This window comes from Triticum dicoccoides, chromosome 2B, assembly GCF_002162155.2.
Source record: "Triticum dicoccoides isolate Atlit2015 ecotype Zavitan chromosome 2B, WEW_v2.0, whole genome shotgun sequence".
Taxonomy (NCBI): Eukaryota; Viridiplantae; Streptophyta; class Magnoliopsida; order Poales; family Poaceae; genus Triticum; species Triticum dicoccoides.
This window is the reverse complement of record NC_041383.1, coordinates 729,133,271-729,205,359: the sequence shown is the minus strand read 5'-3', so window position 1 is coordinate 729,205,359 and position 72,089 is coordinate 729,133,271.

Below are 72,089 nucleotides of genomic sequence, written 5' to 3'. Positions count from 1 at the left end.
CCTCGTCTTCATGAAGATGGCGGTGGCCGAAGCCGTTCGCCGCCGCGCCGTCGCCTGGGAAGCGCTCGGCCATGGGTGTGAACTGGAGACGGCAAAAGAGAGGAGAGGAGAGGGAGGAACGACGACGGCGGGAGAGTGTGAGTCGCGGAGTGCGCCGGGGCGCGTCATATATAGGCCGAGGCGCGCGTGCCACCGTGTGTACGCGTGGCGGGCGAGGGAGGGCGAGGGACGCACGTCGTCCGGTCTTCACTGCGCCGCCCGTGAGGCATCAATGGTGCAGGCTGACCGGCGCGGCAGCGCGCGGCAGCTTTGGCATTGATTCGCCGCGGGAAACGAGGCGATGAGGACGACGAAGGGCCGAGAAGAGAGCTGTGTCGCTGACGCGGCGGGCCCGCGGCTTTTTCGCGCCAAAACAGTTCGCCCGGCGCCCCCGGGCGCCCCCCCAGCGTGCCGGATTCGGGCTGGGTCCGCCGGCGCTGTTTTCGGCCCAAGCCGGCGAAAATCGGGCTCCTGGGGACGCGACTGTGCCGTTTTTTCGACGCCGGCGCGAAAAAAACGCCTGGGGAGGCCTTCCTGAGGGCGCGGCTGGAGATGCCCTTAGGCTTTAGGTTTCGCATTTCTTTCTTGCGTAACTAGCCGTCTTCTCAAATCTGTCGTCGGCAATTTCTCCTTCCCGATAAACCTAGATTTTTTTAGCCATGTTTTTTAGGGGTTTCTGAGCCTGGTGAAAACCCGATGCCATCAAACTAAGAGAGCAATTAGTTAACGAGCGCTCCTTCAGGAGCCTCACAATGATCAGCACTACTTGGCACGCTTTCAGCCGCTGCCACGTGTCGCGCTCTGGGCGTTTCCTTCAGATTTTTTTTTTATTTTTCCGCACGCAATTTCGGCCTTTAAACGTTTTTTTGGTTTTTTTTTGACTTTTTGGTTTTCTACTGGTTTTTCTTAGCTTTTGGAACATAAAAATAGTTGGATTTTTTTTGCGTGAAAAAGGCATTTTTTGCTTCCGTGAGAGGCACAGTTTTGCTTTTGCGAGAGGCATAGCCATGCCTCTTGGAAATGAAAAAAAACATGTTTTTTTCCTTTCGCTAGAGGCATGGTTTTGCTTCCGCGAGAGGCATGGTCGTGACTCTCGGGAATGGAAAAAATACGTTTTCTTTTGTTTTTTTTCTTTCGCGAGAGGCACCGTTGTGCTTTCACGGGAAGCACGCCTCTCGGAAATGAAAACAAAATGAGTTTTCTGTTTTTTTTTCTTCCGCGAGAGGCATGGTTGTGATTTCACGAGAGGCACAGCCGTGCCTCTTTCTGAAAGGAAAAAAATGTGCCCCCGGTTCAGTTTTTTCGTGAAAAAAAGGTTCGTCAAAACCTATCAACATGGAATCTAGTTTTGAAAATCTTTGACGCGATGAATTCGACGGTGAAAACGGTTCGAAATTTTGACGCACGGTTTAAGAGATAAAATGTTTTGAATAAACGGATCTACGAAAAAAGGAAAAAACTCATGGGTTGCGACAAGTGACGGACATGCATCGCGCCACTTGTCTCAACCTACGAAAGATGGGAGTGATCTTTTAAAGAAGTACTTCATCGGTTTTAAAATAGATGACTCAACTTTGTACTAACTTTAAGTTTAAAATTAGTAGAAAGTTGAGTCATCTATTTTACTCCTCCGTTTCAAATTACTCGTCGCTGAAATGGACGTATCTAGAATTAAAATACATCTAGATACATCCATACGTGAGACAAGTAATTCGGAACGGAGAGAATACTACTCAGTTAGTGATTTCGTGGAACTAATTCAATATCTTTTTTTTGAGGGTTTGGCCAAAATTTATTCATCAAAGTTCAGAGTGGGCGGGATACAAGTTGTGTCATGGGGCTGGCCCAGCCACACATGACGACCCGAGGCAAGATTAAGGGAAAACCTAGCTAATCTATGTGCCTCATAGTTGTTGGCACGACCTTCAAAAATAAATTCACACGAAAAAGATAGAGCTCTAGCCCTGACTTCGCTGGTAATAGCTGCATAATTGCACAAAGTACCCTGGCTGATGTCCTGGATCACTTGCTTGGAGTCGCTGGCTACTACAAATTGATTAATTTGGAGATCTTCAGCTAGACAAAGTGCCTCACGGGATGCAATCATCTCCATTGTCGCCGGATCGTCCACTCCAGAAATCACAATAGCTGAAGTACCCAGATAATTTCCTTCATTATCACGGCACAGCGTGGCTGCCGATCCTCTTCTACCCCTCCTGATTCCAGCATCAACGTTGAACTTTACATATTGAGGAGGTGGGGCTCGTGGTCGCCTCGCTGCACTTCTTGCTGGAGGTGGCTGAGCCGCTACATGTTGGACAGGCCGGCTCTCCCCTAGCAAAGCTAGCTCTTCCAAGAATCTGTTAATGAACGAGAAGATGGCATGTGGGCTCTGAAAAATTACTTCGTGGATAGCCTTCCGCCGCGATGTCCAAATCGCCCATAAGGTTACTGCCATTTTGACAAACATCTCATGCGGCAGAGCTTCTAGTTGCATGAACAACCAGTTTTTGGCCGAAGGTTCAGCGTTCGCAACAAGGTTCATCACCATATCCTCATCAACCAGTGCCCAAGTGCAACGTGAGGAGGTACATTCAAGTAAGGAGTGGCGCCATGAATCTGCACCTTTGCAAAGCCCACACGAGCTGTCGTTCATCATATGGCGGTGACAACGTACGTCCTCGGTCGGCAGGGACTGCTTGGCTAGCCTCCATAGGAACATGCGGATTTTTCCAGGAACCCACGTTCGTCATAAGGATTTCCATGCTCCCTCAGCTCTACTGCCTGATGAGCTTGCCGTCCCATACAACCAAGCTTCTCTTCTGTTCCTCGTCGAGACAAGCATATTATACGCAGATTTAACCGAGAAAACTCCATTCCTCTCATAGTTCCAGCTCCAGAAATCATCAACATTGCGCGTACACAGAGGGATACCCAAGATGACCGGAACATCTAGGGGCAAGAAGGTTTCCCGCACGTGCTCCACGTTCCATGTGGCACTCATTGGATTCAGCAACTCAGCCACAACAGTTGGCCGGTTTGGTGTCAGACAGCCATACGGGCGCATCATCTCGGTTCTCGGTAGCCAATTCTCATGCCATATATGAGTTGTGAGGCCATTGCCTATTCTTTTTATAATGCCTTGCTGCAAAGTATCGCGCCCATCTATAATGGCTCTCCATATTTGACTAGGGTGATTTCCCATGTTGGCATTGAGGATATCTGTGTTAGGGAAGTAAATGCTTTTCAAAAGCCGAGCACTCAAAGTGTTGGGATTCTGGAGAAGGCGCCAAGCTTGTCGGACAAGCATGAACTAATTCAATATCTGCCTCGTTATTTTGGAGGGCAATCAACCTCTACATGGGCTGGGCTAGCTGGCCCATGAACACCCCTCCAAACCCTAAACCGTGCCTCTCCATATAAGGCGCTACAGCGGCAAACTTGTTCTCTGCCACCGCCACCACGGCCGAGGCCGCCGCGGTGGCCCTACCCCTCTCGCCGGAGCGGGTGGTGTCTCCTCGGAAGAAGCATGGAGGCTGAAGAAGCGAATGACTCCGGGGCTTGCGGTTGCCCTGGAGGATCTGAGGCACGGCAAATCCTATTTGACGCCCGCAGGCATCAAAAGGACGAGCTTTCGCTGAAGCAAGTCGCCACTTGGGCCGGCCCACGTTCGGATTTTCGTTCGCTGCTGTTTCCTTGTCTCTGGCGGTTTTTTTTTCATTTTTCTTCTATGGTTTTCTGCTTCCAGTTTTTTCACTGTTTTGGCCGGTTTTCAGTTGTTTTGTTCCGGTTTTTTATTTTTATGTTTTGATTCCTTTTTGTCCTTTCATTTTCCTTTTTTACGCTTCCTTTTTTATTTTTTGTTTCTGTTCTTCTTCTCATTATTGCGTATTTATATAAAAAGTTCACCGTGTGTTACAATTTTTTCAATGTATTAAGAAAATGCTCATCGCATATTATGAAGTATTTTTCACCTTGGACTGTAAAAATGTTCATTGTGTATTACAAAAATGTTCATTGTATAATACTCCCTCCGTTCGGAATTACTTGTCTCGGAAATGGATGTATCTAGAACTAAAATACATCTAGATACATCCATTTCTACGACAAGTAATTCCGAACGAAGGGAGTATTAAATTGTTCAATGTACATTTAGAAAATGTTCATTGTGTATTACAGAAAATGTTCAATGTATATACATGAACAATTTAATAATATACATTGAACATTTTCTTTTTTGAAATAAACATCCTCTTTATTCATTATTACTAATAAATAAAGAGGATGTTTATTTCAAAAAAGAAAATGTTCAATGTATATTATTAAATTGTTCATGTATATTAGAAAATGTTCATTTATGTAGTAAAAAATGTTCATTGTATAATATTAAATTGTTCAACGTATATTAGGAAATGTTCATTGTGTATTTAAGTTTTGTTCATCATATATTAAAAAATTATTCAACACATACCCATAAAATGTCCATTTTAGTATTTTAATTTGTTCAGTATATTTTTACAAAAACGTTCTCTGTATTTTAAATTTTCTTCAACGTATATTATAAAAATGTTCAACATTTTTTAAAAGAATTTGCCGCTGTGTAGTCTACTTAAAGTATGGCGCTGGATTATACCGTTTGAGGTAGGTAGCTCGGTTGGTTAGCCCCGTTGGATTCTAGCACGAGGTCGGCAGGAGCTCCCCTGAGGCACGGCGGAGACGACGGACAGAAGTTGAGCGACGGCTCTCTAGCTAGATGTTCGGTGTTCCTTCCGTGTCTCATTAAGTTTTTATTACCTCTGCCCTTTTTCGTTCTTCGTGGTATGACATGAGGAAAGGGAAGGGCACATATCGTGTCGATCGTATGCAATCTTTTTATCGTAGTAGCTAGAGTGTCTGTAATTTACTTCGGCTTGGTCAAAGATTGTACTATTAGGCTTTTGCCATTGGTTCCTTTTTATTACGTGTGTTTGATACTTGGATTGAGTCTATGATATGGAGGGGTCTATGATATGGAGACTATAAATCTTTTATATATATTTCCATGTCATGAGAGTTGATTCCGATCTGTTTTATTCGTCTCCTCCAAAGCTCAACAAAAGCACTACTCAAACAGCCTAGATCAGTTCGTATAATCTGGTGCATGAGTCTACTCCAGGCGTGATGCAAAAAAGAGAGGGAGAGTCTACTCCAGGCGATTATTTATCTAGTTCAAAAAACTGAACAACGATCGACCATGGATTCAGCTCAAGGTTTTTTTTTTCGGGAGTGGCTGGAAAAGCCGGTTTTAAAAAAAATCTAGGGAATTCCGGATTTATTTCGCCCGAATTTTTAATTCAAAATATTTTAATGTCCATATATAAGGAATTTAACCCCTTGCCTACATGGAGTACTTCTTGTTGCAGTGGTCAGCTCACACACTTCGAGAGTTCGACTTTAACCTACCACCGCGCTGCTACCAATTATTTTAAACAAGCTGAAATAACGCAAACAATTGATTCCTGTGCGAACTGGGAATCGAACCATTATTTGACATTCGCCTTCCATTTAATTTCAAAAATTTCGGGAGGTAACAAAAATATTTGGAGGTCACTGAAATTTCCGGTTTCCGGTCGGTAACCGGAATTTCGGTCCCAGAAAAAAAAACCTGATTCAGCTGCAATGAATATGCATGCAGCTATTGAAATTTCATGCTAGCAGATCAATATTTTGAGCTGCTTGGATCTTTGCATACGAGTGATCATATTCTTGGCTTAGAATTTTTGGGCATGGAACTGTTCGATCTCTCAGACCAAGACAATAGTACACGAACCCACACCATGGCCGGAGGGGACGTCGACGAAGTCGGAGCCCGCGTCAGCGAACATCGCGCGGTTCCGCGACCTGTCCACGGCGAGCTGGCACGTCGAGATACCGACGATCGGGGAGGGATGGACACGTCTCCGTGTGGGACACGTCTCCCGTGCATGTTCGTGCCGGATTTCTGCACGGCGCTGCCAGAGCCCCACCATGGCCACGTTCGCCGGCGAGGGCAGCGGGTGGAGCTCCTCGACGACGAGGGGGTGGTGGTGGATGCATGCAGAGGGGTGGACGGCGCGGAGTGGCGGGTGGGCCAGGAGGTGGTGTTCCCGTGCCACGTCGCGGAAATTGCGGCGGCTGACCGGTGGGGCGACACGGGGGTGGTTTTCGAGGTGAGTAATCGCGATAGGGGGCGGGGAGCGGGGTTATTAGGCCGTCGCCTCGGCTCCCCCCTCCCCACACCACACAAATCTCATCCGTAAGAACCACCGCCCCTTGCCGCTGCGAAAGCTAGGGCTCGATGATGACGCACGAGCAGCAGATGTGGGCGCTGTCCGACGGCGACGAGATCCTGATGGGGAGGTTGAAGGAGATCGACCGGTGGTTTCCGACGACGAATTCCCTCAACGACGCGTCGGAGGTGGTGAGGGACAAGCTGCGCGGAGAGGAGATTCTCAGATGCTTCTCCAACTATGACCGCCAGCCGACGATGGGGGTGATCCTGTGGGCGATGCTCGAGGCGGAGTCGTTGGTCCCGGAGCAGAGGAAGAAGTGGAAGGTGTTTCCTCCCTCCGCTACCGCCTGATCTAGCCGAGGGCACCGCCACTAGCGCAGCAGGCGCCACCGCAGGCGGCGGTGATGGGGATTCCTGCCCCTGGATCCAGGTGGCTCCCAATCGAGATCCAGGAGGACGTGGAGCTTGAGGAGATGGAGGAGGAGGTGGCGGTGCCGCCACGTCGGAGGGCCAGGGTGCCTCCGACCCCGACCTCACTCCCTCGCCGTTCCCCGCACTTCCAGAGGCGCTCGCCTCGCCTCCTGGCTCTCTCCCGCCGCTAGTAGGGCGCTCGCTGGCTGGCAATCGCTTCTGGTTGCTGGCCGGTGAGGGCTCCGAGGAGGAGGGGGAGGGGGAGGTCCTCATCTCCAGTTCAGGTATGGTTAAAGCTGCGAAATATTTGGTATCTACTACTTCAATTGAGGTAGATGATACTAGTAATGGAAGTATATTGGGGAAATTTAGGCTTGAAAATAGAAATAGTGTTCGAAAAGGACTTAAATCTCAGAAGAACGAGGATTGGGATAGGATTTCATCTGTTGTTACTAGCTCAGAGCATGGGGGAATTTGGGATAAGAATAAGGATATGAGGTTGGATAATGAAATTCAGTGTACCGGTGTAGATGCTAGGACTATGCAAAAACATATGAAAAAATAATATACATCCCATAATCCCTTTATTTGGGGACGAGGATCTGGATTTTGGGGAAATTGAAATGCAAAAAACCCCAATTGCAGCCTATTTGGCTTCAAAAGAGGGAAAGTTTGGGGAATTTGGTCCTGAGGAAAAGTTGAGTCCCCTGATCATTTTTGGGGGCTCGGTTGGGAGGGATTTAAATCTGGATGTGGATGTGGGCCTGCCATGGTGGAGGCCTGGTGGTTTGGAGCCCAGCCCAACCCAAAAAGGGGAGAGGGCCCTGGTTGGTATAAAAGAGGGTGTGGAGATGAGTGGGAAGCAATCCTATCCTTTAGGGTTTCCCCCTCTCCTCCCCTCGCCGCCACAAGAAGAAGTAATGTCAGGAAATTTTGGCAGAGGATTTGGAGCCCACAGATTCAATCGAGGAGGAGGAAATGGGCACATAGGAGGGAGGTTCAACAATGCTGACAGGGGAGGGGGATGGACTGGAGGCAGACATGCCTTCCCAGGGGGATTTGGTGGTTTTGGGAGAGGGGATGGTCGATTTGGTGCTGGGAATGGAGTGGGCAGAGATTCAGAAGAGGAGGACCCTAGGGCTGAGAGGAATGGAGAGAATTTGGTGTGGCAAGCTAAGGCAGGAAAAAAGGATGAAGGGGAAGAGATCGCAAGGATGGCCAATGGAGAAGCAGGAGGTGTTGTGATGGAAAAAGACAGGAGCAAAGAACAGATGATTCAATCAGATCAAAATCAATAGCAGCTGCTGCTGACTTCTCTACTTTCTCAGTTGGTGCAGGGGATGAAAAACAGTGAGAAAAGTCAGATAGAAGGAATGCTTGGAAATCAGTCTGGGAAATTGCTTGGGAAAGAAAGCCAAAGGAAAGATGAAAGAGGAGGTGATGGACAACAAAGAGTTGACAAAGGGGCTGAACAGGTGGCTGGTCTGGAACTGAAGAAACAGGGAGGAAGAAGCAGTTGGCAACAAGGTTTTGAGGAGAGCAAGAAAAACTTTGACATGTTTAGCAAACAGGTGTGTGGTAAGTGCAAGGATCCTAGACACACCACCAAAGAATGTAGGGTGGGGCACTGTTTGATCTGTGGCAGAGATAATCATATTACTGGAGAATGCAATTTGCTGAAACAAGTTAAGCCAGTTCCAAAATATGTAGGATATGCTGCTAAAGGACTAGGGATTCTACTGGTGCAGAGCTATAAGGATGTCCTGTTAGCTAAGCACACCAATCCCTTGGGGGTGGTGGTCATAAGAGAAGGGAAGATCAATGAGACCGAGCTTGTGAAAGCTTTGGGAGAAATGTTTGATTGGGGATGGAAATGGAGAGTGAGGGAGTTTGGGAAAAATGGATACATGATGAGATTTCCCAACAAGGCAAAACTAGTGGAGTTGGCCAAGTTCAATGATTTCAACTTGTTAGGGACAGGGGTGGTAATCAAAGTTCAACCCTGGTCTCTGGATCATCAGGCTGTTGAGAAAATGCACACAATATGGATCAAGCTGGCCAAGGTTCCTGATTGTTTTAGACATTTCCTAGGCATATGTGAGGTTGCTGCTGCAGTTGGACCTGTGCTGGAGATTGATATGGACACTATAAGTGAGGAAAAAATAGAGCAAAATGTGGCATTATGGATGTGGATAAAATACCATCTCAAGTTGAGATTACTTCCCCTGATCTCCTTATGTTCAGAATTGGGGTAGAAGCTGAGAAGGTGGTGGAAATTGGTTGGTACAAGGAAGAGAAGAGAAAGAATGACAACAATAATATCTCAGAAGTGGGAGAGGAAGAGATAGAAAATAGGAAGAGAACTAAGTTGGAGGACACTGAATACAAAGGGGTTTCTTTGGGATGCTTGTCCCTGAAACAGAGTGAGTAGATAGATGGGAGAATTGAGAAAATGAGATCACAGATGGAAGAAAACATGATGCAATGGCAAAGTGAGATGACTTTAGAAAGAAGAAAATGGCAAAAAGAAAGTGAAATCATGCTCAGTAAAATAAAAAACTTGGAGGAAGACAAAATCAGGAACAATGCACTTTGGGCAAAAAGTGAGAAAAGAATCAAAGAGCTGGAGAATATTCTGATGGAGCTCCAGGAGTTAAGTAGAAAACAACAAGAAGAAATTCAGAAGCTAGCACAAGAGGCTGCCAATAGAGAGGAATATGAAATGGAGTTAGACAACATGGACCTTGAAGATTATGAGAAAGAAACTCAGCAGAAAAAGGAGGAGACTGATTCTGGGAAATATAATGAGCCCACTGATTACAATGCTAGTCAAGAGTCAATTGGGACATTGAGGGAAAAATGGCTGAGATACATGGGAGTGAGATCCTGGATAAGGAGAGGGAGGAAAAAGATGTTGAGATCAAGAGAAGTCTCAGAAATAAAGGAAAGGAGGACAAGAAAATTGAAGATATGGCAAAAATCAGAGCAGAGGAAAGAGATAACTATGGTAAGAACTCTGATATGGTAATTGCTCATGCTTCTTTATTGCATATTAGTTCTTTGGTGGGAATTGATTTGGGTTGCTCAATTGAGATGATTGATAAAAACATAGAGATTATTAATAAGATGGAGATAGCTAGAAGAGAGCTATATCTTCAAAATATTAAAAGAGAAAAAAGTGGTAGAGGAGAAGAGGATTGTAAGGAGGAAGGAGATAATGAAAAAGATGTCCCAATATATATAAATACTGGAGATATAGACTTAGAGGAACTTTGTTCAGATTTTGAACATTCTGATGCTAATATTGAGGAACAACAGATTAAGAAACTGAGAGGGTTGCTCTCAGGGAAAAAAAGTGGCAAAAAAAGCTCACCAGCACTTGACTGTGTGAAGCAATAAGTTGGGATTGGGGTCCTCCAGAGAAGAAGAAAGGGAAGGAGAACTTAGTAGAGGATAAATCTGACAAAAAGATGAGAGGAGTTTTCTGGAATGTAAGGGGTATTGGACAAGATCACAAGAAGAGATACATTAGAGAAATGATTTAGATCAGAAGCTAGACTTTATTGGGCTCTCTGAGACCACAAAGCAAGACTTCACAAAAAATGAGCTACACAATCTATGTGGGGGGAAAAACTACCAATGGAGTTGGAACCCACCTAGAGGTATGTCTGGAGGGATCTTGGTGGGAATTAATAAAGATGTGTTTGATATTGAGGCCATTGAAAAGGGGCAATATTTTTTGAGAATGTTAGTGTTTGATAAGAATATTAAAATGCACTGGAATCTGGTAACTGTTTATGGGGATGCACAGAAGGAAGGGAAAGCCAGCTTCCTTGCTAAATTGGCAAGATTATATCTTGATAATCCCCTGCCTTGCTTGGTTGGGGGAGATTTTAACATTATTAGAAATGGGAAGGAAAAAAACAAGCCTATGCTTAATGAACAATGGCCCTTTATGTTTAATGCTATTATTGAACAAGCAGGGCTGAGGGAACTGCCTCTGAATGGGAGGAAATACACTTGGGCTAATAATCAGGAAGACCCTAATTTTGAAAAATTGGACAGGGTGTTGATGTGCCCAGCTTGGGAGGAGAAATATCCACTAACCATATTGCAAGCTTTTGCGAGAGAAATCTCTGATCATACCCCCTTGTTCTTGGATACAGGGGAGGCACATAAACATAAATATATTTTCAGATATGAAAATGCTTGGTTGCTGAGAGAGGGTTTCAGAGATTGGTGTATAACACCTGGAATGAGAGATATTTTGGGGACATTTTGGATAGATGGCAATCAGGACTAAGAAAACTGAGGAAGAAAGCTAAAGGGTGGAATAGAAATATGGATGCTTGGTACAGAAAAATAAAAATGGAGATAATAAGGGAGCTTGATGATTTAGACAAGAGAGCCGAGATTATGGGTCTAAATGCTATGGATAGAAATGATCAAAAGGAGCTTAGAGCTCAATTGAAAAGAGTGATGCTACAAGAGGAAATGAAATGGTTGCAGAGATATAAAGATACAGAAATCAAAGATGGGGATGGAAACACCAGGTATTATCATGCTAAGGTGAATGGGAGGAGAAGGAAAAATAGAATTGTCTCCCTAGAGCAGGAGGAAGGGATTGTAGAAGGGGATGAGAAGTTAATGGAGTATATAACCAAATTTTATAAAGAATTATTTGGACATCCTGAAGAGTCTAGTATTTCATTGAGAGAGATGGAGATGGACAAAATTGATACACAAGATAAAGAGGAACTTCTGGCACCTTTTTCCCTAACTGAAATACATCAGGTTGTCTTTGGGATGAAAAGAAACAAAAGCCCAGGTCCTGATGGGTTCCCTGCTTATTTCTATCAAGACTTCTGGGAAGTGGTTAAATGGGATCTGAAAGCCCTAGTGGATAGTTTTGCAAAAGGGTAAATCAATATTGCTAGACTGAATTATGACATAATTACTCTGATACCAAAAACCAATGATGCTAAAACAATTCAGAAGTTTAGACCTATCTGTCTGTTAAATGTTAGTTTTAAAATCATTACTAAAGTATCGATGAATAGGCTGGCTAAATGTGTGGCCCCTGTGATCTCCAGAACCCAAACTGCCTTTATTAAGGGCAGATACATAATGGAGGGGATAGTAATTTTGCATGAGGCCCTGAATTCTTTCCACAAGAATAAAGAAGATGTCCTAATATTCAAAGTAGATTTTGATAAGGCGTATGATAAAATAAAATGGCCCTTTATGATTCATATGTTAAAAATGAAAGGATTTCCTGACAAATGGTGTGACTGGGTAATGGAAACTATGAGAGGGGGACATGTTGGAGTTAAAGTGAATGATGAAATTGGCCCATATTTTAAAACTTCTAAAGGTTTAAGGGAAGGGGATGCTATGTCACCTTTACTATTTGACATAGCTACTGATGCCTTAGCCATTTTAATGAGTAATGCTCTGAAGCATGATTTGGTTAAGGGGGTGTTAAGTAAAAAAGAAGACAAGGGAATTAATATGTTACAATATGCTGATGACAGTATATTCTTGATCAAAGATGAGGTGGAAAGTGTGAAAAATCTCAAGCTTATTCTAGGGACTTTTGAGCAAATGTCTGGGCTCAAAATCAATTTTCAAAAAAGCGAACTGTTGCTGTTTGGCAAGGCTAAAGAGAAACAAATGATTTATCAAGAAATTCTGACATGTAAAATGGGGAGTTTACCCATTAAATACTTAGGAATGCCTGTGTCAGAAACCAGAATCAGGAACACACACTGGGATTGTGTGACTGACAAAATTGAAAAAAGATGTGGATGCTGGCAAGGGAAGTTGCTGGGCTCCATTGCGGGTAGAATCATGCTGGTGCAAGCATGCCTGACAAATATACCTTTATTCATGATGTCCTTTTATGCTGTGCCCAAAGGGGTTATAAAGAAAGCAGATTTTTAGGTCCAGGTTGGTATGGCAAGAAGATGAGAATGTTAAAAAATATCACCTAGTGAAATGGAAAGAGTGTTGTTTACCTAAAGAAGTAGGTGGTTTAGGGATACTGAATCTTGAAATAATGAATATTGCACTTCTTGCTAAATGGTTTTGGAAAATGGAGACTGAGGAAGGTCTTTGGCAGGATATACTGGATGAAAAATATAGAAAAGGTGGCTGTTTGGCTCTAGTGAGCAAGAGGCCTGGGGAATCCCAATTTTGGGCTAACTTGCTGAAAATTAAGGAGATCTTTTACAAAATTGTTAAGAAAAAGGTGGGGAATGGGAGAAACACTAGGTTCTGGGAAGATTCCTAGGTTGATGATAAACCTTTAAGAGATGCTTATCCTAGATTGTATGATATAAGCTTCGACCACAATATTACTGTGGAAGAGGCCATACAGAAAGGATGGCATGGGTTCAAATTTAGAAGGACCTTATATGGGGAGACTCTGGGGCTATGGAATTGCCTCAAAAAGAGATGTGAGGAGATTCAAATGCAGGGAGGGGCAGACAAAATACTCTAGACCCTCACTGCTGATCATAGATTTTCTATGGGGTCCCTTTATAGGAAATTGGTTACTGTAGGGGTGAAATTCCTAGAGAAATACCTATGGAAATCCAAGGTGCCTGCAAAATTGAAAGTGTTTTTATGGTTAGTTAATAAAAAAAGTATTCTAACTAGGGATGTGTTGTTGAAAAAAAGGTTGGAAGGGAGGAAAGGAATGTGTTCTTTGTGGGAAAGATGAATCGATTGATCATTTGCTTTTTTCTTGTCCTGCTGCTTCATTGTTATGGAGCTTGGTCAGATGTGTGTGTGGATTTAAAACTGTTCCATTAAATGTAAAAGACTGTTTTGGGGATTGGATTAGAAAATTTAATAAAGAAGACAAGAAAATGGTTCTGGTGGGGATTTCAACCATGTTTTGGGCAATTTGGAAAAGCAGGAATGCGATTATTTTTGAAAAGAAAAGGATAAATGATCCTTTCTATATTGTCAAAATGATGTGCAGGTGGTTAACTGACTGGTCCATTCTGCAGATAAAGGAGTCGTCAAAAAAAATGCTGGAGCTGGGAGCAAGGGTGCTAGAACGGGCAGCAAGTGAGGTGTTCAAAGCCAAGTAAGGGTGGAAGATTAATGTAGTGAGGCTGGAATGAAGAAACTCTTGTGGTGGTGGCCCTGAAGTTTGCTGTTCTTTTAGTTGTTGCTGGGCTCCTTCAGCTCCATGGCTGCTTTTGATGTAATAATGATCGCTGTAGGTTGGATTCTGTCGTAGCTGGTGAACTTGTTTTGGGCAATTGCACAGTTTGGCTGGCCTGTGTTGGCCTTCTGGGATGTTGCGATGTCGTGCTGGTAGCGTTTTAGTCCTTTTCTTTTAGACTGAATCTGGTTGTGAACTTTGGTGTTTTTTAGTAATGAAAATTGGAAGGGGCAAGCCCTTCTTTGATAAAAAAAGACCTGATGTTCTAATAAGAAGAGGTTTGGGAGGTGATAAAGAGATGCCATCAGATCAAGTTCCAGTTCTGCATGTCTTTATTGGGTTATTCTTCGAGAAGGCTTAGGAAGTTGTGAAAGGATTTCTCGTGGCAGCGGTGCAGAAACTTTTTGAGGGTAATGGGAGGGGTTTTGCTAGGCTAAATCAGGCGCTCATTACACTCATCCCAAAGAAACCTAAGGCTAGTGAGATTGGCGACTTTAGGCCTATTAGCTTGCTCCATAACTATCCAAAGTTTTTCTCAAAGCCACCGACATCTCATTTATGCAAAAGGATGGCTGAATTGGTTAATGTCAACCACTCTACATTCAAGGGGTGCAAGCTTCATTACAATTTCATCTTTGTCAGATATGTTCCCAGGGACTACACAGATACAAGGCTGAAGGGGTGTTGCTCAAGCTTGATATTTCGCGCGTGTTCAATTCGATCTCATAGTCATGCATGTTCGAGGTGTTGAGGGCTAAGGGCTTCTCCGATGACTGCAGGTCTTGGATTTCCATCTTACTATCTATGTCGAGCTCGAGGGTAGGGGTTAATGGCAATGTTGTCGACAAATCCAGGCATGCAGAGGGTTCCATCAGGGTGTTCCCCTCTCCTCCTTACTCTTTGCCATTGTGATGGAGGTGCTCACTACCTTGTGACAGGGCCTTGTGATCAAAGCAGAAGAGCTGGGCGTGATCAGTGCAATGCCTGGTTGAACCCCTCTGCAAAGGTTTGCCGTTTATGCTGATGACGTCGTGCTATTCATTGGGCCTTTGAATATGGATCTAGTATTTGTGTGTGAGGCTCTCAATATCTTTGGGCATGCATCAGGTATGAACATCAACTTCTTCAAATCTTCAGCTATTCTTATTCGTGGAGAGGAGACAGATCAAGGGTTAGTGGTTGTTGCTCTACCATCGAAGATGGATGCATTCCCCTACAAATACTTGGCATTACATCTCTCGATTAACAACTTGCAAGATGTGAATGGCAACTGATCATCGATAAAGTGCTGAAACTGCTGCCGGGTGGCAAAGGGAGTTGATGGAGCATAGTGGTCGCCTCACGCTGGTTCAATCAATGATACACGCTAGGCCAAGTCATCATCTGCTCGTGGCCGAGACTCCTAAGTGGGCGCTTGATCGCGTTGACAAAGGTTGCAAGGCATTTTCTACACGGCTTCTAAAGAATTCATGGGTGACAGTGTTTCGTGGCATGGAGCAAAGTTTGCAAGACGAAAGGCCTTGGGGTTAGTGGCATCAATATGAAGCTACACAACATACATTTGCCTCTATCAAGTGGTATGAGATCACGTCCATATCAGATCACGTCCCTCTCGCATCACCTCCCACGCGGGCGGCTCGGGAGGGCTCCGCCGCTGCCACCGCCTAGTTTCCCTCCAGCGCCCTTCTCCCCCTCCGCCGCTGCCGATGCTCGGCACCGGGCAAAGCCCGTGCATGTGACGGCGGCGACGAAGGGTCTCTCCTCCCTCTCCAGGATCTACGACGGTGCAGGCGTCCTGATTCGTGGGGTGTGGCCCTTCCAGCGGTGTGGTGGATCCTGGAGGCGGCGGGCTCGCGGTAGTGCACGGGCGCCCAGATCCATGGGTGTGGGACTCCCGGCGGCGGCGGGATCTGTCAACGGCGGTCTTGGGCGATGGCGTTGGCCGCACGGTGCCATATCTCGTTGCTCGTGGCGGATCTCGACACTCCGGCCATCGTGGAGGAACCTGGACCTCGGGCAACTGCCTCGTTTAGGCATGGCGACGGCGCCCTCGGCTGGCGACGTTTGCGGGGGGTGGATGGACGGCATCTTGACCGCGTGGGAGGTGATTTTTTGGTGGATCTTCACCGCACTGCGGGCCGTCTCCCGCCGCACTTGGTGGCTTACGATCGTGGTCGCCAGCCCTGGTGTGTTCGCGGGGGCTGGTAGAGGTGAAATTGGACCAGAGGAAACTTTGGATGACTCGTTCATCCCGATGGTGGCAACGACCAGGGTTGCTGTTCTCCTACTTGTAGGCGCCATTGAGGTACCTGCCCTCTACCCGGACCCCATGCCCGGGTGAAAACCCAAAATCTCCTTAAATTGGGCGGCGGCGGCATTGCGTGTCGTATGATACGTCTCCGTCGTATCTATAATTTTTGATTGTTCCATGCTAATATTCTACAACTTTCATATACTTTTGGCAACTTTTTATATTATTTTTGGGACTAACATATTGATCCAGTGCCCAGTGCCAGTTCCTATTTGTTGCATGTTTTATGTTTCGCAGAAACCCCATATCAAATGGAGTCCAATGGGATAAAAACGGACGGAGAATATTTTTGGAATATTTATGATTTTTGGGAAGAAAAACCAACGCGAGACGGTGCCCAAGGGGGCCACGAGGCAGGGGGCACCCCAGGGGGGCAGGCGCGCCCTTGACCCTCGTGGTCACCTCGTAAGGTGGTTGATGCTCTTCTTTTGCCGCAAGAAAGCTAATTTTCGGAGAAAAATCTGGGCGAAGGTTTCAATCCAATCGGAGTTACGGATCTCCAGATATATAAGAAACGGTGAAAGGGCAGAATAGAGAATGCAGAAACAGAGAGAGATAGAGAGACAGATCCAATCTCAGAGGGGCTCTCGCCCCTCCCACGCCATGGAGACCATGGACCAGAGGGGAAACCCTTCTCCCATCTAGGGAGAAGGTCAAGGAATAAGAAGAATAAGGGGGGCTCTCTCCTCCTTTCTTCCGGTGGCGCCGGAGCGCTGCCGGGTGCCATCATCATCACCGTGATCTTCACCAACACCTCCGCCATCTTCACCAACATCTCCATCACCTTCCCCCATCTATATTCAGCGGTCCACTCTCCCGCAACCCGTTGTACCCTCTACATGAACATGGTGCTTTATGCTTCATATTATTATCCAATGATGTCTGAGTAGATTTTCGTTGTCCTATCGGTGATTGATGAATTGCTTTGATTGGTTTAATTTGCTTGTGGTTATGTTGCTGTCCTATGGTGCTCTCCATGTCGCGCAAGCGTGAGGGATTCTCGCTGTAGGGTATTGCAATATGTTCATGATTCACTTATAGTGGGTTGCTTGAGTGACAGAAGCATAAACCCGAGTAAGAGGGTTGTGGCATATGGGATAAAGGGGACTTGATGCTTTAATGCTATGGTTGGGTATTACCTTAATGATCTTTAGTAGTTGCGGATGCTTGCTAGAGTTCCAATCAGTGCATATGATCCAAGAAGAGAAAGTATGTTAGCTTATGCCTCTCCCACATAAAACTTGCTATCAGTCTAGTAAAGTAGTCAATTGCTTAGGGACAATTTCACAACTCCTACCACCACTTTTCCACACTTGCTATATTTACTTTATTGCTTCTTTATCTAAACAGCCCCTACTTTTTATTTACATGCTCTTTATTATCTTGCAAACCTATCCAACAACACCTACAAAGTACTTCTAGTTTCATACTTGTTCTAGGTAAAGCGAACACTAAGCGTGCGTAGAGTTGCATTAGTGGTTGATAGAACTTGAGGGAATATTTGTTCTACCTTTAGCTCCTTGTTGGGTTCGACACTCTTACTTATCGAAAGAGGCTACAATTGATCCCCTACACTTGTGGGTTATCAAGACCTTTTTCTGGCGCTGTTTCCAGGAAGTCATAGCGTGGGGTGAATATTCTCGTGTGTGCTTGTCTGCTTTATCACTAAGTAATTTTTATTTGTTGTTCTTAGTTGTTCTCTATCTTTAGCTATGGATATGGAACATGAAATACCAAAAAAATTAGGTGTACTTGCTACTCATGGAGAAGGGGAACCTCCTAAAACCCTCGATGCTGGTTATGTGCAAAATCTTATGTACTATTTTGATAATCCTGAGAAAACCCCATTCAATTATTTAATGGAAGACATGTTGGATCAACGTGAATACTTTAGGGATTATCGCTTGACACAAAAAGGGAAACTATTATGGGATCAAATTCATATATTGCATTGGTATGCTCGGGAACTATGCTTGAGATATGATTATACTTGTTGCTCTAGGATGAAAGCTCCACACCTTTCCTTTTCATGTAAATTTAATGATAATGAAACCTTGACTTCTTATGCTAATGGTATATATGATTACTATGATGTGGAACAAATAGAAGAATTTGTTGCTTTTATGGGTGCTTATGAAATTGAATCTTTGTTTAAAACATGTGAAAATCTTGATGATGCTGTTTATAGACCTGAAAATTTTGCTTTACTTAAATATTGCTATGAGAATTATGAATATAATGCCATTATTGATGCATTTACTTAGGAAGTCTCCACTGTCCAAGAAGAGACTAATATTTTGCAGGAGTCTATAGAAGAAGAAATTTATGAAACTGTGAGCTCATTGGATGAAAAAGATGATGAGGAGAGCATAGAACAAAAGGAGGAAGAGCGGATTAGCTACCCGTGCCCACCTTCTAATGAGAGTAACTCTTCAACTCATACATTGTTTAATTCCCCTTCATGCTTACCGAAGGATGATTGCTATGATAATTGCTATGATCCCGTTGATTCTCTTGAAATATCCCTTTTTGATGATGCTTGCTATGCTTGTGGCCAAGATGCCAATATGAATTATACCTATGGAGATGAACTTGCTATAGTTCCTTATGTTAAACATGAAATTGTTGCTATTGCACCCACGCATGATAGTCCTATTATCTTTTTGAATTCTCCAAACTACACTATATCGGAGAAGTTTGTGCTTATTAAGGATTATATTGATGGGTTGCCTTTTACCATTGCACATGATAATTTTGATGAATGTGATATGCATGTGCTTGCTGCTCCAACTTGCAATTATTATGAGAGAGGAACTATATCTCACCCCTCTATGTTTCCAATATGATAAAATTGCAAGAAACTGTTTATACTATGCATTGGCCTTTACTATGTGTGCATGAATTGTTCTTTTATGACATGCCGATGCATAGGAAGAGAGTTAGACTTTGTTGTTGCATGATATATGTTACTTTGTGCTCACTACTAAATCACAAATCATTGCTAATTAAAATTGGCTTTGATATACCTTGGGATCTGGGTGGATCCATTACTTGAGCACTATATGCCTAGCTAGCTTAATGGCTTTAAAGAAAGCGCTGCCAGGGAGACAACCCAAAAGTTTTAGAGAGTCATTTATTTCCGTTGAGTGCTTTTATATAGTCTAAAAACAAAAAAATAAAGAGGGGAACCCAAAACTTTTCAAATAGGAAAGTGAAAGTGAGAGAGACAAGCATTGTTGAAGTGGGAGAGCTCCTTGAACTTTGTTCATGCTCACGGAACCTTTGTGAATCTTAATTATAGAAACTTTTCATAAAAAATAATTACCCCCTTGTGCAATTACATTGTATTATAAAAATAATGTGCCAAGGTTTGCCTTTAGGATGTTTACAATGCTTGTTGGTTTGTGCGGTGCATGACAGAAACTTTGGCTGTAGTGCGCGATTTTAGATTTTTTTACTGAAACATCAAATGGTTCTGATTCTTTTTGCACTGTATCGCTATACAAACTATTTATTTTTCCTAATTTTGGTAGAATTTTTGGGGTACCAGAAGTATGGTGAATGTTCAAATTGCTACAGACTGTTCTGTTTTTGACAGATTCTGTTTTTGATGCATAGTTTGCTTGTTTTGATGAATCTATCAATTTCTATCAGTGGATTAAGACATGGAAAAGTTATATTACAGTAGACACAATGCAAAAACAAAATATGAATTTGTTTGCAACAGTACTTAGAGTAGTGATTTGCTTTATTATACAAACGGATCTTACCGAGTTTTCTATTGAAGTTTTGTGTGGATGAAGTGATTGATCGAGAAGGTCTCGATATGAGGAAAAGGAGGAGAGGCAAGAGCTCAAGCTTAGGTATTCCCAAGGCACCCCAAGTAAATATTCAAGGAGACTCAAGCATCTAAGCTTGGGGATGCCCCGGAAGGCATCCCCTCTTTCTTCAACAAGTATCGGTATGTTTTCGGATTCGTTTCATTCATGCGATATGTGCAAGTCTTGGAGCGTCTTTTGCATTTAGTTTTCACTTTATTTATTTTATGCACCATGCTGGTATGAGATAGTCCATGGTTGATTTATAGAATACTCATTGCACTTCACTTATATCCTTTGAGTATGGCTTTATAGAATGCTTCATGTGCATCACTTATATCATTTGATGTTTGGATTGCTTGTTTCTTTTCACATAGAAAACCGCCATTTGTAGATTTCTCTTTTGCTTCACTTATATTTGTTAGAGTGTGGGCATATCTTTTGTAGAAAGAATTAAACTCTCTTGCTTCACTTATATCTATTTAGAGAGATGACAAGAATTGGTCAATCACATGGTTAGTCATAAAATCCTACATAAACTTCTAGATCGCTGAATATGATATGTTTGACTCCTTGCAATAGTTTTGCAATATAAAGGTGGTGATATTAGAGTCATGCTAGTGAGTAGTTGTGGATTAGTAGAAATACTTGTGTTGAGGTTTGTGAGTCCCGAAGCATTCACGTATGGTGAACCGTCATGTGATGAAGTCGGAGCATGATTTATTTATTGATTGTCTTCCTTATGAGTGGCGGTCGAGGACGAGCGATGGTCTTTTCCTACCAATCTATCCCCTTAGGAGCAGGCGCGTAGTACTTTGTTTCGATGGCTAATAAATGTTTGCAATAAGTATGTGACTTCTTTATGACTAATGTTGAGTCCATGGATTATACGCACCCTTACCCTTCCATCATTGCTAGCCTCTTTGGTACCGTGCATTGCCCTTTCTCACCTCGAGAGTTGGTGAAAACTTCGCCGGTGCATCCAAACCCCATGATACGATATGCTCTATCACACACACGCCTCCTTATATCTTCCTCAAAACAGCCACCATACCTACCTATCATGGTATTTCCATAGCCATTCCGAGATATATTGCCATGAACTTCCATCATCATTGTATATACATGACTTGAGCATTCATTGTCATATTGCTTTGCATGATCGTAAGACAGCTAGCATGATGTTTTCATGGCTTGTCCGTTTTTTGATGTCATTGCTACGCTAGATCATTGCACATCCCGGTACACCACCGGAGGCATTCATATAGAGTCATATCTTTGTTCTAGATATCGAGTTGTAATATTGAGTTGTAAGTAAATAAAAGTGTGATGATCATCATTATTAGAACATTGCCCCAGTGAGGAAAGGATGATGGAGACTATGATTCCCCCACAAGTTGGGATGAGACTCCATACTTTATGAAAAATAAAAGAGGCCAAAGAAGCCCCCCAAAAAAGAGAGGCCAAAGAAGCCCACAAAAAAATAAAAAGAAAAAAAATAAAATAAAAAAATGAGATAAAAAGAGAGAATGGGCAATGTTACTATCCTTTGACCACACTTGTGCTTCAAAGTAGCACCATGTTCTTCATATAGAGATTCTCTTGAGTTATCACTTTCATATACTAGTGGGAATTTTCATTATAGAACTTGGCTTTTATATTCCGATGATGGGCTTCCTCAAATGCCCGAGGTCTTCATGAGCAAGCAAGTTGGACGCACACCCACTTAGTTTCCAGCTTGACCTTTCATACACTTATAGCTCTTAGTGCATCCGTTGCATGGCAATCCCTACTCCTCGCATTGACATCAATTGATGGGCATCTCCATAGCTCGTTGATTAGCCGCGTCGATGTGAGTCTTTCTCCCTTTTTGTCTTCTCCACATAACCCCCACCATCATATTCTATTCCACCTATAGTGCTATATCCATGGTTCACGCTCATGTATTGAGTGAAAGTTGAAAAGGTTTGAGAACATGAAAAGTATGAAACAATTGCTTGGCTTGTCATCGGGGTTGTGCATGATTTGAATATTTTGTGTGATGAAGATGGAGCATAGCCAGAGTATATGATTTTGTAGGGATAACTTTCTTTGGCCATGTTGTTTTGAAAAGACATGATTGCTTTATTAGTACGCTTGAAGTATTATCGTTTTATGTCAAATGATAGACTATTGCCTTGAATCACTCGTGTATTAATATTCATGCCATGATTAGATTACATGATCAAGATTATGCTAGGTAGCATTCCACATCAAAAAATATCTTTTTTATCATTTACCTACTTGAGGACGAGCAAGAATTAAGCTTGGGGATGCTGATACGTCTCCATCGTATCTATAATTTTTGATTGTTCCATGCCAATATTCTACAACTTTCATATACTTTTGGCAACTTTTTATATTAATTTTGGGACTAACATATTGATCCAGTGCCCAGTGTCAGTTCCTGTTTGCTGCATGTTTTATGTTTCGCAGAACCCCCATATCAAACGGAGTCCAAACGGGATAAAAACGGATGGAGAATATTTTGGAATATTTATGATTTTAGGGAAGAAAAACCAACACGAGACGTTGCCTGAGGGGGCCACGAGGCAGGGGGCGCGCCCCAGGGGGGCCGGCGCACCCCTGACCCTCGTGGGCACCCCGTAAGGCGGTTGATGCTCTTCTTTTGCCGCAAGAAAGCTAATTTTTGGAGAAAATTCTGGGCGAAGGTTTCAATCCAATCAGAGTTACGGATCTCCGGATATATAAGAAACAGTGAAAGGGCAGAATAGAGAACACAGAAACAGAGAGAGATAGAGAGACAGATCCAATCTCGGAGGGGCTCTCGCCCCTCCCACGCCATGGAGACCATGGACCAGAGGGGAAACCCTTCTCCCATCTAGGGAGAAGGTCAAGGAAGAATAAGAATAAGGGGGGCTCTCTTCCCCTTGCTTCCGGTGGCGCCGGAGCACCCTTGGGGGTCATCATCATCACCGCGATCTTCACCAATACCTCCACCATCTTCACCAACATCTCCATCACCTTCCCCCATTTATATTCAGCGGTCCACTCTCCCGCAAGCCGTTGTACCCTCTACTTGAACATGGTGCTTTATGCATCATATTATTATCCAATGATGTGCTACCATCCTATGATGTCTGAGTAGATTTTTGTTGTCCTAACGGCGATTGATTAATTTCTATGATTGGCTTAATTTGCTTGTGGTTATGTTGCTGTCTTATGGTGCTCCCCGTGTCGCGCAAGCGTGAGGGATTCCCGTTGTAGGGTGTTGCAGTATGTTCATGATTCTCTTATAGTGGGTTGCTTGAGTGACAGAAGCATAAACCCGAGTAAGGGGGTTGTGGCGTATGGGATAAAGGGGACTTGATGCTTTAATGCTATGGTTGGGTTTTATCTTAATGATCTTTAGTAGTTGCGGATGCTTTCTAGAGTTCCAATCGTAAGTGCATATGATCCAAGAAGAGAAAGTATGTTAGCTTATGCCTCTCCATATAAAACTTGCTATCAGTCTAGTAATGTAGTCAATTGCTTAGGGACAATTTCACAACTCCTACCACCACTTTTCCACACTCGCTATATTTACTTTATTGCTTCTTTATCTAAACAGCCCCTACTTTTTATTTACATGCTCTTTATTATCTTGCAAACCTATCGAACAACACCTACAAAGTACTTCTAGTTTCATACTTGTTCTAGGTAAAGCGAACGCTAAGCGTGCGTAGATTTGTATCGGTGGTCGATAGAACTTGAGGGAATATTTGTTCTACCTTTAGCTCCTCGTTGGGTTCGACACTCTTACTTATCGAAAGAGGCTACAATTGATCCCCTACAGTTGTTGGTTATCATCGTACCCTTCTTGGAGGCACCGCCTGAAGCGTTTGGGTGCTCGGTTAGAGGAACTGCAGGCGGAGGGTATGGGACCACTGGCAGCAGGTGGTGTTCGCGACGGAGGAGCGGCGTGGCATCTGGCACGTCGACATCGGCGGATCTCGGTGGCATGGGGCATCGGGGTCTCTCCGGTGGGTGTGTGATGATGGACGAGCACAGGATGGTGGCTTTGTCTGGCGTCGTGGTGACATCAACGGCAGCTAGACCGGGCAAGGTTGATGCAGCAGTACAACACTGAAGATGGATTGGTGGCAGGTGGCTGCGGTGGCCTCATACCCTGTAGGCGTCCTGGTTGAGGAGTGCGTGAAGGAAATATGCCCTAGAGGGAATAATAAAGTTGTTATTTTATATTTCATTATTCATGATAAATGTTTATTATTCATGCTACAATTGTATTAACCGGAAACTTGATACATGTGTGAATACATAGACAAAACACCGTGTCCCTAGTATGCCTCTACTAGACTAGCTCGTTGATCAAAGATGGTTAAGTTTCCTAGCCATGGACATGAGTTGTCATTTGATAAACGGGATCACATCTAGTGGAATGATGTGATGGACAAGACCCATCCGTTAGCTTAGCATAACGATCGTTCAGTTTATTGCTATTGCTTTCTTGGTGTCAAATATATATTCCTCCGACTATGAGACTATGCAACTCTCGGACACCGGAGGAATACCTTGCGTGCTATCAAACGTCACAATGTAACTGGGTGATTATAAAGATTCTCTATAGGTTTCTCAGAAGGTATTTGTTGGGTTGGCATAGATCGAGGTTAGGATTTGTCACTCCGAGTATCATACATGTATCTCTAGGCCCTCTCGGTAATGCACATCATATGAAGCCTTACAAGCAATGTGACTAATGAGTTAGTTGCGGGATGATGCATTACAAAACAAGTAAAGAGACTTGTCGGTAACAAGATTGAACTAGGTATGAAGATACCGATGATCGAAACAAGTAACATACCGATGACAAAGGGAATAACGTATGTTAACATTGCGGTTCGACCGATAAAGATCTTCTTAGAATATGTGGGAACCAATATGCATCCAGGTTCCGTTATTGGTTATTGACCGGAGAGGTGTCTCGATCATGTCTACATAGTCGCCGAACATGTAGGGTCTGCATGCTTAACATTCGATGACGATATGTATTATATGAGTTATGTGTTTTGGTGAAGATGGTTGTTTGGAGTCTCGTATGAGGAGTCTCGAAATGGTCGAGAGGTAAAGATTGATATATTGGAAGGGTATATTCGGACACAAGAATGGTTCCAGAGTAGTTCGGGTATTTTTCGGAGTACCGAGGGTTTACTGGAACCCGCGGGGAAGTAATGGGCCTTATTGGGCCATAGGGGAGAGGAGAGGCAGGCCACGAGGAGGTGCCCCCCCCCATGGGGAGTCCACTTTCCCTCTCCCCCTCTTTCCCCTTTTCCCCTCTGTTGGAAGTAAAAGGGGAGCCGACTAGGACTAGGAGTCCTAGTGTGGGACTCCCCCCACTTGGCACGCCCCCTAGGGACGACCTATTCCCCTATCCTCCTTTATATACAGGGTCAGGGGGCACCCCAAAGGACATCAATTGTCTTAGACGTGTGCGGTGCCCCCTCCACCGTTTACTCCTCCGGTCATATTGTCGTAGTGCTTAGGCGAAGCCCTGCGCGGATCACATCACCATCACCATCACCACGCTGTCGTGCTGAGGGACGTCATCGAGCTGAATGTGTTTAGAACTCAGAGGTGTCGTACATTCGGTGCTTGATCGGTTGAATCGAGAAGACGTTCGACTACATCAACCGCGTTAAGCTAATGCTTCCTCTTTCGGTCTATGGGGTACATGGACACACTCTCCCCCTCTCATTGCTATGCATCTCCTAGAAAGATCTTGCGTGAGCGTAAGAGTTTTTTTGAAATTACATGCTACGTTTCCCAACATTGGCATCCGAGCCAGGTCTATGCGTAGATGATATGCACGAGTAGAACACAAAGAGTTGTGGGCGATGATCGTCATACTGCTTACCACCAACGCCTTATTTTGATTCGGTGGTATTGTTGGATGAAGCGGCCCGGACCAACCTTACATGACCGCGTGCATGAAACCAGTTCCGCCGACAGACATGCAACTAGTTTTGCATAAAGGTGGCTGGCGGGTGTCTGTTTCTCAAACTTTAGTTGAATCGAATTTGACTGCGGCCGGTCCTTGTGATGGTTAAAACAGCAAACTTGATAAATCACCGTTGTGGTTTTTGTGTCGTAGGTAAGTACGATTCATGCTAGAATCCCATACCAACCACGTAAAACTTGCAACAAACAAAGTAGAGGACGTTTAACTTGTTTTTGCAGGGCATGTTGTGATGTGATATGGTCAAGACATGATGTGATATAAAGATGTATGAGATGATCATGTTTTGTAGAAGTTATCGGCAACTGGCTGGAGCCATATGGTTATCTCTTTATTGTATGAAATACAAACGCTATGTAATTGCTTTACTTTATTACTAAGCAGTAGCGATAGTCATAGAAGCAATAGTTGGCGAGACGACCATGACGCTACGGTGGAGATCAAGGTGTCAAGCCGGTGATGATGGATATCATGACGGTGCTTCGGTGATGGAGATCAAAAGCACAAGATGATGATGGCCATATCATGTCACATATTTTGATTGCATGTGATGTTTATCTTTATGCATCTTATTTTGCTTAGTACAGCGGTAGCATTATAAGATGATCCCTTACTAAAATTTCAAGGTATAAGTGTTCTCCCTAAGTATGCACTGTTGTGAAAGTTCTTCGTGCTGAGACACGACGTGATGATTGGGTGTGATAAGCTCTATGTTCAAATACAACGGGTGCAAGCCAGTTTTGCACATGCGGAATACTCGGGTTAAACTTGACGAGCCTAGCATATACAAATATGGCCTCAGAACACTGGAGACCGAAAGGTCGAACATGAATCATATAGTAGATATGATCAACATAGAGATGTTCACCATTGAAGACTACTCCATCTCACATGATGATCGGACATGGTTTAGTTGGTTTGGATCGCGTATCATTTAGATGACTAGAGGGATGTCTATCTAAGTGGGAGTTATTAAGTAATATGATTAATTGACTTAATTTACCATGAACTTAGTCCTGAAAGTTTTTGCATATCTATGTTGTACATAAATGGCCCGTGCTACCGTTCTCTTGAATTTTAATGCGTTCCAAGAGAAAGCTAAGTTGAAAGATGATGGTAGAAACTACACGGACTAGGTCCGTAACTGGAGGATTATCCTCATTGCTGCACTGAAGAATTATGTCCTTGATGCACCACTAGGTGTACCACCTGCCCCAGCAACTGCAGACATTGTGAATGCCTGGTAGTCACGTGTTGATGACTACTCGTTAGTTCAGTGTGCCATTCTTTACAGCTTAGAATCAGGACTTCAAAGACATTTTGAACGTCATGGACCATATGAGATGTTCCAGGATTTGAATTTGATATTTCAAGCAAATGCCCGAGTTGAGAGATATGAAGTCTCCAACAAGTTCTATAGATGCAAGATGGAGGAGAACAGTTCTGTTAGTGAGCACATACTTACGATGTCTGGGTACCATAATCACTTGACTTGACTGGGAGTTAATCTTCCAGATGATTGTGTCATTGATAGAGTTCTTGAATCACTGCCACCAAGCTAAAAAGGCTTCGTAATGAACTACAATATGCAAGGGCTGGAAAAGACTATTCCCGAGCTCTTCGTGATGCTGAAGGCCGCGGAGGTAGAAATCAAAAGGGAGCATCAAGTGTTGATGGTTAACAAGACCACTAGTTTTAAGAAGAAGGGCAAGGGTAAAAAGAAGGGGAACTTGAAGAAGAATGACAAGCAAGTTGTGACTCCTGGGAAGAAACCCAAAGTTGGACCCAAGCCTAAAACCGAGTGCTTCTAATGCAAAGGGACTAGTCACTGGAAGCAGAACTGCCCCAAGTATTTGGCGGATAAGAAGGATGGCAAAGTGAACAAAGGTGTATTTGATATACATGTTATTGATGTGTACCTTACTAATTCTCGTAGTAGTGCCTGTGGATATTTGATACTGGTTCAGTTGCTCATATTTGTAACACGAAGCAGGGACTACGGATTAAACTAAGATTTGCTAAGGACGAGGTGATGATGCGAGTTGGGAATGGTTCCAAGGTCGATGTGATCGCCGTCAACACGCTACCTCTACACCTACCTTCGGGATTAGTTTTAGAGCCGAATAATTGTCATTTGGTGCCAGGGTTGAGCATGAACATTATATCTGGATCTTGTTTAGTGTGAAACGATTATTCATTTAAATCAGAGAATAATGGTTGTTCTTGAAGGAAATATGCCCTAGAGGCAATAATAAAGTTGTTATTCTATATTTCCTTATTCATGATAAATGTTTATTATTCATGCTAGAATTGTATTAACCGGAAACTTGATACATGTGTGAATACATAGACAAAACACCGTGTCCCTAGTATGCCTCTACTAGACTAGCTCGTTGATCCAAGATGGTTAAGTTTCCTAGCCATGGACATGAGTTGTCATTTGATGAACAGGATCACATCATTAGTGGAATGATGTGATGGACAAGACCCATCCGTCAGCTTAGCATAATAATTGTTTAGTTTTATTGCTACTGCTTTCTTCATGTCAAATACATATTCCTCCGACTATGAGATTATGCAACTCCCGGACACCGGAGGAATGCCTTGTGTTCTATCAAATGTCACAACATAACTGGGTGATTATAAAGATGCTCTACAGGTATCTCCGAAGGTGTTTGTTGGGTTGGCATAGATCGAGATTAGGATTTGTCACTCCGAGTATCGGAGAGGTATCTCTGGGCCCTCTCGGTAATGCACATCATATGAAGCCTTGCAAGCAATGTAACTAATGAGTTAGTTACGGGATGATGCACTACGGAACAAGTAAAGAGACTTACCGGTAACGAGATTGAACTAGGTATGAAGATACTAACGATCAAATCTCGGGCAGGTAACATACATATGACAAAGGGAATAACGTATGTTGACATTGTAGTTCGACCGATAAAAGATCTTCGTAGAATATGTGGGAACCAATATGAGCATCCAGGTTCCGCTATTGGTTATTGACCGGAGAGGTGTCTCAGTCATGTCTACATAGTTCTCGAATCCGTAGGGTCCGCATGCTTAAGGTTCGATGACGATATGTGTTATATGAGCTATGTGTTTTGGTGACCGAAGGTTGTTCGGAGTCCTAGATGAGATCACGGACCTGACGAGGAGTCTTGAAATGGTCGAGAGCTAAAGATTGATACATTGGAAGGTTATATTCGGACACTTGAATGGTTCCGGAGTGTTTCGGTATTTTTCGGAGTACCGAGGGGTTATCGGACCCCCCGGAAAGTTAATGGGCCATATGGGCCACAGGGGAGAGGAGAGGCAGGCCACGAGGAGGTGGCGCCCCCCATGGGGAGTCCTAATTGGACTAGGGGAAGGGGCGCCCCCCCTTTCCCTCTCCCTCTCCCTCTCCCTCTCTTTCCCTTTTCCCCATCCGTTGGAAAGGAAGGGGGGCGACTAGGACTTGGAGTCCTAGTAGGACTTACCCCCATGGCGCACCCTAGGGCCGGCCTCCTCCCCTCTCCTCCTTTATATATGGGGGCGGGGGGCACCTCTAGGCACATCAATTGTTTCTTAGCCGTGTGCGGTGCCCCCTCCACCGTTTACTCCTTCGGTCATATTGTTGTAGTTCTTAGGCGAAGCCCTACGCGGATCACATCACCATCACCGTCACCACGCCGTCGTGCTGACGGAACTCATTTACTCCTTCGTACCTCTACTGGATCAAGAGTCCGAGGGATGTCATCGAGCTGAATGTGTGCAGGACTCGGAGGTGCCGTACGTTTGGTGCTTGATCGGTTGAATCGAGAAGACGTTCGACTACATCAACTGCGTTAAGCTAACGCTTCCGCTTTCGGTCTACGAGGGTACGTGGACACACTCTTCCCCTCTTGTTGCTATGCATCTCCTAGATAGATCTTGTGTGAGCATAGGAAATTTTTGACATGCTACATTTCCCAACAGTGGTATTAGAGCCAGGTTTATGCGTAGATGATATGCATGAGTAGAACACAAAGTGTTATGGGCGGTGATTGTCATACTACTTAACACCAACGTCTTATTTTGATTCGGCGGTATTGTTGGATGAAGCGGCCCGGACCAACCTTACATGACCACGTTCATGAGACCGGTTCCACCGACAGACATGCAATTAGTTTTTCATAAAGGTAGCTGGTGGGTGTCTATTTCTCCAACTTTAGTTGAATCGAATTTGACTGCGGCCGGTCCTTGTGAAGGTTAAAACACCAAACTTGATAAATCAATGTTGTTGTTTTTTGTGCCGTAGGTATGTACGGTTCATGCTAGAAGCCCGTAGCAGCCACGTAAAACTTGTAACAAACAAGATAGAGGGCGACTAACTTGTTTTTGCAGGGCATGTGGTGATGTGATATGGTCAAGACATGATGTGATATAAGTTGTTGTATGAGATGATCATGTTTTGTAAAAAGTTATCGGCACCTGGCAGGAGCCATATGGTTGTCGCTTTATTGTATGAAATACAAACACGATGTAATTGCTATACTTTATCACTAAGCGGTAGCGATAGTAGTAGAAGCAATAGTTGGCAAGGCGACCACGACGCTACGATGAAGATCAAGATGTCAAGCCGATGACGATGGAAATCATGACGTTGCTTTGGTGATGGATATCAAAAGCACAAGATGATGATGGCCATATCATGTCACGTATTTTGATTGCATGTGATGTTTATCTTTATGCATCTTATTTTTATTAGTACGTCGCTAGCATTATAGGATGTCCCCTTACTAAAATTTCAAGGTATAAGTGTTCTCCCCGAGTATGCATCGTCGTGAAAGTTCTTTGTGCTGAGACACCACGTGATGATCGGGTGTGATAAGCTCTACGTTCAAATACAATGGTGCAAGCCAGTTTTGCACATGGGGAATACTCAGGTTAAACTTGACGAGCCTAGTATATGGCCTCGGAACACTGGAGACCGAAAGGTAGAACGTGAATCATATAGTAGACATGATCAACATAGAGATATTCACCATTGAACTACTCAATCTCACGTGATGATTGGATATGGTTTAGTTGATTTGGATCACATATCATTTAGATGACTTGAGGGATGTCTATCTAAGTGAGAGTTATTAAGTAATTTGATTAATTTAATTTTTCATGAACTTAGTCGTGATAGTTTTTGCATATCTATGTTGTAGATCAATGACCCGTGCTACCATTCCCTTGAATTTTAATGAGTTCCTAGAGAAACCTAAGTTGAAAGATGATGGTATCAACTACACATACTGGGTCCGTAACTTGAGGATTATCCTCATTGCTGCACAGAAGAATTATGTCCTTGATGCACCGTTGGGTGCAAGGCCTGCTGTAGGAGCAGAAGCTGATGTTGTGAATGCCTGGCAAGCTTGATCAGATGACTACTCGTTAGTTCAGTGTGCCATGCTTCACGGCTTAGAATCGGGACTTCAAAGACGTTTTAAACGTCATGGACCATATGAGATGTTCTAGGAGTTGAATTTAATATTTCAAGCAAATTCCCGAGTTGAGAGATATGAAGTCTCCAACAAGTTCTATAGCTGCAAGATGGAGGAGAATAATTCTTTTAGTGAGCACATACTCAAAGTGTCTCGGTACCATAATCACTTGACTCAGTTGGCTGTTAATCTTCCAGATGATTGTGTCATTGCCAGAATCTTTCAATCACTACCACCAAGGTACAAAGGCTACGTGATGAACTACAATACTCCCGAGCTCTTCACGATGCTGAAGGCCGTGGAGGTAGAAATCAAAAAAAGGAGCATCAAGTGTTGATGGTTAACAAAACCACTAGTTTCAAGAAGAAGGGCAAGGGTAAAAATAAAGGGAACTTCAAGAAGAATGACAAGCAAGTTGTCACTCCCGGGAAAAAAACCCAAATTTGGACCCAAGCCTGAAAGTGAGTGCTTCTACTGCAATGGGATTGGTCACTCAAAGCAGAACTGCCCCAAGTATTTGCGGATAAGAAGGATGGCAAAGTGAACAAAGGTATATTTGATATACATGTTATTGGTGTGTACCTTACTAATTCTCATAGTAGTGTCTGGGTATTTGATACCGGGTCGGTTGCTCATATTTGTAACTCAAAGCAGGGACTACGGATTAAACGAAGGTTGGCTAAGGACGAGGTGCCGATGCACGTCGGGAATGGTTCCAAGGTCAATGTGATCATCGTCGGCACGCTACCTCTACATCTACCTTCAGGACCAGTTTTAGACCTGAATAATTGTCATTTGGTGCCAGAGCATGAACATTATATCTGGATCTTGTTTAGTGTGAGACGACTATTCATTTAAATCATAGAATAATGGTTGTTCTATTTATATGAGTAATATCTTTTATGCTCATGCACCCTTAAAAAGTGGTCTATTTCTTTTGAATCTTGATTGTGATGATACACATATTCATAATATTGATGCCAAAAGATGCAAAGTTGATAATGATAGTGCAACTTATTTGTGGCACTGCCGTTTGGGTCATATTGGTGTAAAGTGCATGAAAAAACTCCATAAAGATGGACTTTTGGAATCACTTGATTATGAATCATTTGATACTGGCGAACCGTGCCGTATGGGCAAGATGACTAAAACTCCGTTCTCCAGAACAATGGAACGAGCTAGTGACTTTTTGGAAATAATACATACCGATGTATGCGGTCCAATGAGTGTTGATACTCGTGGTAGGCATCGTTATTTTCTGACCTTCACAGATGATTTGAGTAGATATGGGTATATCTACTTAATGAAACACAAGTTTGAAACATTTGAAAAGTTCAAAGAATTTCAGAGTGAAGTGGAGAATCATTGTAACAAGAAAATAAAGTTTCTATGATCTGATCGTGGAGGAGAAAATTTGAGTTACGAGTTTGGCCTTCATTTAAAACAATGTGGAACAGTTTCACAGCTCACGCCTCCTGGAACACCACAGCGTAATGGTGTGTCCGAACATCGTAACCGCACTTTATTGGATATGGTGCGATCTATGATGTCTCTTAATGATTTACCACTATCATTTTGGGGTTATGCATTAGAGACAACTGCATTCACTTTAAACAGGGCACCATTAAAGTCCGTTGAGACGACACCATATGAACCGCGGTTTGGCAACAAACCTAAGCTGTCGTTTCTTAAAGTTTGGGGATGCAATGCTTATGTCAAAAGGCTTCAATCCGATATGCTCGAACCCAAATCGGAGAAGTGCGTCTTCATAGGATACCATAAGAAAACAATTGGGTACACCTTTTACCACAAGTCTGAAGGCAAAATCTTTGTTTCTAAGAACGAAACCTTTCTAGAGAAGGAGTTTCTCTCGAAAGAAGTGAGTGGGAGGAAAGAGAACTTGATGAAGTAATTATACCTACTCTCAATTTGGAAGGTAGCTCATCCAAGAAATCTGTTCCTGTGATGCCTACACCAACTGGAGAGGAAGCTAATGATAAAGATCATGAATCTTCAGATCAAGTTGCTATAGAACCTCATAGGTCAAATAGAGCACGATCCGCACTAGAGTGGTACGGTAATCCTGTTCTGGAAGTTATGTTACTTGACCATCACGAACCTATGAACTATGAAGAAGCTATGATGAGCCCGAATTCCGATAAATGGCTTGAGGCCATGAAATTTGAGATAGGATCCATGTATGAGAACAAAGTGTGGACTTTGGTGGATCAGCCCGATGATCGGCAACCCATAGAGAATAAATGGATCTTCAAGAAGAAGACTGACGCTGATGGTAATGTTACTGTATATAAAGCTCGACTTGTTGCAAAAGGTTTTCGACAAGTTCAAGGAGTTGACTACGATGAGACTTTCTCACCCATAGTGATGCTTAAGTCTGTCCGAATCCTGTTAGCAGTTGCCGCATTTTATGATTACGAAATCTGGCAAATGGATGTCAAAACTGCATTCCTTAATGGATTTCTTAAAGAAGAGTTGTATATGATGCAACCAAAAGGTTTTGTCGATCCTAAAGGTGCTAATAAAGTGTGCAAGCTCCAGCGATCCATTTATGGACTGGTGGAAGCATCTCGGAGTTGGAATATACGCTTTGATGAGGTGATCAAAGCATATGGTTTTATAAAGACTTTTGGAAAAGCCTGTATTTACAAGAAAGTGAGTGGGAGCTCTATAGCATTTCTAACATTATATGTGGATGACATATTGTTGATTGGAAATGATGTAGAATTTCTAAATAGCATAAAAGGATTCTTGAACAAGAGATTTTCAATGAAAGACCTCGGTGAAGCTGCTTATATATTGGGCATCAAGATCTATTGAGATAGATCAATGATACGTCTCCAACATATCTATAATTTTATGAAGTATTCATGCCATGTTTATGATAGTTTTATAAGATTTTAGTATGATTTGATTAGAACTAAACCGGACTGGCGTTGTTTTCAGAAGAACTACCGTGGTGTTTGATACATCTCCAACGTATCTACTTTTCCAAACACTTTTGCCCTTGTTTTGGAATCTAACTTGCATGATTTGAATGAAACTAACCCGGACTGACGCTGTTTTCAGCAGAACTGCCATGGTGTTATTTTGTGCAGAAAAAAAAGTTCTCGGAATGACCTGAAAATCTACGGAGATTACTTTTGGAAAATATAAAAAATACTGGCGAAAGAATCAAGGCCAGGGGCCCACACCCTATCCACGAGGGTGGGGGGCGCACCCCCTCCCCTGGGTGCGTCCCCCTGCCTCGTGGGCCCCCTGGATGGCCACCGACCTCAACCCCAACTCTATATATCCCCTTTCGCGGAGAAAAAAATCAGAGAGAAAGTTTCATCACGTTCTACGATACGGAGCCACCGCCAAGCCCTAATCTCTCTCGGGAGGGCTGATCTAGAGTCCGTTCGGGGCTCCGGAGAGGGGGATTCATCGCCGTCGTCATCATCAACCATGCTCCATCACCAATTTCATGATGCTCACCTCCGTGCGTGAGTAATTTCATCGTAGGCTTGCTGGACAGTGATGGGTTGGATGAGATTTACCATGTAATCAAGTTAGTTTTGTTAGGGTTTGATCCCTAGTATCCACTGTGTTATGAGATTGATGTTGCTATGACTTTGCGATGCTTAATGCTTGTCACTAGGGCCCGAGTGCCATGATTTCAGATCTGAACCTATCATGTTTTCATGAATATATGTGAGTTCTTGATCCTATCCTACAAGTCTATAGTCACCTATTATGTGTTATGATCCGACAACCCCGAAGTGACAATAATCGGGATACTTCTCGGTGATGACTGTAGTTTGAGGAGTTCATGTATTCACTATGTGCTAATGCTTTGTTCCGATTCTCTATTAAAAGGAGGCCTTAATATCCCTTAGTTTCCATTAGGTCCGCGCTGCCACGGGAGGGTAGGACAAAATATGTCATGCCAGTTCTTTTCCATAAGCACGTATGACTATATTCGGAATACATGCCTACATTACATTGATGAATTGGAGCTAGTTCTGTGTCACACTATGTTATAACTATTACATGAGGAATCACATCCGACATAATTATCCATCACTGATCCAATGCCTACGAGCTTTTCACATATTGTGCTTTGTTTATTTACTTTTCCGTTGCTACTATTACAATTACTACAAAATTGCTATCGTTACTTTTATCGCTGTTACCATTACTATCATACTACTTTGCTACTAAGTACTTTGCTGCAGATACTAAGTTATCCAGGTGTGGTTGAATTGACAACTCAACTGCTAATACTTGATAATATTCTTTGGCTCCACTTGTGTCGAATTAATAAATTTGGGTTGAATACTCTACCCTCGAAAACTGTTGCGATCTCCTATACTTGTGGGTTATCAAGACTATTTTCTGGCGCTGTTGCTGGGGAGCATAACTCTATTCTTTGAGTCACTTGGGATTTATATCTGCTGATCACTATGAATAACTTGAAAGATGAAAGAACTAAGATTTTTCCCTCAACTACGACGGGAGGTAAGGAACTGCCATCTAGCTCTGCACTAGATTCTCCTTCCGTTTTGAGTAAGCTTGCGACACCCAAACCTGCTACTGCTATGAATTTCGATATGTCGCATGTTATTGATGATGCCACTTCTGCTATGCATGATACTTATGATGAAACTACTTTTACGCTTGATACTACTTTGCCATTAGGTGAATATCTTGATGAACAACTTGCTAGGGTTAGAGAGAATGAAATTATTGATGATAGTGATGATGAAGGTTCTCCCTCTAAGTATGAATTGCCTGTTGTTCCTGAGGGTTATGTTATGGATGAAGAAGCTGCTTGAGCTATTCTTGCTTGCAATGATAGATATGATCTTAAGAAGTTACTAGCTAAATGGAAGCAGCAATCTCTAAATGCTAGAATGAAATATGACCCTACTTTTGCTACTTCACCTATCTTTGTTACTGATAAGGATTATGAATTCTCTGTTGATCCTGAGATAATTACTTTGGTTGAATCTGATCCTTTTTATGGCTATGAATCTGAAACTGTTGTGGCACATCTTACTAAATTGAATGATATAGCCACCATGTTCACTAATGATGAGAAGTCTCACTACTATTATATCCTTAAGATATTTCCATTCTCATTAAAGGGTGATGCTAAAACTTGGTTTAATTCTCTTAATCCTGGTTGTGTGCGTAGTCCCCAGGATATGATTTATTACTTCTCTGCTAAATATTTCCCTGCTCATAAGAAACAAGCTGCCTTGCGGTAAATATATAATTTTGTGCAAATTGAAGAAGAGAGTCTCCCACAAGCTTGGGGGAGGCTTCTCCGATTACTTAATGCTTTGCCTGATCATCCTCTTAAGAAAAATGAAATATTTGATATCTTTTATAATGGACTAGCCGATGCTTCCAAGGACCACTTGGATAGTTGTGCTGGTTGTGTTTTCAGGGAAAGAACAGTCGACCAAGCTGAATTGCTATTGAATAATGTGTTGACTAATAAAAATAATTGGACTCTTCCTGAGCCAATTCCTGATCCAATTGAGCCAACCCCTGAGCCAATTCTTGAGCCTATTCCTAAACCTACTATGAAGAAGAGAGGTGTTTTATTTCTCAGTCCTGAAGATATGCATGAGGCAAAGAAATCTATGAAAGAAAAATGTATTAAAGCCGAAGATGTTAAGAATTTCCCTCCTATTGAAGAAATACATGGTCTTAATATACCGCCTATTGAAGAAACACATGATCTTGATAACCCGACACAGGTAGTAAAGGTAAATTCTCTCTATAGATATGATAAGGTTGAAATCCCGTCTACTAAATTTCCTAGCCAATGTCTAGATGAATTTGATGACTTTATGGCTAGACAAGAAAGTTTCAATGCTTATGTTGGTAGAGAATTAAAGAGTAATGCTCACATGATTGGACGCTTGAGTGATTATATGGCTAGAGTTAAAGGTGAACTTAAACTCATTAGCAAAAATGCTTCTATGGTTACCACTCAAGCTGAACAAGTACTTGAAGCTCAAAGTGATTTGCTCGATGAATTAAATAATAAACATGACTTTGATGTTAGAGTGGCTACTAGAACTGGTAGAATGACTCAGGAACGTTTGTATCCTGAAGGCCACCCTAAGAGAATCGAGCAGGATTCTCAGAGAAACAATGTAGATGCACCTAGTCCTTCTAAAAAGAAGAAAAAGAAAAATGATAGGACTTTGGATGCTTCTAGTGAACCTGTTGTAGACACACCTGAGAATCCCAATGATATTTCTATTTCAGATGCTGAAACACAATCTGGTGATGATCATGAACCTAGTGATAATGTTAACAATAATGTTCATGTTGATGCTCAACCTAGCAATAATAAAGATGTAGAGATTGAACCTGCTATTGATCTTGATAACGCACAATCAAAGAATCAATGTTATGATAAGAGAGACTTTGTTGCTAGGAAGCACAGTAAATAAAGAGAACCATGGGTTCAGAAACCCATGTGTTTTCCTCCAAAGCCATCCAAGAAAAAGGATGATGAGGATTTTGAGAGCTTTGCTGAAATGCTTAGACCTATCTTCTTATGTATGCGCTTAACTGATATGCTCAAAGTAAATCCTTATGCTAAATACATGAAGGATATTATTACAAATAAAAGAAAGATACCGGAAGCTGAAATTTCCACCATGCTTGCTAATTATACTTTTAAGGGTGGAATACCAAAGAAACTAGGAGATCCAGGAGTACCAACTATACCTTGCTCCATTAAAAGAAACTATGTTAAAACTGCTTTATATGATCTTGGAGCTGGTGTTAGTGTTATGCCTCTCTCTTTATGTCGTAGACTTGAATTGAATAAGTTGACACCTACTGAAATATCTTTGCAAATGGCTGATAAATCAACCGCTATACATGTCGGTATTTGTGAGGATGTGCCTATTGTGGTTGCAAATGTCACTATCTTAAAGGACTTTGTTATTCTTGATATTCCTGAGTACGATAGTATGTCGATTATCCTTGGTAGACCCTTTTTGAATATTGCAGGGGCTGTTATTGATTGCAACAAAGGCAATGTCACTTTTCATGTTAATGGTAATGAGCATACGGTACACTTTCCGAGGAAACAACCTCAAGTTCATAGCATCAATTCTATTGGAAAAAGTCCAACTATCATTATTGGAGGTTTTGAATTTCCTCTTCCTACTGTCAAGAAAAAATATGATATTCTTATTATTGGGGATGTTCATATCCCCGTTGAGGTAACTTAGTGTTATTCAAAATTTCTCCGATTCCATGTTATTCGGAATGAGTTTGTTAACAAGACTTGATCAACCTTGTTAGTGGATTCCTTTTGATGGTCATGAGATGGATGAAACTAGAAGGCACAATCTTCTGTACCCTCTTTTTACTTTCTGTTATTTAGATTAAATAAAGTAAAAATAGTATTATATGTCTGTTTTCTGAATTATCCATGCAATTAAAAAATATCCCGAAAATAAAAGTTCTCCAAATGCCCTGAAAATTTAGTATGATTTTTTATGGAACATTTGAGGATTTTAGGCACTGAGAACACAGCAGGGGGGCAAGCACTTGGCCATGAGGGTCCAGGGCGCGCCCACTCTTACTGGGCGCGCCCCCTTGCCTCGTGGGCCCACGGTGGCCCCCCTCCACTTATTCCTGCACCCACACACTCCATCTTCCTCCCAAAAAAATCCCCATCCAGCTCAAGCACGAGTTCTAGCTCATTTTGCTGCGATTTTCGATCTCCTTGCTCAAAGCTCCATTCACAGAACTGCTCTGGGAGATTGTTCCTTGGTATGTGACTCCTCCAATGGTCCAATTAGTTTTTGTTCTAGTGCTTTATTCATTGCAAATTTTTGCTGCCTAGGTGACCCTGTTCTTGAGCTTGCATGTCAAATTTATGAGGTCCCAAGTAATTCTAATGCATGATATATGCTCTAGGCACTTGTGGGAGTAGTTGCTATCAATCTTGTTGAGTTTGATTCACTTTTATTTTGAGTTACTAAAAATTTCAGAAATTTTTAGAAAATGATGAGGAGACTTTTGAGGGGCTCTTCTAGCCAAAGCTCCAAGGATAAACAAGCTAAGGAGAAAGAAAAGGCCAAGTATAATCTTCCTCACGTAGTGGAAGTAAGGCCGTGTGAGTGGCCTTGTGATAATTTCTTGAGAGCAGCCGGGATTTATGAAGACTTTTATTCTTTGGCTGATAATGCAGGCCTCACGGACTTCCTCCACGACCGAATCGAACAGTATCTCTTACTCACCAATACTTTTGTGCAAAACTTTTACTATTATCCTAAGAATTCACCTCCTTCAGTATCTTTTCATTTATATGATGAGGCTAAGGAAATGTCATTACGTATTTTTTGCGCGGCTTGTAGAATACCCTTCGAGGGCAGCTTAGATGAACCACATCATAAAGATGTGGATGGTTTTATTGATACTATTACTGTAGGGGAATCAAGGAAGGTTTCCGATGCAAGAATAACTAGCATACATTTCCCTGTTTTACGCTACTTTGCTATATTTGCTAGTCGATGCTTAATTGGTCGTGGAAATTTTGGAAACCTTAGTGTTCCTGATATTATTATTCTGTTCCATGCCTTATTTGGTGATAACACTTTTAGTATGGGTGCCGTTATTGCTAAAAGATTAAGTCTAAACCGTACAAAGGGCCCCATCTTTGGATGTATCTATGCTGCACGCCTTGCTAAACATTTTGAGATACCTATTAGGCATTATGAGAAAGAGGAGACACTGCTGCCCCCTACCATTTTAGATTACAGGAGCATGGTAGCGCATGAATTTATTGTTGACAATGATGATAAGATGCTTGTGTATAACCTGAGATTTAATAAGAAACACAATGAAATTATTACCCTGCTTGCACCTTCTTTGTTTGATTAACTGCAGGTCCTTACCTCGTCTTGCCGTCGGCCGTGTACGCGCACCGAGGCCAGATATCAACTCCAGAGCCTGAGCCGGAACCGCCACTGGACCCTTATTGTCCATCCTGTTATCAGTGGGATCCGGAGGAGATCGCTAGCCAGTGGTATCCAGATGACACTCCTCAGTACACCGGGCAGAGTAGCCGTGGTCCTTGGCAATAGACCAACTTAGGCCAAAAGCCTAAGCTTGGGGGAGTACGTATTTCTCACCAACATTACATTCATGTTCACACACTATTCTAGTTGTCGATGCTCATACTTTTTCATTGTATTATCCGTGCTAGTTTAATTTTCTTTTTCTAGCTTTCTTTTTGTGTGTTTGATAAACCTTAAGAAAAAACAAAAGAACCAGTTAGGTTACTTTCCATGCCTGTAGTAGTAAATAAAAGAAAACCCAAAAGATTTCTCGTTCTTCTTTTGCTTGCTGGGAGCTTTCCTGTGTAAATAGCTTTATTTCTTTTCTTTCCTTTGGGGGTCGAGAGGAGAAGACCATAATGAAAATGTCTAGTGGCTCTCATATGCATGATTGTTGATTTAACCAAGAGCCCGTATTACCTTATCTTCTCCCTTGAATTGAATGCTTGTAGATTCCAGCTTAGTCCAATGCATGTGCACTATTATTATTATACACACCATTCGGTCGTGCAAGTGAAAGGCAATAATGACGATATATGATGGACTGATTGAGATGGGAGAAGCTGGTATGAACTCGACCTCTCTTGTTTTTGTAAATATGATTAGTTCATCGTTCCTGATTCAGCCTATTATGAATAAACATGTTTGCAACGACAATTAGAGATTAGTGTTGCTTATGCCATGCTTAATTAGCTAGGAGTTTATAATGGTTTACCTTGCATGCCAACATGCTATTAAAATGGTTGTGATGTGGTATGATAGGGTGGTATCCTCCTTTGAATGATTCGAGTGACTTGACTTGGCACATGTCCACGCATGTAGTTGATACAAATCAACATAACCTTCACGATATTTATGTTCATGGTGGATTATATCCTACTCATGCTTGCACTCAGTGTTGATTAATTTTAATGCATGTTCATGACTGTTGTCGCTCTCTCAGTTGGTCGCTGCCTAGTCTTTTGCTAGCCTTCACCTGTACTAAGCGGGAATACTGCTTGTGTATCCAAACTCCATAAACCCCAAAGTTATTCCATATGAGTCCACCATACCTTCCTATATGCGGTATTTACCTGCCATTGCAAGTAAATTTGTATGTGCCAAACTCCAAACCTTCAAATGAAATTCTGTTTTGTATGCTCGAGCAGCTCATGTTTCAACTAGGGTTGTCTGTATCTTCCATGCTAGGTGGGTTATTCTCAAGGGGAGTGGACTCCGCTCCTCATTCACGAGAAAATGGCTGGTAACCGGGATGCCCAGTCCCATGATCAAAAAGATCAAAGCAAATCGAAATAATTAAACAAAACTCCCCCAGGGCTGTTGCTAGTTGGAGGCACGCTGTTTCGAGCAAGCCATGGATTGATGCTTGTTGGTGGTGGGGGAGTATAAACTTTACCATTCTGTTTGGGAACCACCTATAATGTATGTAGCATGGAAGATATCAAGATCATAGTTGTTGCATTGACAGTGAAAGTATATCGCTCAAAATGTTATTCCCCTCTCTTTTAAAATTGAGCTTTGGCACCTCTACAAACCCTGCTTCCCTATGAGAAGGGCCTATCTATTTACTTTTATGTTGATTCATCACCCTCTTATTAAAAAGCACCCGCTGGAGAGCACCTCTGTCATTTGCATGCATTACTATTAGTTTATATTGGGTACGACTTGACTGGATCTCTTTTACCATGAATTACAATGTTTAGTCAGTCCTTGATCTTTAAAGGTGCTCTGCATTTATGTTTTGCGGTCTCAGAAAGGGCTAGCGAGATACCATCTTGTTATATCATATTATGATTGTTTTGAGAAAGTGTTGTCATCCAAGATTTATTATTATTGTTCGCTAGTTGATTATGCCATTGATATGAGTAAACATGAGACCTAAGTGTTATTGTGAATATGGTTAGTTCATAATCTTTGCTGAAAACTTGAATGCTGGCTTTACGTATTTACAACAACAAGAGCAAACCGAGTTTGTAAAAGTTCTTCTTTATCACTTTCAGTTTATCAACTGAATTGCTTGAGGACAAGCAAAGGTTTAAGCTTGGGGGAGTTGATACGTCTCCAATGTATCTACTTTTCCGAAAACTTTTGCCCTTGTTTTGGACTCTGACTTGCATGATTTGAATGAAACTAACCCGGACTGACGCTGTTTTCAGCAGAACTGGCATGGTGTTATTTTTGTGCAGAAAACAAAAGTTCTCGGAATGACCTGAAAATCCACGGAGATTACTTTTGGAAAATACAAAAGATACTGTCGAAAGAATCAAGGCCAGGGGCCCACACCCTGTCCACGAGGGTGGGGGGCACGCCCCCTCCCCCTAGGCATGCCCCGTGCCTCGTGGGCCCCCTGGACGGCCATCGACCTCAATTCCAACTATATATATTCCGTTTCGCAGAAAAAAAAAATTAGAGAGAAAGTTTCATCGCGTTTTATGATACGGAGCCGCCGCCAAGCCCTATTCTCTCTCGGGAGGGCTGATTTGGAGTCCGTTCAGGGCTCCGGAGAGGGGGATTCGTCACCGTCGTCATCATCAACCATCCTCCATCACTAATTTCATGATGCTCACCGCCGTGCGTGAGTAATTTCATCGTAGGCTTGCTGGACGGTGATGGGTTGGATGAGATTAACCATGTAATCAAGTTAGTTTTGTTAGGGATTGATCCCTAGTATCCACTATGTTCTGAGATTGATGTTGCTATGACTTTGCTATGCTTAATGCTTGTCACTAGGGCCCGAGTGCCATGATATCAGATCTGAACCTATTATGTTTTCATGAATATATGTGAGTTCTTGATCCTATCTTGCAAGTCTATAGTCACCTATTATGTGTTATGATCCGACAACCCCGAAGTGACAATAATCGGGATACTTCTCGGTGATGACCGTAGTTTGAGGAGTTCATGTATTCACTATGTGCTAATGCTTTGGTGCGGTTCTCTATTAAAAGGAGGCCTTAATATCCCTTAGTTTCCATTAGGACCCCGCTGCCACGGGAGGGTAGGACAAAATATGTCATGCAAGTTATTTTCCATAAGCACGTATGACTATATTCGGAATACATGCCTACATTACATTGATGAATTGGAGCTAGTTCTGTGTCACCCTATGTTATAACAATTACATGAGGAATCACATCCGACATAATTATCCATCACTGATCAATTGCCTACGAGCTTTTTACATATTGTGCTTTGCTTATTTACTTTTTTATTGCTACTGTTACAATTACTACAAAACTGCTATCGTTACTTTTATCACTGTTACCATTACTATCATACTACTTTGATACTAAGTACTTTGCTGTAGATACTAAGTTATCCAGGTGTGGTTTAATTGACAACTCAACTGCTAATACTTGAGAATATTCTTTGGCTCCTGACGGTGTCCTGGACTAGGGGGTACTCACCACGTCGTCTCCCGATCAGTTGGATTGGGCAGAGGATCCCCATGGCCGTATACTCATGGGCCAGTCCGGACAGTTGCCACATACAAGGAAGATTCCACAAGACTTGGCGATCAAGACAAGGACTCCTCCCCCGCTGGCGTATTTGGCTTGGACTCTTGTTATCCTAGGCCTCTGGTACATTATATGAACCGAGGCCAGGCTAGTCGATAGATATACAACAATCATACCATAGGCTTGCTTATAGGGTTTAGCCTCTTCGATCTCGTGGTAGATCTACTCTTGTACTACCCATATTATCAATATTAATCAAGCAGGAGTAAGGTTTTACATCCATCGAGAGGGTCCGAACATGGGTAAAAACATCGTGTCCCTTGTCTCCTGTTACCATCCGCCTAGACGCACAGTTCGGGACCCCCTACCCGAGATCTGCCGGTTTTGACACCGACATTGGTGCTTTCATTGAGAGCTCCGCTGTGTGTTTGGCAAAAGGTCGATGGCTCGCCTGCAGATCAACTGCGACTTCGGCATCTTCGTCACCAGCTCGACTGGTCACCTTGGTTCGACCAAGGACTGCGCCCTACCTCCGATCATCATGTTCGGATGAGGGCCTTTATCAACATCAGCTCCGATCTCTATCAAGATCATGGAGGAATCATCCAGGGAGCCCGGGGGCTCAATGTCAACATTGCCCTCGGGCGACCGTACTATTTTTCTGGACAGTGGACTTGTGTCGCCGCCACCGCCTCCTCAAGCGTCGTTTTAACGATTGCTTTGGTGGAATTGTGTGGAATTGAGTCTACAACAACCCTGGAAAACTTCATCGAGTTCCGATGGAGGAATCTCTGGCAATCTCCGATATACCGGAGCCGCATTGAATCTGGACGAGTTTAGGGCGTTGTGTCCAGCTTTTAGCTCGGACTTCCTTTGGAAGATCCAACCGTTGATCGGCTGCGGAATTCCTATATCTACCACCCCTCAAAATTTCAGATCGATCCGATCGTCCAAACTCCGGAAACCTTCCGATTAGTGCATCACTTTTTGGATCTGTTTTCTGCGCGAAAACGAATCTGACCCAAGTTCGTCTTTTTTATGAACGGGATTTTGGACATCCTTTTTGAAGGAAGTTTTGTATGGGGTGTTGTGTTTTGTTTCCGAACACATCCCACTAACTTTAAAATCTTTTGACCATGATCTTCAATATCATGCTGGTGTCAAACCAGTCCGGCAATATTGCTCCACGGCTGCCGACCTACGCTAGACACGTCGTCACTTTGATGAGCCGAGCTCAACTTCTTCGGATCATCGTCTCGGCAAGCCGAACAAGAGTCCGGCATCGCGAAGGATAAATCATCACCAACATCGCCGCCCCACGGATTACACGGAGCGGGCATACCGACATCACCGCACGGTCGCTTCATCAAGCCGGCATCGACCACGTCATGACCTGCATCGGCAGGGCCGCACTATAGCTTCTTCAAGCTGGTGTCCATCACGCCGACCTACTTCGACATCTCGGCTGGACCGGGGACTTCGCCATCTCTTCATCAACCTACTCCGGACACTTCGGCGTCACTAGCCGACCAGCTCCGTCACGTTAGCTGGACCGAGGGCTTTGCCTCGGCGAGCCAACCTTTGCCAGCATTGCCATGCCGTCGTTTTATCGCCCATCGGGCAATGGGTTCGCGGATCGAGTCCCAATTTTGGGAATCACCTTCCTTTGGATTGCTACAACAAATAAACCAGGTGCTATTAATCCCAATATTTTTTTTGCTTGTTTGGGTTCGTTTTTCCCAAGGAATTATTACTCTAGTTTGTCCATCATATGTACACAGGTCTATCAAATGGTGGCCGCATTAACGACGGTCGCATGGTGGTTTGGTCAGTTTTCATACATAGTCCGGCGAACGCCGCATCCGGAACTCGAACCGACCTGTGAATTCAGGCCTTGCCATGCCTTTACCGCATCACGCCGCCGCCCTGCATCGAGTTGACCTCGGCACCAGGCCATATTTCTTTTATTACTCACTTTGCATAAATTATTCGTTATGCAACGATTTTTTTTAATTATTATTATTACTATTATCTCCGGTTTGCACTATTTTTTGTGCACAGGAAAAAGATCCAGCCGGACTATATCCTTTGGCGTCACCTCGGCTGGACGGGAGGCTTTGTCAACACTTCATTACCCCATGTCGGGGACTTCAGCATCACCCTGCCGTCCTGCATTGACCGTGCTATGTCACCACTTCGGCGTGTCGAGCTCTCCGCTCCACCACCTCAGGACCGGCTTGGGGGATGGAACCTTGTCCCGTATCAAGCTCGGACCGCGTCATCAATACCGAACACATTAACCAGCTAAGTCGCTTTCATGCTCAAAGCTTTAATTTCTAACTTGTGTTCGGTTCTACCAAGCATTATACCTTTTTGGAAAAATGTTGCTTGTAAAAAAATTTCTTGTCCAAACTTTGTTTGTGACGCATAAATTCAAATACCCAATTCATTTGGGGGCTTCCTTCATGAAGCTTTTCCTCTTGCATATGATTATACTTGTACGGCTTCGTTCCTTGTTCGTGTATTATGCCACAATATGCACCATATTGACTTAAGAGATTTGCAAGCTGGGTTGCCTCGCTCCTGTGTTTACCCCTACGTTCCCGATTGTTTGGCTAGGGAGTAAAGGGAGCACCTTTGCGATTGTCACGATCGGGTCACCCGAGCCGGACCTCAGACTGGGTGAAGCCGAAAGCTAGCGCTCTTACTGTTTTCAATAATGGTCGGCACACAACGGAATTCATGAGTACAAAAAATCTATTGCACAAGTCTCATATTAACAATGAGCATCGAAGAAAGGTATCGGTGGGGGTACTATTTTCTTCGAAGATGCTTCTTACACTTATCAGTAATATAGCATAAGTTCCCTGAGCGCGCTTTGTCTGTTATAGCCTTATGACCTGATTGCCTGGTTATTGGAAACACCATCGATATTCTCGACAGATGGAGTACATAACACTTTTCGGTCCTTGACCGAAGAGGGAGAAGCCGACGGTCGGTTAAGACGCGTTTAAAGTTCGGTTGAACATAGATATGATATAAGAACTTCGGTACATACAATCATTCTTTTACCCAAGTCACTTGGGGGCTCTTATGTTTATTTGAGCCGTTTTATAATAAGTGTTTTTATTCTTAGTCATTGCAGAGTTTTTATTATTATTTATCACTCATTTTCTCGACACGAGTGTGCGGTCACTAGCCGGGGAGCCTAATTTCTCTCTCAAAACCGCTAGAGTTTAGTTTTCTAAACTGGCCTAATGAGAAGTACTCCGCCTTCGGGATGGGAGACTGAAGCCGTAGGCTGACCCACTTGAAGTCTTGAGATAGGATGTGTCATGTTAAAGCACGGCAGAAGCACTTTTTTTTCTAAAGTCCAATTTTCGGATTGGCACCGAACACTTGATCTTGTTCGGACGTCATGTTTTTACTGACGTTTTTTGGTTTTCCAAGCTTTTGGCACTTTTAAACTATTTGTGTGTTTTCAGCACAAGTCTCGCAGTGCAACACCGGGCACCTTTAGAGATTCAACAAAAACATTCTTGGATATTGCTATACATGCATCAGTTTCGAATTGTGTCTTCGGTCAATAGTTGGGTTGCCGGCTCCCGCGCTTGCCTCCTACGTTCCGCTTTGTTCGGCTAGGTGTGCAAAGGGAGAACCACTGCGATTGGGCTTCCAGCTCGCATGGTCAAGCACCTCAGTGGAGAAAGCCGAAAACTGACTGTCACAATAGGTGTAAACTGGTCAGCTATCCGATGACTATATTAAATGATGGGCCATTCATAACATTGCCGAAGTGTTTCCGGCTTGACCTCGACTGTCGCCGAACACTACCGGGGGCTAGTAACTAGCCTCCCAAACTAAATCCTCAATATTTTACTCTTACATTGGAGCTGAGGTTTCATGATCATGCTTAGCATGACAACCCAAAGAAAGGAACCGATAGCGGGACTATTTTCTTTGGAAGACATTTCTTCTGTTAAACAGTAATATAACATATCTCTCTACGTACCTTTGTTTATAAAACCGTATGGCCAGATTGCCTTGTTTGTCGTAAATCTTTGCCCTCATAAAGGATTTACAAAGTAGGACAAACACTCCTCGGCTACTGGCCGAGGAGGTTGAAGCCAATGGTCGGTCAACAAAGTTTTGTACAATGCGGATTCGAGCATTAGTGACATAAAGTACTTGGATACATTGAGTCATTACACATAATTTGTGATTTTACTATGGATATTGATCCTTAATTCGGCCACCCGTGCCCGCATTAAGGCTCGGGGGCTACTGGGCTTCGAGCTTACTATTTACAAATATTAAAGGGGCACATCGATCCCCTGATCTGGTGTTGCCACCCGACTAGTGTCTCGGGGGCTACTGCATTGCCTATCCAATGCAAAATTTTTTAAGTGTAATACAGTCTCCGAGGAGATTTTGATCCTCAGGTTGGTCGGCCGCACCCAACCTGAGTCTTGAGGACTGAGCACGCCGCTTTTTGTGTCCCGAAGTATTCTGCCGAGCCAGGACTTGATACTCATGGGCCAGTCCGGACAGTTGCCGCATAGAAGGAAGATTCCACAAGACTTGGCGATCAAGACAAGGACTCCTCCCCCACCGGCGTATTCGGCTAGGACTCTTGTTATCCTAGGCCTCTGGTACATTATATAAACCGAGGCCAGGCTAGTCGATAGATATACAACAATCATACCATAGGCTAGCTTCTAGGGTTTAGCCTCTTCGATCTCGTGGTAGATCTATTCTTGTACTACCCATATTATCAATATCAATCAAGCAGGAGTAGGGTTTTACCTCCATCGAGAGGGCCCGAACCTGGGTAAAAACATCGTGTCCCTTGTCTCCTGTTACCATCCGCCTAGACGCACAGTTCGGGACCCCCTACCCGAGATCCGCTAGTTTTGACACCGACAGCTCCCCTTGTGTCGAATCAATAAATTTGGGTTGAATACTCTACCCTCGAAAACTATTGTGATCCCCTATACTTGTGGGTTATCGGTGTTGTTTTTGTGCATAAATAAAAGTTCTCGGAATGCGCTGAAAATCAACGGAGAATTTTTCTAGAAAATATAAAAAATAGTGGAACAAAAAGTTATCAGAGAGGAGTCCCATGGGGCCCACGAGGGTGGGGGGCGCGCCCACCCCCTGGGGCACGCCTCTGTGCCTCGTGGACTCCTCGTGGGTCCCCCTAACTTATTCTCGAAGCCAAACCCTCCTATAAATACCCAAACTTCCAGAAAGAAACCTAGATCGGAAGTTCTGCCGCCGCAAGCCTCTGTAGCCATGAGAAATAAATCTAGGCCCTCTCTAGCACCCTGCCGGAGGGGGCCATAATCACCAGAAGCCATGGGGAAGGATCCCGGTGGGGCCATCATAGCCATGAAGGCCAAGGACCAGAGGGAGAACCTCTCCCCATCGAGGGGGAGGCCATGGAAGAGGAAGCACAAGGGGGAGAACTTCTCCTCCTCTCTCTTGGTGGTGCCGAAGTGCCATCGGGAGGGGAATCATCACCGCGGTGATCGTCTTCATCAACATCACCATCACCATCACGATCCTCATCTCTTTTACGCGGTCCACTCTCCCGCACCCCGCTGTAATCCCTACTTGAACATGGTGCTTTATGCCACATATTATGATCCAACGATGTGTTGCCATCCTATGATGTTTGGAGTAGATATCCTTTGTCTTTGGGTTGATTGATGATCTAGATTGTTGTGAGTTGTATGTTTCATTTTGGTGTTGTCCTATTGTTCCCTCCGTGTCGCGCAAGAGTGAGGGATTCCCGATTTAGGGTGTTGCAATATGTCCATGGTTTACTTATTGTCTACGTTGCTTGAGTGACAGAAGCATAAACATAGATAAGTGGGTCATGACGTATGGGATAAAGGGGACTTGATATGTTAAAGCTATGGTTGGGTTTTACCTTAATGATCTTTAGTAGTTGCGGATGCTTGCTAGAGTTCCAATCATAAGTGCATATGATCCAAGAAGAGAAAGTATGTTAGCTTATGCATCTCCCTCATATGAAATTGCAATGACGACCACCGGTCTTGTTAACAATTGCCTAGAATAATTCCGCACACCGACCCATCATTATTCCACACTTGCTATTTATAATATTTAGTAATATATTCTAAATTAATGATAACATCACCTACTTTTATATTTTAGTTCTCCAATATCATGCAAAGTTATCCTCTTCATACCCACAACGTATTGTTATTTCTCGTTTCTAGTTGGAAGCAAACATTCGGTGTACGTAGAGTCGTATCAGTAGCAGATAGGACTTGAGAGAATATTGATCTTACCTTTAGCTCCTTGTGGGTTCGACACTCCATACTTATCACTTCCACCTTTGGGAATTGCTATGATGATTCCCTGCACTTGGGGATTATCAAGCTCTTTTCTGGCGCCGTTGCCGGGGAGCAATAGCGTGGGGTTGATATTCTCGTGTGTGTGCTTGTTTGCTTTCTTCACTAAGTAGTTTTTTTCCTTTTAGTTTTTCTTAGTTGTGGGTGAAACATACAAAAAAAATGAAAAAACAAAAAAAAATTCACTTGCCTCATATACCTAAAAAGTTTTTCAAAAAGAAAAGTGATTGGAAAGTTATGCATTGAAGAAGTGAGGGTCGACCTTGAGCAGTTGTGTTCATGCTCATGGAAACAATGTAGAATTTTTCATGGAAGTTTCTCTATATATAATTATACCCTTGTATCTATCCATTGTATTATAAAAATAATGTGCCAAGCTTTGGTTTTAGGATGATTAGATTGCTTGTTTACTATGTGCAGTACAAAAACAGAAACTTTGGCTGTAGCGCGTGAATTTACATTCTTTTACAGAAAAGTCAAATGGGTCTGAATTTTTTTTCACATTACTTCCATACAAATTGTTTAAATTTTCATTTTTTTGAATTTTTGGAGTTACAGAAGTATACTAAATTTCCAGATTACTACAGACTGTCCTGTTTTTGACAGATTCTGTTTTTCCCGTGTTGTTTGCTTATTTTGATGAATCTATGAGTAGTATCGGGGGGTATGAAGCATAGAGAAGTTGGAATACAGTAGATATTACACCAAATAAATTAAGAATGAGTTTGCAACAGTGCCTAAAGGTAGTGATTTGCTTTATTATACTAACGGATCTCACAAATTTTTATTAAGTTTTGTGTGGATGAAGTGTTCGAAGAACGAGGAGTTACCGATGTGAGAAGAATACAGAGAGGCAAGAGTTCAAGCTTGGGGATGCCCAAGGCACCCCAAGTAAATATTCCAAGGATACTCAAGCATATAAGCTTGGGGATGCCCCGGTTGGCATCCCATCTTTCTTCTTCAACAATTATCGGTATACCTCAGTTTTTGTTTTGTTCACATGATTTGTGTCCCTTGTGTTTTATTTTTCTTTAGGAACCATGCTAGTATGATATAGCCCTCTGTTGATTTATAGAATGCTCCATGTGCTTCACTTAAATCTTTTGAGTATGGTTTTATAGAATGCTTCGTGTGCTTCACTTATATATTTTGAGCTTGGATATTGGTTAGTATATATTAATTGTAGAATGCCCCATGAACTTCACTTATTTCTTTTGGAGTATGAATAACACTATCATCTAAAGAGGGTTTGGAAGAGTGACAACTTTAGGAATTAGTGATCCCACTATTTTGGAGGGTGTTGAATCTTAGTGTGATATTTATGAAAGTGGATTTGGAAGAGTGTCAACTTTAGTTAGTAATGATTCCACTATTTTGGAAGAGGTTCCAATTGATTATGAGAATAAAGTAGCTATCTATGATGATTATTGTGATGACATGTATGTTATAAAGAATAATTTTAACCGTGAAACTTGTCATCATGATTTTAAATCTCAATTGGATTATGCCTCACATGACAGTTATTTTGTTGAGTTTGCCCCCACTATTCTGAATGAGAAGAATTTTGCTTATGTGGAGGGTAGTAAAATTTCTATGCTTGTAGATCATGAAAAGAATGCTTTATGTGATGGTTATATTGTTTAACTCATTCATGATGCTACTTAAAATTATTAAGAGGGAGGAATACATGCTTGTAGGAGTTGCAATAATATCAAGTTTCCTCTCTATTTGCTTGAAGTTTTGAAGTTATACTTGTTTTTCCTTCCTATGCTAGTTGATTCTTGTTACCATAAATTGTGTGCTCACAAAATCCCTAGGCATAGGAAGTGGGTTACATTTAAATGTGCTAGTCATATTCTTCATGATGCTCTCTTTATGTTTCAATTCTTATCTTTTATGTGAGCATCATTGAAATCATCATGCCTAGCTAAAAGGCATTAAAGAAAAGCACTTATTGGGAGACAACACAATATTTACCATTACTGTTTTTGTGTGTTTACATCATTAATCTACTGTAGTAATCATGTTTGATAGATTTTTTAAATAAAGTGCCAAGTAAGACCTTTGGGCAGACTTGGGTGAAAGTTAATGTGATCTTGCTGTAAAAAACAGAAACTTTGCGCTCATGAGATTAGCTGTCATTTTTTTACAGAAGAGTGATTTTGAGTTGATTCTTTTTTCAGAAGATTAATAGACAAATTCCTCACGTGCACCAATTTATTTACTAATTTTTGGAGTAGCATAAGTATGGTCGCTGTTCAGATCATTACAGACCGTTCTGTTTCTGACAGATTCTGTTTTCATTGCATAGTTTGCTTGTTTTCTAGTTTCTATGGCTTATATTTCTCAATATAAATTGTAGAAATGATATGGTACAGTAGGAATTGTGTGAGAACAATTTTGAACCTTGTCTTTGACAGTACAAAAGTGAATGGTTTACTCTTTATCATACTAACCCATCTCATGAAGTTCCGTTAAGTTTTGTGTGATTGAAGTTTTCAAGCTTTGGGTGAGATATCGATATGAGGAGAATAAGGAGTGGAAAGACCCTAAGCTTGGGGATGCCCAAGGCACCCCAAGGTAATATTCAAGGAAGACTCAAGCTCCTAAGCTTGGGGATGCCCCAGAAGGCATCCCCTCTTTCGTCTTCAAAACTATCGGTATACCTTACTCGAAGCTATATTTTCATTCGTCACATGATATGTGTTTTGCTTGGAGCGTATTTTCAAATTTACTTTCTGTTTGAATAAAATCATTGGATCTAAAATCTTTAATTAAAAAGAATCCTCCCATGGCTAGTTAATTATTTGACTACTCAGTGTTCTTCACTTATATTTTTCTGGAGTAGTTTGTCATTTACTCACGTGCTTCACGTATATCCTATGAGTAAATGGTTGAATGAATTGAATATCATAAATCTGAATTTATATATATGTTTTATATGCATATAACATGGGGAGTAATGACTTCACACATAATAAGTATAGGTAGTAAACTTTTTGAAAGTTAGCAAATGCAGAATTGGTCACTTGAACAATTCATGAAAGAATATTGAAAGAAGAGAGATTTCACATATAAATATACTGTCTTGGACATCTTTTGTAATTGTGAGCACTCATTAAAATATGACATGCTAAAAAGTTGATGTTGGACAGGGAAGACAACTTAATGGGTTATGTTTTCCTATATCTGAAATGTTTTATTGTCTTGGATCATCCAACATGTTGAGCTTGCCTCTCCCTCTCATGCTAGCCAAATTCTTTGCACCAAGTAGAGATACTACTTGTGCTTCCAAACATCCCTTAAACCAGTTTTGCCATGAGAGTCCACCATACCTACCTATGGATTGAGTAAGATCCTTCAAGTAAGTTGTTGTCGATGCATGCAATAAAAATTGCTCCTTAAATATGTATGATCTATTAGTGTGAAGAAAATAAGCTTTATACGAACTTGTGATAGGGAAGAAATAAAAGCGACGGACTGCATAATAAAGGTCTTTATCACAAGCGGTAATATAAAGTGACTTTCTTTTGCATTAAGTTTTTGTGCAACCAACCATAAAAGCGCATGACAACCTCTGCTTCCCTCTGCGAAGGGCCTATCTTTTACTTTTATCTTTTACCCTTATACAAGAGTCTTGGTGATCATCACCTTCCCTTTTTACAATTTTTCCTTTGGCAAGCACTTTGTGTTGGAGCGATCCGGATATATATATATATATATATATATATATATATATATATATATATATATATATAGGGAAAATCCATCCTACCACCCGGTGGTAGTTACCCGACATGTCTCATATACTACCATGTGGTACTATATATACTATTTTATTATTTTAAATATGTTCAGATACTATATCTAAGATATTTCAAAGCAAGTTACATGAAAAAATTGCATATGAGCCCATAGTTTTTGTTATATTTGTAAAATACGTACATATTTGTACGTAAAAATGAGCATACTCAAAAAATGGTACATACTACCTAAAAATTAGTATATATACTAACTAATCATTGTTATATACTATATACTACACGTACATACTCTCGGTTCCGAGAGATACTACATACAACATACAAAATGCAAGTGGTGGTAACTACCACTGCTTGTAGGAAACATTTGTCCTATATATATATATATATATATATATATATATATATATATCCACTTGGATGTAGGTTTTCATAAATTATTATTGTTGACATTATCCTTGAGGTAAAAGGTTGGGAGGCGAAACTATAAGCCCCTATCTTTCTCTGTGACCGATTAAAACTTTGAACCCATAAATATCACATGAGTGTTAGCAATTATGAAAGATTAAATTATAGTTGACTATGTGGAGTTTGCTGAACCAAAGCTCTTACATGGGACCCTTCCCAAAAATAATATGAATTGCAATTGTTTAATGACTAAGAGCAATGTTTGTTAGTTTTCAAGAAAGTTTATGATCTATACTTTAACATGTGAATAGCTTGTTACTTGATCATGAGAAGTTTTATTAGTTGAGCTACTGTTATGATATATAATGATGCTGGAAAAAGTGATTGAAACTATCATTGATCAAACTTAAGCACTTGCTAGCATTCACACTTCATAAGTTATTTCTTTTATCATTTACCTACTCGAGGACGAGCAGGAATTAAGCTTGGGGATGCTGATACGTCTCCAACGTATCTATAATTTATGAAGTATTCATGCCATGTTTACAATAGTTTTTTACGATTTTAGTACGATTTGATTAAAACTAACCCGGACTGACGCTGTTTTCAGCAGAACTACCGTGGTGTTGTTTTTGTGCAGAAATAAAAGTTCTCGGAATGCGCTTAAAATCAACGGAGAATTATTCTGGAAAATATAAAAAATAGTGGAACAAAAAGTTATCGGAGAGGAGTCCCGTGGGGCCCACAAGGGTGGGGGGCGTGCCCACCCCCCTTGGGAGCGCCCCTATGCCTCATGGACTCCTCGTGGGTCCCCCTAACTTGTTCTCGACGCCAAACCCTCCTATAAATACCCAAACTTCCAGAAAGAAACCTAGATGGGAAGTTCCGCCGCCGCAAGCCTCTGTAGCCATGAGAAATCAATCTAGGCCCTCTCTGGCACCCTGCTGGAGGGGGCCATCATCACCAAAAGCCATGTGGAAGGATCCCGGAGGGGCCATCGTCGCCATGAAGTCCAAGGACCGGAGGGAGAACCTCTCCCCATCCAGGGGGCAAGCCATGGAGGACGAAGCACAAGGGGGAGAACCTCTCCTCCTCTCTCTTGGTGGCGCCGGAGTGCCATCGGGAGGGGAATCATCGCAACGATGATCGTCTTCATCAACATCACTGTCGGTGTCAAAACCGGCGGATCTCGGGTAGGGGGTCCCGAACTGTGCGTCTAGGCGGATGGTAACATGAGACAAGGGACACGATGTTTTTACCCAGGTTCAGGCCCTCTCGATGGAGGTAAAACCCTACTCCTGCTTGATTAATATTGATGATATGGGTAGTACAAGAGTAGATCTACCACGAGATCAGAGAGGCTAAACCCTAGAAGCTAGCCTATGGTATGATTGTTGTTCGTCCTACGGACTAAAACCCTCCGGTTTATATAGACACCGGAGAGGGCTAGGGTTACACAGAGTCGCTTACAATGGGAGGAGATCTACATATCGGTATCGCCAAGCTTGCCTTCCACGCCAAGGAAAGTCCCATCCGGACACGGGACGAAGTCTTCAATCTTGTATCTTCATAGTCCAGGAGTCCGGCCGAAGGTCATAGTTCGGCTATCCGGACACCCCCTAATCTGGGACTCCCTCAGTAGCCCCCAAACCAGGCTTCAATGACGATGAGTCCGGCGCGCAGATTTGTCTTTGGCATTGCAAGGCGGGTTCTTCTCCAAATTCCATATGCCTGTTGAATAGTGTCCGACTTCTGGTGAATGTTGCGCTCCTTGGCTTCTGTGCCCAATAATGGCCATCTTCCATGTGTCAAATGAATGCGAAAAGCCAGGGTGTTTTTTCATTTACCCCCCTAGCTGTGCAAATGAGCCGCCTATAAAGGAGACGGGGATTTAGATCCGAATCACACCATCTTCCCTCCGCGAGCATTCAGCGGAGCGCATTCGACAAAGATCCATTCCATCATGGCCAGTCGATGCAGCTCCTCCTCTCACCCCCCAGCCCTCAGCCTGGAGATTGGGAGAGATGTTCCATCCCGCACAGCGAGCTAGTGGCGCTCCAAGCCAAGGGGTTTCTCCCCCAGCCTACATGGTCCCGATTCGAGCCGGGCTTGCCACCTATAATGGCGGAGAGCAAGCGGAGAGCATCCCCAATCCCTCCAAAGGAGAGCGGGTATGCCTTGTCCCTTACTTGATAAGAGGCTCGGATTTCCAACTCATCCGTTTCTCCGGGGGCTCCTGGAGTTCTACGGCCTCCAGTTGCACAACCTTACACCTGCCTCCATATTGCATATTGCGGGCTTCGTAGCCCTTTGCGAGCTGTTTTTGGGCATCGAGGCCCATTTCGCACTGTGGAAGAAACTGTTTTGCCTTGTGCCCCATTCTCAGGAGGGGTCGATATATCAAGTGGGCGGAGCCGAGCTATGGCGCATCGCCGGGACCGGATATCTATCCGGAACCCCAAAGAAGGCGTCCGAAGACTGACCTTCAGAATGGTTTTATATAGAAGACGTCCCCCTGCTGGACCCTATTCGGATCGGCCTCCCTGAGTTTGATAATGCTGCTTTGAGGAAGCGCATAAGCTGGCGTCCATGGAGCCCTCAGAAGGAAAACGACAAGGACGTCCTTTACCTGATGAGCCGGATAAGGTTGTTAGCTCATTTCGGACTGACCATGATCGAGGTCATGGCTACATGCATTATGCGGGAGGTGCAGCCACTGCAGTATAGAGGCCACCCTATGTGGGATTTTAACGGGGAGGACGACGCCACCCGGTGCGGCCGTAAGGGGCCGGAATCGGTTGCCGCTCTAATAAAGATCTTGTCCGCTTTGTACAAGGGAGAAGAGGAGGAATTCCTCCGCGTCAACCCACGGGGCGGATTTTCTATGTACAATCCTCCAAGCTAGGTAAGCGGACATTTTCACTCGCCCATCTGTTTCATATTCCCATAGTTAAGTATTCAGTCTAGCAATTTCAACGCAGGAGCTACACCAGGCTGTAAAGGAGATAAACAACCCTCCTCCACAACCCGAGGACCCGGAACGGTCCTTAGATCCGGACTCCCAAGAGGACCCGGACTTTTCTGTGGAGCTGATCGATGGAATGTTTCATCAATTGAGCAAGGACAACACCTTGGTGGCCATTACGGCCGATTATCCCGGACTACTTCCAGCCTCACAAGTAACCGAGACCGAAGTCCCAGTACTTTTAAGACGATCCATCCGTGCTTATTTTTGATCACCATATACCAATGGCGTTTTCACAGGGGAAGTCCTTGAGGCGGAGGGCCGGGCCTGCGGTGGCTAACCAACAAGGGGTAGCGAGGCCCAACAGGCTGAAAAGAAGTGCGGTTCGGATTGAGACGCTGGCGCAATGGTATGGCATGCCATTTTATTCCCAAGTTTTATTCCCTCAAGGCATACTAACGCTCGCGCTCTCTTCAGGAAAAAGAGCGCTCGCCGGACTATATCCGGAGAGGTTGCCAATCGCGCCTCCACCAGCCAGGCTCCAAGGCCGGGTCCGGAAGCGGAGGCGAACACGAGGCGCGCACCGGATGCTCCTTCGACAGAGGATGCAGACGGGCTGTCTACCACCAATTCCGAGGTGGAGAGTGCCATGAACCACAGGCGTCGCCGGACAGTTCTTCGTGACGCTTGTTTCTCCCAAGAGGCATTGGATGCCTTCAATACGGGAGATGCGTACCTCCTGCCGCTCAAAATGGTCTAGCCAGAGCCACAGAGCAGTATGTAAAAGACATACGGGTGAGAAAATTTGATGGTTGTATATGTCAGTAGCCCCCGAGACTTGAAACAGTTAGAATAACTGATTTAAGGATCATTTGTTATGCAGGATCTTACAGAAAAGAATACCCAACTGTTCCAGGAGCTGGAAGAGTGCAAAGCCCAACTTGAGGCCGCACTAGCCGCGGCAGGGGAGGCCAAGGAGACCCCCTCTGGTAATATATGCTTCGAAAGATAAGTATGTTGTGAAGTGCGGCATGTGTGCAAATCTGACAATAACATTGCAGATGGTGCCGAGGTGGATCCGGACAAGCAACAACTCTTGCGCCGATTAAAGGCCGGTGAGAGCGTGCTTACGAGGGTGAGGCAAGAGAAGAATAATCTCCAAGATGCCAAGACCCAGCTGGGCGAGGAACTAAAGGATGTTCGTGCCCAGCTGTCGGACTCCGTGAAGGAGAATCGGCGGCTTCGACACGGCATTTTTAGTAAGTGCTTGAACACACTTCAAAAAAAGAGTTCGGCGAGGAAGTCGATTGGCAGAGTTATGTCTGTAGGTATGCTGACAGGTCGGCCTGCAGAGGAAATGCCCGGCTCTATGGGTGACCTTCTTCCCGAGCTCTTACAACTGCACGAACGAGTTCGGCAGGTAATGCAGGGCGTCGCCCAGGCCTTGTGGCCATCCGTCTCCATGCCCGAAGGCCTTGGAGAGCTTGCAGAGAAGCTGAAGGGAGCGCGGCGGCGCTTCCGATTATGGAAGATATCGGCCTGCCGTCAAGGCGCTAGGGAGGCCTGGGCCATGGTGAAGACGCGGTACACGAAGGAGGACCAAACCACATGGCCGAGGTCGGACCTGTGGGGCCAGATGGGAAGGAGATCCCTGTTAGTTTAGTGTACGGCCAGGTAGAATTGGCGGCGAAATATTCCTAACAGGACTGTAAACTAGATAGCCTGCTGGATGGTATTGAAGAGGAATATACCCAGTCAAATTGACTATGTAATTTAAGATGACATGTAAAATGCCTTTTAGCCGGATTGTAGATCGTTTGTCATGGTGGACCTTTTCGCTTCAACCTCGGGACCCGATAGTCCGGAGTGTGTCTGAATACCCTCTCGGTTATGCAAGAACCGGGGATGCGTGGAGACCAGGCGTAGGGGTCATTAGTGCTTGAACAGACAAGTGCCCAACTAGTTATGCTATATTACATGGTTAGTAAGAAACATCTTCCAGGGAGAATAGTTCCGTTAAGGGTTCCTTTCCCTGGGAGGCATGCCCTAAAGTGCATGTCCGGACTGCGAAAAAAGCAGAAAAACATCTGGGGGAAGATAAATAAACGAGTGAGAAATCATCTTTAGTTTACCGACCGAATATTCCCTTAAGAACGCTAGCTTTCGTCTTCACCCAGTCTGAGGTACACATCCGGCTGACCCGGCAGTAACAATCGCAGAGGTGCTCCCTTTACCACCTAGCCGAACAATCGGGAACGTAGGGGTAAGCACAGGAGCCAGGCAACCCATCTTGGCCAAAACTTAAGTCATATCGATGCATATAATGGTGAATAAAAGGTACATGCGGAAGTGTGACACATGTGTTGGGCATGAGGCCCGTATAAGCAAGCTTTTGTTAAAGAAGCCCCCAGGTATACTGAGCGCGGATAGCGCGTCAATTGTTTGCGAACAAGGCACGAACGAGCCCTTAAAGGCTGTAAGAGAAAAAGGAGGGAGAGGGAGAGAAATATAAGACAGCTAATGTGTAAAAAATAGACAGAGGAAGGAGACGAACACAGAGTCCGGCGCTAGGCGTAGAATCTTCGGAGACGGGCTGCGTTCCATGGGTTCGGCTCGAGTCGGTTATCCGATGCATCTCATGGACGGTACGCTCCACCAGTCAGGACTTGGTCGATAATGAAGGGACCTTCCCATTTGGGCTTGAGTTTGTCCTTTTTCTTGTCCCGCAGGCGTAGAACTAACTCGCCAACATTGTAAGTTTTGGCCCGTACTTCTCTGCTTTGATATCTTCGAGCTTGCTGTTGATAGAATGCGGAACGGGCTTTTGCCACGTCATGCTCCTCCTCCAAGGTGTCCAAACTGTTCTGCCGATCGAGTTCGGCTTCTCTTTCTTCGTACATGCGCACGCGAGGTGAGTCATGTATTATGTCGCAGGGCAAAACTGCCTCTGTGTCGTATACCATAAAAAATGGTGTGAATCCGATGGTGCGATTCAGCGTGGTCCGCAGCCCCCAGAGTATGGAGTCGAGCTCCTCTACCCAGTGCGTGTTAGATTCCTTGAGGGACCGAACTAATCTGGGTTTGATGCCGCTCATGATTAGACCATTAGCACGGCGCTTACAACCTGATAAGTTGCCGCAATGTATAATAGCATTGGTTCGCCGATGTTAGGCGCGGCCAGGACCGGGTTTGTTGCCAATATGGCTATTATTTCTTCAAGTCCGGCCGTGGTGGCATCCGTCCACTCGAAGTGTTCGGTGCGCCGGAGGAGGCGATAAAGGGGTAATGCCTTTTCTCCCAAGCGGGAGATAAAGCGGCTTAGAGCCTCCATGCATCCAGTCAATTTTTGTATTTGCTTGAGGTCCTTTGGAATATCCAATTGTGACCGAGCTCGGATCTTGGCTGGGTTTGCTTCAATTCCTCTACCGGATACAATGAAGCCCAAGAGCTTTCCGGCTGGTATGCCGAAGATGCATTTTTCCGGGTTAAGCTTGATCTCATATGCTCGGAAGTTATCAAATGTGAGCCTCAAGTCGTCTACTAGAGTTTCTACATGCTTTGTTTTGACGACCACGTCATCTACGTATGCTTCCACTGTTTTGCCGATCTGGTTTGCCAGACATGTCTGAATCATGCGCTGATATGTTGCGCCGGCGTTTTTGAGCCTGAAGGGCATTGTGTTGAAGCAGAATGGGCCGTATGGGGTGATGAATGCTGTTGCAGCTTGGTCTGGCTCTGCCATCTTAATTTGATGGTAGCCGGAGTATGCATCGAGGAAACACAATGAATCGTGTCCTGCGGTGGCGTCGATGATTTGATTGATGCGGGGGAGGGGGAAGGGATCCTTTGGGCAAGCCTTGTTGAGGTCCTTGAAATCGACACATAGGCGCCAGGATTTGTCCTTCTTTGGTACCATCACCAGGTTTGCTAGCCAATCCGGATGTTTTATATCTCTGATGAATCCGGCCTCTAGTAGTTTGGCTAGCTCCTCTCCCATGGCTTGTCTCTTAGGTTCGGAGAAACGCCGAAGAGCCTTCTTAATAGGCTTGAATCCTTTTAGGATGTTTAGGCTGTGCTCGGCCAGCCTGCATGGGATTCCTGGCATGTCTGAAGGGTGCCAGGCAAAAATGTCCCAATTTTCGCGTAGGAATTCTCGTAGTGCGGCGTCTACATCAAGGTTTAATTGCACCCCGATGGAGGCCATTTTGGTAGGGTCCATTGGATGGACTTAGAATTTGACTGTTTCGTCTGCCGGTTTAAAGGAGGTGGACTTGGATCTTTTATCGAGTATCACGTCGTCCCTGTTCACCGTGGAGCGCAGCGCAGTCAGTTCCTCGGCCGCTAGGGTTTCAGATAGTGCCTCAAGGGCCAGTGCGGCTATCTTGTTTTCAGCGCGGAGTGCTATGTCCGGGTCACTAGCAAGAGTGATGATTCCGTTGGGTCCGGGCATTTTGAGCTTCATGTACCCGTAATGGGGTATAGCTTGAAAGATTGTGAATGCCTCTCGCCCTAATAGAGCGTGGTATCCGCTGCTGAATGAGGCCACTTGAAACGTGACCTCCTCGGACCTGTAATTATCCGGCATGCCGAACACCACATCCAGTGTGATCTTTCTTGTACACCATGCTTCCCGGCTGGGGATTATTCCTCTAAAGGTTGTGTTGCTTCGCCCAACGCGGCTCTAGTCTATTTCCATTTTTCAAAGGGTTTCCTCATAAATGAGGTTCAATCCGCTGCCACGGTCCATGAGTACCTTGGTAAGGCGAAAGCCGTCCACTATTGGACTGAGGACCAATGCGACTGGTGCTCGGGCTGTTCGGAATTTAGGTTCATCACTGGCATTAAAGGTAATAACCGTGTCACTCCATGGGTTTATTGTTGCTACTTGGTAGACTTCGACAAGGCTGCGGAGTGTTCGTTTCCGCATATTATTTGATGCGAAAATCTCGAAGACTGTTAATACCATACTGGTATCCCTGGGCTGGTGCTCTGTGAGTTCTGGAGTTAGAAGCTCCTCACCACTTCTGGCCACCTGCCGGAGTATCCAACATGCTCTAAGGCTATGAGTTGGTGTGGCGCCCTCTGTACTATGAATTTTATAGGGTCCATTGAGCCATCCCTCCTGTACGGTTCCATGCCCTATAGAGGGTTTTTGCTTTTTGGTGTTTAACCCAGGTGCCTGGCGATAATGCACCCTTTTATTTCGGACTGGGGTTGTATTCAGGGCCAAATTGTCCCAAAATTTTATTTCAGTTTTCCAGGCGCTTTCCATCGCATAGTACTTTCATACTATGGATGCCAAGTCAGCGAAGCGTGTAATTTCACGGCGACTTATGGCGTTGAGGATTCTGTTGTCCGTGCAATTATTGCAGAAGAATGAAATTGCATCGTCCTCGCGGCAGTCCTCTATCCTGTTCATAACCAGGAGGAATCTGGCCCAGTAATGGTGTACTGTTTCTGCGGGCTCTTGCGGAATTTGGGATAGATCCCTTATGTTAGGGTGGGCGGGTGGAATTAAATCCGGAACCTCGCCCAATCTGAGACTCAGGGGCCAAGGAGTTTCCGAACTCGGAAGCTTGGGTTCTTGGATGTTGTCCAATGAATCTAGCCCGCTGCCTAACTTTAGGTTCAGGGCTCGAGTCACGTCCTCCCCTCCGCGGGTATCCGGCTTGGAGGGGTCGGGAATCCGGACATAACTAGTCCTTAAGATAGATGAAGGCTTGCCGCACTGTTCCTCCACCACTGCGACGCGGTGGGTGGTCTAGGGAGAGTTAATCTCTCTCAGATCATGTTTAAGCCCAATCTGATCATAGTCTGTAGCGACTCCCAGGGCGGCGATTCGATCCAAGAGCTCGTTTAAGGAAGAGAGCTCCATCGGATCTAACTGCTCGGCGAGTTCCGAGTTGACGTGGAGATTGCTTTCGATGACCCGAGAAATCATGGTCGGCGCGGCAGCCGAACAAGCGGTCATAAGAAAATCGCCTAGCCGGAGAGTTTGGCCGATTGCCAAAGCTCCTTTGGCCACAACACCGTCTTTAAAGACGGGATGAGGCATCCTTCCTGATGGTGACGGCACAGCGGAACTCTCAATGAAAGCACCAATGTCGGTGTCAAAATCGGCGGATCTCGGGTAGGGGGTCCCGAACTGTGCGTCTAGGCGAATGGTAACAGGAGACAAGGGACACGATGTTTCTACCCAGGTTCGGGCCCTCTCGATGGAGGTAAAACCCTACTCCTGCTTGATTAATATTGATGATATGGGTAGTACAAGAGTAGATCTACCACGAGATCAGAGAGGCTAAACCCTAGAAGCTAGCCTATGGTATGATTGGTGTTCGTCATACGGACTAAAACCCTCCGGTTTATATAGACACCGGAGAGGGCTAGGGTTACACAGAGTCGGTTACAGTGGGAGGAGATCTACATATCCGTATCGCCAAGCTTGCCTTCCATGCCAAGGAAAGTCCCATCCGGACACGGGACGAAGTCTTTAATCTTGTATCTTCATACTCCAGGAGTCCGGCCGAAGGTCATAGTTCGGCTATCCGGACACCCCCTAATCCGGGACTCCCTCAATCACCATCACCATCACCATCCTCATCTCTTTTACGTGGTCCACTCTCCCGCACCCCGCTGTAATCCCTGCTTGAACATGGTGCTTTATGACACATATTATGATCCTATGATGTGTTGCCATCCTATGATGTTTTGAGTAGATATCCTTTGCCTTTGGGTTGATTGATGATCTAGATTGTTATAAGTTGTATGTTTCATTTTGGTGCTGTCCTATTGTGCCCTCCGTGTCGCGCAAGCATGAGGGATTGCCGCTGTAGGGTGTTGTAATTTGTCCATTGTTTACTTATTGTCTGCGTTGCTTGAGTGACAGAAGCATAAACACGGATAAGTGGGTCACAACGTATGGGGTAAAGGGGACTTGATATGTTAAAGCTATGGTTGGATTTTACCTTAATGATCTTTAGTAGTTGCAGATGCTTGCTAGAGTTCCAATCATAAGTGCATATGATCCAAGAAGAGAAAGTTTGTTAGCTTATGCCTCTCCCTCATATGAAATTGCAAAGACGACCCCTGGTCTAGTTAACAATTGCCTAGGATAATTCCGCGCACCGACCCATCATTATTCCACACTCGCTATTTATAATATTATTAATATATTCTAAATTTATGATAACAACACCTACTTTTATATTTTAGCTCTTCGATATCATGCAAAGTTATCCTCTTCATACCCACAATGTAGTTTTATTTCTCGTTTCTAGTTGGAAGCAAACGTTCGGTGTACGTAGAGTCGTATCAGTGGCAGATAGGACTTGAGAGAATATTGATCTTACCTTTAGCTCCTTGTGGGTTCGACACTCCATACTTATCACTTCCACCTTTGGGAATTGCTACGATGATTCCCTGCACTTGGGGATTATCAATCAAGATGCTTGATAGGACTTTCACAAAGCACATACCTTGATAAAGTTTTGAAGAAGTTCAAAACGGACCAGTCAAAGAAAGGGTTCTTGCTTGTGTTACAAGGTGTGAAGTTGAGTCAGACTCAATGTCCGACCGTTGTAGAAGATAGAGAGAAAATGAAAGTCATTCCCTATGCCTCAGCCATAGGTTCTATCATGTATGCGATGTTGTGTACCAGACCTGATGTGCCTTGCTATAAGTTTAGCAGGGAGGTACCAAAGTAATCCAGGGAGTTAATTGCAGGGAACTACCACACTTCGGCACGTCGTAACGGATCAGTACCACTAGTCATTTTTTTGCCATGCAGTACCAACTCTAAGCCTAAGTATTGCAAAACAGTCTAAGCCACGTATAAACGCGTATTGACGACGTATCTGACCGCTGGGACCCATGTGTCAGGAGCCAGCATGGCATATTTTTTTTGCAGAAAACACCTTTGTTGTAAATTTAATCACTCAAAGCCCCGCCGCCTCGACCTCGCCGGCCTCCCCTCGTCGGAGCCCCGTCGCTGGCTCGCCAGAGCCACGACGCTGGCTCGCCGGAGCAGCAGAGCGGCGTCTGGCTCGCCGGTCCAGCGGAGCAGCGGCTGGCTCGTGGGAGCAGCGGCTCGAATTAGGTGACGAGGGCTAAGGGCGGCGCAGCGGCGCAGTCGGGCGGTGCAGCGGCGCGGCGGCGCGGTCGGGCGGTGCGGCGGCGCGGAGGCGCGATGGCCGGAACCGGCGCTGGATTCAAACGCCGCCGCCCATGCCTCTCGTACTTGAATCCCCAATCCACTCGTTCCTGAATCCCCCCGATCCACTTGAGATAGACAAGCCAGGGTTGCATGGGCTACAGCATGGGCCAACCGTGGCCCAGTGAGGCCAGCACATTTCAAAAAATATGTGGGTAAAAAAAACAAATGTTCAGAAAATTTTAGTGTCTTCACTCAAGACCACACGCATGCATAATTATTATGCATCCTCATTATATTTTTCAAATACAAAATTAAGCAAATTATATGGCCAACTCACAGTTACTGCATATATTTGTTGTATTTTTAATGCACAATTACTCAAAAATTTGATAACATGTACTAAAATTTATTTTGTAACAGTAATAATTTTATAATGCATGAAGAACATTTTATAAAATACATTTACATTTTTAAATACATGTTCCACATTTTATAAAATAATTTTACATTTTTTAAACATTTGAACGTCAACCCAAAAACAATGCAGAGACCAACATGTGTATTCTTCAGACCGAACGTAGTGTGCATAATATATATATCGAAAAAATCATACACACATATATATAGACATCGTATATTATAAAATGTTATATATATATATGATAAACTTTTTAAAATATGATATCATATATTTAAATAAGATCATTATATATTAAATGTTCAATATACATATTAAACGATGCGACCCACATTTTTTAAATTGTACGACAAGATGAACATATAAAATATCATTTAGTATCGTATATAAAAATTGGAACGGCTCGGAGTATATATGCTCGATGCGGAAAACGACTAGGCGGGATCGATTTCCGGCGGAACGACGCGCGATTTTCTACTTTGTAAAAAAACAAATGACACAAAGTATAAATAAATTTGCTTGTGCAACTGGACGTAAAATGAGCAGCAGCGCAGCGGTAGCAAGCATCCTCGTACAACGGCACGGTCCGGGTTCGAATGCTTGTGCCGGACACGCGCGTCGGGTTATTTTTGAAAAAATGTTTTCGTGCGGCAACACCTTTTTTGACAAATAGAGGATATATGTGTGATTAAATAAAAAGTAAGGGTTGTTTTTGTAAAAGAGCAAGCCACGTCAGCCCCTGCCACACGGGTCCCAGCGGTCAGATACGCCGTCAATACATGTTTATACGTGACTTTGACTGTTTTGCAACACTTAGGCTTAGAGTTGGTACTGCATGGCAAAAAAATGACTAATGATACTGATTCGTTACGACGTGCCGAAGTGTGGTAGTTTCCTGTAATTAACTTTAATCCAGGAGTGGATCACTGGACAGCGGTCAAGAACATCCTAAAGTACCTAAAAAGGACTAGGGATATGTTTCTCGTTTATGGAGGTGACAAAGAGCTTGTCGTAAGTGGTTATGTTGGTGCTAGCTTTGACACTGATCCGGATGACTCTAAGTCACAAACCGGATACATATTTTTGTTGAATGGTGGAGCTGCCAGTTGGTGCAGTTCCAAGCAAAGTGTCGTGGCGGGATCTACGTGTGAAGCGGAGTACATAGCTGCTTTGTAAGTAGCAAATGAAGGAGTATGGATGAATGAGTTCATATCCGATCTAGGTGTAATACCTAGTGCATCGGATCCAATGAAAATCTTTTGTGACAATACTGGAGCAATTGCTTGGTGAAGGAATCCAGATTTCACAAAAAGACCAAACACATCAAGAGACGCTTCAACTCCATCCGAGATTTGGTCAAGGAGGGGGACATAGAGATTTGCAAAATACATACGGATCTAAATGTTGCAGACCCGTTGACTAAGCCTTTTCCACGAACAAAACATGATCAGCACCAAGACTCCATGGGTGTTAGATTTGTTACTACGTAATCTAGATTATTGACTCTAGTGCAAGTGGGAGACTGAAGGAAATATGCCCTAGAGTCAATAATAAAGTTGTTATTTTATATTTCATTATTCATGATAAATGTTTATTATCCATGCTAAAATTGTATTAACCAGAAACTTGATACATGTGTGAATACATAAACAAAACACCGGGTCCCTAGTATGCCTCTACTAGACAAGCTCGTTGATCAAAGATGGTTAAGTTTCCTAGCCATGGACATGAGTTGTCATATGATGAATGGGATCACATCATTAGTGGAATGATGTGATGGACAAGACCCATCTGTTAGCTTAGCATAATGAATGTTCAGTTTTATTGCTACTGCTTTCTTCATGTCAAATACATATTCCTCCGACTATGAGATTATGCAACTCCCAGACACCGAAGGAATGCCTTGTGTGCTATCAAACGTCACAACGTAACTGGGTGATTATAAAGATGCTCTAGAGGTATCTCCGAATGTGTTTGTTGGGTTGGCATAGATCGAGATTAGGATTTGTCACTCCAAGTACCAGAGAGGTATCTCTGGACCCTCTCGGTAATGCACGTCATATGAAGCCTTGCCAGCAATGTAACTAATGAGTTAGTTACGGGATGATGCACTATGGAGCGAGTAAAGAGATTGCCGGTAACGAGATTGAACTAGGCATAAAGATACCGACGATCGAATCTCGGGCAAGTAACATACCGATGATAAAGGGAATAATGTATGTTGACATTGCGGTTCGACCGATAAAAGATCTTCGTAGAATATGTGGGAACCAATATGAGCATCCAAGTTCCACTATTGGTTATTGACCGGAGAGGTGTCTCGGTCATGTCTACATAGTTCTCAAACCTGTAGGGTCCTCACGCCTAACGTTCGATGACGATATGTGTTATATGAGTTATGTTGTATGGTGACCAAAGGTTGTTCGGAGTCCCGGATGAGATTACAGACATGACGAGGAGTCTTGAAATGGTCGAGAGGTAATGATTGATATACTGGAAGGTTATATTCAGACACATGAATGGTTTCGGAGTGTTTCAGATATTTTTTAGAGTACCGAGGGGTTACCGGACCCCCCCGGGAAAGTTAATGGGCCATATGGGCCATAGGGGAGAGGAGAGGTAGGCCACGAGGATGTGGCACCCCCTCCCCCCATTGGGAGTCCGAATTGGACTAGGGGAGGGGGCACGGCCCACCTTTCCCTCTCCCTCTCCCTCTCTTTCCCTTTCCCCCCTCCGTTGGAAAGGAAGGGGGGCCGACTAGGACTTGGAGTCCTAGTAGGACTCCCCCCATGGCGCACCCTAGGGCCGGCCTCCTCACTTTCCTCCTTTATATACGGGGGCGGGGGGGAGGGCACCTATAGGCACATCAATTGTTTCTTAGCCATGTGTGGTGCCCCCTCCATCGTTTACTCCTCCGACCATATTGTCGTAGTGCTTAGGTGAAGCCCTGCACGGATCACATCACCATCACCATCACCATGCCGTCGTGCTGACGGAACTCATCTACTCCTTCGTACCTCTACTGGATCAAGAGTTCGAGGGACGTCATCGAGCTGAACGTGTGCAGAACTCGGAGGTGTCGTATGTTCGGTGCTTGATCGGTTGAATCGAGAAGACGTTCGGATACATCAACCGTGTTAAGCTAACGCTTCCGCTTTCGGTCTACGAGGGTACGTGGACACACTCTTCCCCTCTCGTTGCTATGCATCTCCTAGATAGATCTTGCGTGAGCGTAGGAAATTTTTGACATGGCATGCTACATTTCCCGACAGTTCTATTTATATGAGTAGTATCTTTTATGGTCAAGCACCCTTGAAGAGTGGTCTATTTCTGTTGAATCTTGATCATGATGATACACATATTCATAATATTGATGCCAAGAGATGCAAAGTTGATAATGATAGTGCAACTTATTTGTGGCACTGCCATTTGGGTCATATCGGTGTAAAGCGCATGAAGAAACTCCATAAAGATGGACTTGTGGAATCACTTGATTATGAATCATTTGATACTTGCGAACCGTGCCTTATGGGAAAGATGGCTAAAACTCCGTTCTCCAGAACAATGAAAAGAGCTAATGACTTATTGGAAATAATACATACCGATGTATGCGATCCAATGAGTGTTGATGCTCGTGGCGGGTATCGTTATTTTCTAACCTTCACAGATGATTTGAGAAGATATGTGTATATCTACTTAATGAAGCACAAGTCTGAAACATTTGAAAAGTTCAAAGAATTTCAGAGTGAAGTGGAGAATCATCTTAACAAAAAATTAAAGTTTCTACAATCTGATCGTGGAGGAGAATATTTGAGTTACGAGTTTGGCCTTCATTTGAAACAATGTGTAATAGTTTAACAGCTCACGCCTCCTAGAACACCATAGGGTAATGGTGTGTCCGAACATCGTAATCACACTTTATTGGATATGGTGCGATATATGATGTCTCTTACCGATTTACCACTATCATTTTGGGGTTATGCATTAGAGACAGCTGCATTCACTTTAAACAGGGCACCGTCAAAATCCGTTGAGATGACACCATGTGAACAATGGTTTGGCAGCAAAGATAAGCTGTTGTTTCTTAAAGTTTGGGGATCCGATGCTTATTTCAAAAGGCTTCAACTTGATAAGTTAAAGATCGAGGATGTCACCTAGAGGGGGGTGAATAGGCGCTTTAAAATAATTACGGTTTAGGCTTGAACAAATGCGGAATAAACCTAGTGGTTAATTTGTCAAGCACAAAACCTACAACAACTAGGCTCACCTAAGTGCACCAACAACTTATGCTAAGCAAGATAAACAACTAAGTTATAGCAAGATATATGACAAGAAACAATATGGCTATCACAATGTAAAGTGCATAAGTAAAGGGCTCGGGTAAGAGATAACCCAGGCTCGCGGAGACGACGATGTATCCCGAAGTTCACACCCTTGCGGATGCTAATTTCCATTTGGAGCGGTGTGGAGGCACAATGCTCCCCAAGAAGCCACTAGGGCCACCATAATCTCCTCATGCCCTCGCACAATGCAAGATGCCGCGATTCCACTAAGGGACCCTTGAGGGCGGTCACCAAACCTGTACAAATGGCAACCCTTGGGGGCGGTCACCGAACCCATAAACTTTGGCAACCCGTGGGGCGGTCACCGGTACCCGTCAAATTTCTCGAGGCAATCTCCACAACCTAATTGGAGACCTCGATGCTTTCCCAGAGCTTTATGATATGTCTCCAACATATCAATATTTTTTTATTATTCCATGTTATTTTGTTATCAATCTTGGATGTTTTACAATCATTATATAGTCATTTTATATCATTTTTTGGTACTAACCTATTGACATAGGGCCAAGTGCCAGTTGCTGTTCTCTGCATGTTTTTTACATTGCAAGAAATCAATATCAGAAGGAGTCCAAATGCCATGCCAATTTACGATGATTTTTATGGGCCAGAAGGAACACAACGGGCCCTGGTTGTACCTGGGGGGAGTCCCGAGGAGGGTACAACCCACAAGGGCGCGCCAGGAGGCCCAGGCGCGCCCTGGTGGGTTGTGCCCACCTCGGGTGCCCCCTGGACCGACTCTTTGCTCTATAAATACCCCAATATTCCAGAAACCCTAGAGGAGTCGACGAAATTTTCATCCAGCCGCCGCTGAGTCCAGAACTACAAGATCCAATCTAGACACCATCACAGAGGGGGTTCACCACTTCCATTGGTGCCTCTCCAATGATATGTGAGTAGTTCTTTGTAGACCTTCAGGTCCGTAGTTAGTAGCTAGATGGCTTCCCCCTCTCTTGATTATCAATAAAATGGTCTCTTGGAGATCCATATGATGTAAGTCTTTTGGTGATGTATTTGTTGGGATCTGATGAACTTCGAGTTTATGATCAGTTATATCTTTTTATATCCATGGACGTTATTTTAGTTCTTTGATCTCTTATATGCATGATCTCTTATAGCCTCGTATTTCTTCTCCGATATTTGGATTTTGTTTGGCCAACTTGATCTATTTATCTTGCAATGGGAAGAGGTGCCCGGTAGCGGGTTCGATCTTACGGTGCTTGATCCCAATGACAGAAAGGGAACCGACACGTATGTATCGTTACTACTAAGGATAAAAGGACGGAATCCATATCTGCCGCAATAGATAAACAGATCTTGTCTACATGATGTCATCGTTCTTATTGCATTACTCCATTTTTCCATGAACTTAATACACTAGATGCATGCTGGATAGCGGTCAATGTGTGGAGTAATAGTAGTAGATGCAGGCAGAAGTCGATCAACTTATCTTGGACGTGATGCCTATGTAATGATCATTGCCTGGATATCGTCATGATTATTTGAAGTTCTATCAATTGCCCAACAGTAATTTCTTCACCCACCGTTTGCTATTTTCCTCGAGAGAAGCCACTAGTGAAACCTACGGCCCCCGGGTCTTCTTTCTCATATATTTGCCATACGGTCTA